Source organism: Lepeophtheirus salmonis, chromosome 4 (assembly GCF_016086655.4).
Source record: "Lepeophtheirus salmonis chromosome 4, UVic_Lsal_1.4, whole genome shotgun sequence".
NCBI lineage: Eukaryota > Metazoa > Arthropoda > Copepoda > Siphonostomatoida > Caligidae > Lepeophtheirus > Lepeophtheirus salmonis.
The window spans coordinates 33,668,187-33,740,275 of record NC_052134.2 but is presented as its reverse complement, the minus strand read 5'-3'; the positions used below and the strand labels follow the sequence as shown (position 1 = coordinate 33,740,275).

General features: G+C 31.6%; 2 protein-coding genes and 2 long non-coding RNA genes across 4 annotated transcripts; 2 read left to right on the top strand and 2 right to left on the bottom strand.

Moving 5' to 3' along the window:
- Positions 1-30,047: 30,047 nt before the first annotated feature.
- Positions 30,048-32,578, bottom strand: LOC121115776 (uncharacterized). Its single transcript, XM_040709911.2, has 2 exons — positions 32,109-32,578; positions 30,048-32,049 (listed from the first exon to the last, which is right to left on the bottom strand). The coding sequence occupies exons 1-2, from the start codon at positions 32,115-32,117 to the stop codon at positions 30,145-30,147; spliced, it is 1,914 nt and encodes a 637-aa protein (XP_040565845.1). The 5' UTR covers positions 32,118-32,578; the 3' UTR covers positions 30,048-30,144.
- LOC121115777 (uncharacterized) lies at positions 32,494-32,941 on the top strand. The gene is made up of 2 exons (XR_005863667.2): positions 32,494-32,611; positions 32,686-32,941. It is a non-coding gene; the product is annotated as an uncharacterized lncRNA (long non-coding RNA).
- Positions 32,942-38,781: 5,840 nt separating this feature from the next.
- On the bottom strand, positions 38,782-41,121 carry LOC121115775 (uncharacterized). Its single transcript, XM_040709910.2, has 2 exons — positions 40,915-41,121; positions 38,782-40,855 (listed from the first exon to the last, which is right to left on the bottom strand). Exons 1-2 carry the CDS (start codon positions 40,921-40,923, stop codon positions 38,951-38,953), a joined length of 1,914 nt encoding a protein of 637 aa, XP_040565844.1. The 5' UTR covers positions 40,924-41,121; the 3' UTR covers positions 38,782-38,950.
- Positions 41,122-41,254: 133 nt separating this feature from the next.
- LOC139905201 (uncharacterized) lies at positions 41,255-41,818 on the top strand. Its single transcript, XR_011779788.1, has 2 exons — positions 41,255-41,418; positions 41,493-41,818. It is a non-coding gene; the product is annotated as an uncharacterized lncRNA (long non-coding RNA).
- Positions 41,819-72,089: the final 30,271 nt, after the last annotated feature.

Sequence of the window (72,089 nt, the reverse complement as noted above, 5' to 3'; positions counted from 1 at the left end):
TCCATATGCAATCAACAAAAAATGCAAATGAATATCAACAAGAAAATATAAGTACTCTATTATTTTCAATCCATGTGTTCCAATAAGTTATAAAATTCACGCTATCCATCCAACAGGATCATGATCAAATAGGATAGAACAAGGAAAAACCACTCAAATACGTGTATATGTTACAATAACACAAGTTGGAAAAGTGAAGTTGACTTATATGTTTTACAAAACTTGTAAAAATTAGTATATTTATATAACTTTTTTAATAAATAAGATGGAATTTACTAGCATGTGATTATGACCTTTTCCCGTTATAGGCCTGAATGAAGGTGATCTCATTGAGATCCTACTTTAATTTTTTGCACACATATAGAAAATAAAACTTCTTCCAAAAAAATGCCTAAATCAATGGCACCCACAACGATTAAAAAGCTATTCTCAGCCCAATTAAAATAGGAGCAACTATTTCTAGGGGATCCCAAATTCGATTAATAGACGACAAAATCATTTGCTTTAAGTTGGTCATTTTCTTACTCCTGGTCGTACGTAATCCGACTCCATGTACAAATAATTTCCACAACTTCGCTTCTCAATGGAGTTGTCCTATCACATTCATAAAATATATATAGCGAGGTCTCCCGCTCTTTGCCACAGAAGGAATATGTCCTCTCTTCTTCGTTCTTTTTGGACTTGTTTGTATAGAGGGTGGAGGTAGTGAGTCTGTACCTTAGCTATTTTTTACTCGAGTTGGTATATGGGTTCTTCATTATGGTGTACCAGCAGTCTAACAAATGTTTGTTTCCTTTTTCTCCAAGGCGTTGGATTCTTCTTTTTACTAGAGTCTTTGAGAGTTTAGGCTTAAAATGCGTATTAATTTAGTTCTTAATTGATTTGCAATGAAGATACTCTAGGGTTATGTAGAATTGAGTTAATGGACCATGTTCATTTGGTATTTCCAGTTTCTTCATAGCCAATCTTGAGGCAAGCAAAAACGCCTGAGGATGATGTTCTGTTTTTGATTGCAATAGTTAATCTCTGGAGGTGATTTCTTTGTGATAGAAGAATTCTCCTCTTCTGTTGATCCTTGTGTTAAAGTTTGGAGGTTCATCTTGACTAATAAGTGGAAGCACCATTTTTATTAGATAATTCCATGACAAAGTCATGTTTGTCCAGAATATATTATCATTTTTGATTGTAAATAATAATTCCGCCAGACCCATGAATATTCTTTCGTCGAATTTTTCCCCCATGTTTTTCTTGCAAGCCTTTTAAGTATGGATATTTGATTAAAACAAATCTTTTCTAATTCTGGAGATTTCCCACATGTTCTTTTCTTTAGAAAAAAAGCGTAGATTGTAAGCTGTTTCTATTTGATTTTGGTAAATACAACGAATAGTTCGTCTTTTCTTAGTGTAACTTTCCTCCAGCAACCTCCTAACAAATCTTGCCAGGTATTCTTTTCAAACAATTGATACACCAAATAATTCCTTATAAGGCTTGTATCAGTCCCATACTTTATCAACGCTCGAGCTTGTCCCCATAATCAATCCCTATCTTGAATTTCAATCATAACATCTGGTAATCTTAATTTATCTACCTGTGGGGTATTAACATTTGTGTTTTCTTTCTCATTATCTTTATTGATTGGTATATGAAGGAGAGTTCGATGGTTGTATCTGTCCCCAATATTACATTTTACAAAATTGAGGCGCCTAGACCTGTTATTTCTAACTTTTAGACATCGAAAACAAACTCTTCTTTTCTCTATGATACTCTTACTGTTTTTTACAAATAATATAAGAATTTTTTTAATTTTCGTTAGGTAATAACAGTTATTTCCACAGCCACACACATACACAATCTACATGGCTTCTTTATTGAAGTGCATTGTTGTGTTCTCATATTGTTTCTCTTCCTACATGGATACACATTTTCCGTTAGAGATTATAGACGAGTACGTCTACATTGTAACCCTTCTTCATTGTTGTAAACAGTTCAAATACTCTCTAGGGTAATTCATGACTTATTGTATCTTCTATCAAAATTATTTATCAACATATTCTGCTTGGCCAATTCTTCTCTTCCGATATCAAAAACACTCGATAGATAATGCAAGACTTTTCATTTGTTCACTATTTCTATCTTCAATTCTTCTCATTTTATGAAACTCTGCCCTTATTTATCTCAGTACATTTTGTTCAGTTATTGTGCACTCAAATTTCACAAATCCCTCTTTTATTGTCGAGATCACTCTCATTTCCTCGGTGTAAGGACTAGGCAATGCCTGAATGAATAGTTCTCGCTTTATTCTTTTAATCATAGCACTCACTATCCCTAAGCTTTCTAAAAACGAAGTTTTCCATAAATGATAATTCTTTGTACCTCCCACAACAATGATTTAACAATGAATGAATATAAAAGAAAAAAGAGACCACGCAACAGCCGTTTTTCCTTTTCTAATCTCAGTTGTTTATCGAAACTTACTGGCAAGCTTTTACTATTAACTATGATATGGAATAAATGGCGTAAATTGATAATTTTTTGGATCCTCATATCTCAAAAGGGAACTTTGCGCCAACTAGCTCTATTCTATATTTTGCTTAAGATTGGCGTGATACTTAACAATACAGAGTTGAACGTAATAATTAAGCTTATATTTTTATTTCACAGACTGTAATATCATATAACCGTGGGAGATATCAACTTTACAAAGAAAAGAAAAAAAACAACTTTAAATTATATACTTCGATCCGATATTCAAGCCTCAGTCTGTGATCTCAAAATCTAACAATAATATACAAAAAAAAAAAAAAAAATCAAGAAATATTGAAATCTAGATTTCAATTTTTTTTATCTTTTAAGATTTTTAAAACTTTTCCTAAGCATTAAATAATTAAAAAAAGTAATTTTTTTGTTGTACGGCCTCTTTATCCTTGATATATGTTAATACAAGTTTTAAGAAATAAAATATTAAACCTTGTTAGAAAAAGTTAAATATTTAAAATATATTACATTTTATATATACTTTAAATATGAGGCGAGAAAATCTCAAGACTCATTTCATAAATTACTTTTTAGTTATTGGAAATTTTTACATATATTATGTAAATATTAAGTTGATGAAGTAGTTCATTTCATGTATTTTTAGGTGTATTTCTTAATATTATACAACTCTTTAGTGCGGTATCATTTTTTGATTTGGTATTTATTAGAAGGAGTAGAACGTGTAAGATAGAACATCTAAAACATTTAACATAACATAACATTAAAAAAATAAGTACATCAAAGTAAAAAATGTAGCAGCTGACAAGTGTCTGTGCATTTTTTTTTAGAGTTATAAATGTAAGTCCCAATTGGACTCAAAGTAGAATTGAAAAATCGGAAGGAAGTAATTTCTGCTTATGTCTTTGCCTAGTACGAACAAGACTTCTTTATATTTCCTTCCTTTCATAACTTATCTAATTAATCGTCGTGACAGCTAAGCAGCTCATCTCCTCTCCTCCAAAAGATTCTTTAAATGATCAGGGTGTACATGTAAATTTTTCGTGTTTTTATTTTATTTTTATATACCAAAATGCTTACGATTGACACCCCTAATTTCAGTATTATAGTTATTTCATGTGACCTAGGAGTTTTCGTTGAAGCTAATAATAATAATATTTGTTTCATTCTTTCAATCAAACCTATGCACATTGATAGAGTTCCATAAAATATGATCAGCCTGTTTGTTTAAATAAAGAAACAGGAAACTAAGCTGGTAACAGGGACAATTCGAAAAATGTTCACTGGGAGAGAAGCTTAGTTCATTAGATTAGTTGGTAGCAGCTAAACACAGAAATCTCACTCCGTCTATATCAAGAACATGTAGGCAGGAATGACTTTGCATTTATCCTCAGTTCTACTCTGAGTCCAAACAGGGGCATGCCATGAAAATTCCGCAAAAAATCCTCAGTGTTACTCTTCGACATTCATAATCTCTCGTTCTTATGATTATTTTATACTTAAATGTTCTCTTTTCAATAATAACAAATTCTTATAGACATTTGTCGACGAAAACCGCATTCTCATGAAAAACTACCTAAGTGACAAAAACTTAAAAATTGAAATGCTTAGGTAAAGCATCTCATAAATTTACGGAGAAAATAATTATTCACTCCTTTAATTTCCCAAAAGATAAATGACAAATGTCATCAATGTATATTTTGCAATGGAAAACTACCCTATGTGGCATTTAAGCTATTTATATTCTTAATTATTACTTGTTGTGTCATTATTGTTCGTGCGTTCTGGCTAACTGGATCACATTAATCATATCCTAATGATATATATAGTAATTTATAACATAATGCCCCATGTATAGTAGGTATTTAGCCAAATAAAATTGATAAATGTCCTATGTAACCAAAAAAACTCACGTACAAAAGATGTGATAAATTGTACAGGACATCTTTCATAACAACCACGAAATAATAAATATTCAAAAAACAGATAAAAAAAAACACTTTTTAATACACAAACTTCCTTAGTAAAATATTGTGATACATCTTGATTAATAAGTTATAGGAGATCCGGACAAGGAAGAAATAAATATATTATTACAATGTTTATATTTCAGACAGTCTGAGAATAAATATAGAAACATTCTTTCATAAGAAAGCTTGTTAAAGATCAACAACAAGTAAGCTAAAAAAAGTTACACTCAAAATGATAGTATATTATCCAATGATGCCTCAAGCATTTTATGAGAGGTCCAAAACATATATCGAACAAAGAAACCCAAATTCGTAATGACATACGGAGTTGTAATTTCGAATGAAAAGAAATCACTCCTTTTTAGGATTACATAATAAACCAGCGAAACAATTCCACAAGAAAAATATTATTCCCTGGATCAATTTCACCTTCAATGGGGTCAAAATCTGCTCTCAGCAGGAAGGATCCCCATCTCATACAGCCCAAATTGTTTAGGTCCGGTCAATTCCCTGTATTTTAGCCTTTATGTATTTTGGTCCGTTTATTTAAGTGCATCCATATAAAATACTCTTTTTAAACTATACCTCGTCCGGAGTTACCTCTTTTATATTCCTTTTACCCGTTTGATTGGTGACGAGACTGAATATTAATATATTGATTGTATCTTTAAGTAAGAACACCCCATCTGGCTGACTAGGATGGTGAAATTACTAGACGGCTGAATCTCAAGGAGCTTCCAGCAGAGTGCTCAAGAATGGAGCTTGTTAGGAACGAGGAACTTCAGGGGATGAAAAAAGTAGAAATATGATAAATTTTAAAGGACCACGTTATCTATTGTAGTTGTGACCCAGCACATTTGATTTTGGTTGTCAAGATACGGCTGTTATAGAGGACACGCCAAATGTTCCTGGTGCATCTTCCGTTGTAGATAACTAGGAATGAATCAACTTCCATCATTTGATATCTCGGGGCCATCGTTGGGGGGACTGGAGAAACGAATTCATAATTTATTTATCTTTATTTGGCAACATAGAACCCAATCGCAAGGATGCACTATTTCTTCATTGTACAAGGCTTGAAGTACAACAGATGGGAAGACTTTAAATATTGTTCCAGAGGGAGAAGACAACTGATATATTGCTCTTTTATGTGCCATGACTCAAGTCTTCACGTCGTCAGAGCCGGTATATTCTGAGCGATATAGGATCTCGGAACTCGTTCAAAATCGTGGAGAGCCCATGGATGATTTTTTAATCCGTCTTAGGTGACAAACATCCAATGCTATTTTCAGAAAAATAATTTTTTTGGAAAAAATTTCAAAAATTCAATTTTCGGAAAAAAATTTGTGAAATTTAATTTTAGTAGAAAATTTCAAATATTAAATTTTTTCTAAAGAAATTTCAAAAATCCGCTGTTATTCCAAAAAAAAAAAAAAAAAAAGAAATTAGAAAAAAATTTCAAATATTTAATTTTAATAAAAAACATTTCAAAATTGAATTATTAGAAAAAAAAATTCAAAAATTTTATTTTTAGCAAAAAAAATTGAAATATGCAGAGCTGTTAAATAAAAAAAATAAATTCAAATAATAATTTTTTGCTCTTTTGTATACAAATCATCATTCAAACTTTCGAAAAATAATTTTTTATCAACAGCAAACGACGGAAAATCGACACAATAATTACAAAGGCACAGTATATAATATACAAAGGCACAGTATATAATATACAAAGGCACAGTATAGAATATACAAATTGCACACTACAAGAGACGATAACTTTGATGACATTTTACCTATATTAAGATTGTATTTTAGGACTTTGAATGGGATTATTTTTGTTAATTATTATTTTATTGTCATGAAACTATCGACTGTTTTTTTTGTTGTTGTTTTGGTTAAATGGAGTTGCACTGATTAAGTATAGATAAACATTATAGTATTACAATTACTTCATCTAACCTAGGAATCTTTTTGTTGAAATCTATATAGGTTTTGTATGTTTCCTTTTCTAGGAATCACCGGGACACGAACGTACACACATCAAGTTTAAGAGAATAACTCTTGAGTGTGCTGTCCAATGGCAATTCCATTATCGACTTTTTTTGGATGATAGAAAGGTAAATTTGTATTATAGTACATGATTACCAATAGTGATTAAAAAAAGCACGTAGTTCTTGTTTAATAAATGATATATTTTATGTACTAAATTATTATATCAACGTAATCTGTATTAGAAAATTGTTGAATAAGCCTGAATGCCCTAGTGGCCAACAAAAGAAAATTTGCCCGAATGACCTTCTTAAAAATATAAGAATCTTTCAAAAAAAACATTTTTACCCCTACTTTCGCGTAATATTTTTAATCGTAACCAAGAAAATTCTATGAAAAAGTAATAATTCCTTCATTGGGGTAGGCATGGGGGGGGGATACAGCCTTTCAGCCCTTCCTTCCCCCTAGAGACGCCCCTATTATGAATTACAAAGTACCAACTCAATCACTTTATATAGTGAATCTGGCAACAGAAAAAGTAGATTATAGCAAAACGAATAAAGGAAAGTATGAGTCATATTCTAGGATGCTGCCAAACAATCAAAGAACACTTTGAACATTTAAATAAGACCCTGGAAATATATCTTAACTCAGGTTTATTTGAAAAAGATATGAAATATCGAGTTAATATTTATAAAAAAAAGGATGCTCTAGCAAATAATCTATAATGAAATTCCAAAGGATAGTGATTCATACAGTAGCAAACTGGTCTTGTAAAATCAACAGTTGCAAAGTAAAAGTATAATTGAAACCTGAAATCCTATGAGTATCTTACAGTGATGGAACCCAATAGTATGTAAATCCAAAACCAAGAATAATCCAGGAGTCACCCGAGGGGTGATCCTAGTAGTGAATAGTATTATGACTACTAGGTCAATTTGAAATAAGTCATGTCGTATGCTATATCCTTTTTTTTTCTATTCATAATATGATTTTATAGAGGGATATTAATAAATGAAAGACTAAAACATTCCAGCTTGTTTTTAAGTTGACAGGCCACATACACCACAACTTTTCCCCATGTTTATCAAATAAAAATATTACCCTTTATATATTTTATGTCATATGACAAACTATTGCTGAGCACATTGAAATCATTAGTAAATGTCAAGTTTCCATGACGTAATAAAACAATATTTAAAATCCTGTCTCATTTTTTTTTAAATTTTATATAATGATCATGTTGAACTTAGAAACACTTGATTTGTTTGGATGACCTACAACTAAATATATCATAAGTATACCTTTAACTTCGTTTAATAGATATACTTAAATATATCATAAATTGGGGATACAGCTATCAGGTGGTCCATTGAAATTTCAATACTAACTAGAAGTTACTATATCCATTAATAAGAAGCTCAAAGGGGAACTAAGCCACTGCACTTTGGCCAGTGAAACTTAAATATGGAGGAATTGCATTAAACAAACAAATTAAGGTGGCCAAAGAATACATAAGACTACTAAAACTCCCAACAATCTAGATCAAAAGAATACATGTGGAATCTTGGACGGCCGTAAATTTACAGATCTAGGCAGGATGTATCTCCATCTTTGAACCGTGTAAAGACTGTGGGAAATCTATAACTCGGTCATCCACGCATTCGCTGAGTGCCCCGTCTGGAAATAACTATACTATTTGTATCTGTAAATATGAAGGGTCTCATAAATACAAAGTCAAGTTACGTATCGGCCAATATTCTTTTTGGATTATCCGTGAGAAGGAATTTGCCTCCAAAAACGAAGGCACTGTACTATGGACTTTTAAATTCCAACTCACTTTGAGAGACCCGATCAGAGTTTTATTTTAAAAATCTCGTGGAACCAAAACAGTTAGAATGGTTAGCCTTATCGAGGGGCATGATCTCCTTTCACGATTTGAGCAACGACTCAATGTTCAACTGTGGGATTTTTTTTATCCACTAAAGAGAGCTGCAGACAATCACATGATGCCCATTCCATGGCATTTGACAATGTCTTTTGCATGAAATTATAAGGAGGAAGCTGACAAAATTTGCGACCAGTTTAAAAAAATATTGGGCCTGCCCATGTCGTGGAAGAAGAGAATCATGGGTTCAATTTTAAAAGTAAAAGATGGAAAGCGATTCACTTTGCTACTGCAAATATCGTCAGGATGTATATTCTTCAATGCTCCTTGCAAGGACTGCTATGCAAAATTGTTTAATTCAGTTATTCATGCTTTTGCTGACTATCCTTCATTACATACAGGGATCGGGGATCAAATTGTCGCCTACTTTAAAATAACTTGAAGACGACATTATCAAATAAAAAAATAGGAAAGCTATTCTCGTCAGCTGACGATACGTAGTTCAGTTAGCATCATGTCGTCATCATATGAGAAGATAAAGAGCTATAAGTGGAACGAGGAGCTTTGGAGGTCCGCCGTAGTCATGGCATTGGTTAATAATGGAGGTGAAATCTCCAATTCAACGATTGCTTCAACCTTAGGAGTGAATTTACGGACTGTTCAGCGTATCCGTAAGAAGCTAGAGGACACCTGGGATGTTGATACCACCATAAAGAGGGCACCCAAGGAGGAGGGCGCCGACAGAAAGGTCGGGAACACCGACTTTGTCGACAAGGTGAAGAAGATGGTTGAAGATGACCCTACCAGGTCCATGAAGGCCATGGTGAGGGATCTGGGCTGCCATGAGAAAACAATAAGGGACTGTGTATCTGAGGATTTAAGTTGTAGGATCTACAAGATGCAGGTGGACCAGATCTTGACCCAGAAGGCAAAGGACAACAGGCTGACGAAGTCAACAAAATTGCTCAACAAGCTCAAGCACCCAAACCACCCCGGGATGCTGTGGTTTTTCTCTGATGAAAAGAATTTCTGTCAAGATCAGAAGGTCAACAAGCAGAACAACAGGTAGATAGCCACCTGCACCAGCCATGTGAAGAAGGTAATGAAGACCAAGTTCCCTGGACTGGTTATAGTGTTCGGGGTGGTCAGCAGTGAAGGTCATGTTATGCCTCCCTACATGTTTGAAACGGGTCTAAAGGTCAATATAGAGGTCTACCTGGATGTTATGGAGAAGGTGGTTCTGCCCTGGATCCAAGGGGTGGCCGGAGAAAGGCCCTGGGTGTGGCAACAGGACTCAGCACCCCTCGTGTGTCCAAAATCTCCATGAAGTGGTTAACCGAGAACTGTTATGACGTCGTAACCAAGGATTTGTGGCCTCCTAACTCTCCCGACCTTAATGCTTTGGACTATTTTGTCTGGGGCTATGTCGAGAGACATACCAACAGACATCCCCATAGCACCAAGGCCAGACTGATGGACTCCATCAAGGAGGTATTCGGCAACATGGACAATGAGATGGTCAGAAGAGCCTGCGGCCGGTTCAAAGGCCCTATTGAGGCCGTTATTGATGCCAACGGCGATTATATCGAATGAATGGCTACTCTATACCTATATGCTCGTCAAAGTTTTAATTTTCAATAAAAAAGTTAAAAAATGTATATTTTGTGTTGATTTTTGTAGAAAATTATTTTGGCGACAATTTGATCCCCGCTCCCTGTACACTGAAAAAATTCATATTGCTTAACATAGAGGGAATAAGTGATAAATTCGTGACTGCTATTCTTTTATTCAGGCTCACTTTAAATATGTCGAGTACTCCTACAAAAACTCGTGCCATAGAGTTGGCTCTCTTGAGCTGTAGAAGTAGTATAGCAGAAAAGCTGACAGAAGGCGTCCCTATCCAAAATGAAGAATTTAGAGTTATTTTTATTTCAACTGTTGCAAGATAATTTGTCTTTGCCATTAAAATTCCGGGTTCTTCTAATCTAACGTGGAAGTATACGGGGGATTTGATACGCTACTACCCATTGGTTCGAAAGACAATATGACGTTTCTTCACCGTCTAATACACACCCACAGACGGTTTAAAAAGTTTAGTGCATCCAATGCTTAATTGTTGTCTTTTTGTCTCCATCCTACGTTTTTTTTAGTTGTATGATTTTGATAATCTTTATTAATTTGTTTTCTACCTGATCATTTTACTAATTTTATTGAAGATTTTTATGAAATGTGATAAACTACTACAGAGTATTTTAATTATCGTTTGACTCACCGTGCTAATTAACTATTATAATTACTTTAGTTTAAGGTTTTAATTGTAAACTAAAATGTTTATTTATATATGTAACTTCTCTAAACGAATAAAGTCTTTATGTGAAAAAAGAAAAAAAGAAAGATGAATTGGTCTATCCCTGGAGGTCTAATTTTAAACTATAATGTTCATTTTTATTATTATAATGCAATTCCTCTTGGTATTTTATTTAATTATGAATTTTAGTAGAAATGTAATAGTTAATAAAAAAATACCTCAAAAAAAAAAAATAATAATAACAATTTAAATAATAAACGAAGGTTGAGTGATTGAAATTAATTAATATTTCGATATATTAAAGCATAATCAACAGTTATAATACAAAACAAAGCATAAACCTTCTAGATTACGTACAAGTCGAGAAAATGACACTTGAACGTGATCGCCGAATTTCAACTCGCACCCATCAAGCAGTTTGGCGACTCTAGGAACAGTGTCTATGCTGTCAGCAAGTCCAAAACGTTGGAAATCAAGAAAAGCTCTGTCAAAAAGACTTAACTGGACACGGGGAGTTAAAGAATACAGCCCAGGCCAATCTCCTCAAGTCCATGAGGGACCATGCTTGATCTCTTTATTTAATACCAGACTGTTTTTAAGAGCTATCAAAAAAGTGGGTGGAAAGACCCTTGTGAGGGCAGAGAGGCCATTTTTGACACCACCAATAAAAGAAGCCCATCTCCTCCGTTGCAGGACTATTCTTAATGAGTCTTTGAAGTTCTTGAACTCTTTTTTCACACTTTTGACCTCCCTACAGCCTTGATGCCAATCCCCTCGACATGCACCCAAAGGCCTAAAGTGTCCTTTATCCAAACACCAATGACACCTAAGACAATGCCAGCCATTACTGGGATTCCTTGACGGATGACTACATCTGCAGCGGGTGCCATACCTTCCCCCACCACCTGGAAGCCATCATTGCCGCTAAGGACGGTTATATTAATGATTAAGAGAGCTCAGACACACATCTATTTATGGTATTCATTTTGTTGAAATTCTATTGTTAATTAATTATATTATATCTCGTCGAAGTTTAAAATTCAAAGTGTTCAGTTTTTATGAACCACTCGGTTAAAGCCATTTAACAGACTTATAATTAATTCCATGATTATTAATTCATTTCCTAGCAATATTAAATACAGTGAAAAAAAAACTACAAATAGAATTGAAATTTATAGCATTGTAAAATTGTAAAAAGCGTTGTTTTATATTGTTTTACTGAATGGGGTCTTATAGAATTTTTTTTTTCTTTTTGAAACTTTTTGATGAAATTACTGTTGAAGCAACCAAAAGAGAATAATGATAATTCAGACAATCTTGATCAATAAGTCGAAAAAAGATGAAACAGAGAGGTTCTGCTCCTTCTGCAAGGATCGTACGGAGTCCTCCTTCTAACACTTCTATGAATGTGATGGAGTGATACCCATACTTGAAAATAATATGATCTACCAGTATGTAGAAAATAAAGAAGCCTAAAATTATCCTGGTTACCCTAACAATTTAACGATTGTTCGGGCGAAGAACATGTCAGCTCTCATGACGTTTTCATTAAATAAGCTTTGAGCAGATATGAAATGAAGTAAATAAATACAAACCCCACCTTCAGAGGTGTCCCCAGGATTACGTTGGGGGGGGGGGAGGTTTGGTTTTTGACTTTTTATGAAAAAAATTTAAAAAATCCATAACTATTGAAACAAATATGGAATATTATATTTTTATCTCGTATCCCTTTTTTTCTTTTCTTTTTCTCTCATAAGATTCAAGCTAATGACACCATGTTATATCAAAAATGTTTTTTAACGAAGCCATTTTAAAGATATAGTTCTTAATATATGTAGTTATTTAATAAGATGCACAGTCAATATTTAAAAAGAATGATTTCATCACCGTAAAGTACTCGACAGCTCCTTGCATAACTATCTTAGTGGAGAAAGCACTAATTATTTGATGATACATTTTAGTTTATTGTTAGGCAACTACTTAAGCAATAAAAATACCAAAGACTGATTGTTTATATTTGTAACTACTAATATTTTGAGAAACTCAAAAATAGTGGAAAACGCACATTAAAAAAAGTTATTCTCCTCAAATCAGTGTGCGTGTGTTCGAATCCCGGCCACTCTTAAAGAAGGAGCTCTACATATTACATATAAGGCTGGGCATCTAGTTAAGTAACTAACAGTATTGAGATTAAAAAAGAATGTTGCATGGGATTTTTTTTTCTTTATTATTTGTGAAATCATTGTTATGATAACTCTAATAAAGAATCTATAGTTTGCCGATTACCTTAGTATAAGGTTGAATATAGGTAATATTATGAGTGAAATATATTTAAAATTTCCCCTGACACCTGGATTACAATTTGTGGGTTCTGCATCTACTCATAATTCCTAAAAGTTAATATTTTCCCATTTGGATATCCTATCAAAATGCCTTCTGATTCTCTCTTAATGTTTTGTTAAAAAGATCTCGTCTCTTTGTGTCTCACTTAGTCGATCACATCTTTTTTTTATTAAAGGATTGTTCATTGTGCAGATATCCCTTCATATTTAAACATATCACATCAAATTACTTCTGACCTCCTGAATAATTATTGTCTCTATGCTCGAGAGTGCATGAATTCCTCCAGATCTTCCACAAAATCATCGTATACTTCTATAAGAACTAAGTAGTTCAATAAAGGGACTGAAAGAATCATTTTCATCTTAAGTCAACTCTGTTTCGTTTTCTTCTCTAATATATTTTTTAAAGGAGTATTTCAATTTCCTTGATTTATGTAAATCAGAAATAATTCATTTCAATCACATTGATGTATCAAGATTAAATCAAAACACTCTTCGATTCAAAGGTATGCAAAAAAAAACAAAAACCAAAAAACCCGCTATTACTGTTTTGAGGTCCTTAATTAATAAGACCTGGGCGTTCATCAATCCCGAGTAGATTTAAATGTGTTAATATTAATAATGTAAGAGCTATTGATCCCATTAAGTAAAAACATTTTATTAACGAAGATTATATTGGCTCAAAATGTATTTTTCTTTCACGAGGAGTACAAGGCTTAATACTACTGTCATCAAGTATCAAACGGGTCATTCCATGTTAAATCTACCAGGATATGTGACCCGACCCTCTTAGATTTGAATGATTTTTGGCACACAAGATAACAAAATAGAAAAATTTGAAATACATAAGCAAATACTTGATCAAGAATAAAACAAAATACCCAACTTTTCTGAATAGGAAACTTTGGCAACATGTTTTACATATGTACTGTGTCAAAAATCGTGTTGGCTTTTCTATCATAGCTTCCAGGATGGGGTCTCAAAGTTAGGATCCTTTTCTCCGAAAATTTGTCAATTTTACGTGTGTGTTGATATTTTAAACTTATTTTATATTTTAAATAGACTGACAAATGATAACTGAACTATAGTAATTCATGGTATTGATTAGAAGTTGACAAATTCTGAAAAAAATGAATAGTTTATAGTATATTACTGGAGAGTAAAGTTGGACGTAATTTTAAAGTAGTTTGTTCATTCTTTTTTGATACTTGGAACTGTTGTCCTTTCGCTCTTGTTGATGCTGTTTAATATTAACGGGGTTTCCCTGTCTAATTTTTATATATTTTTTTACATTACAAAAATGACATCCCTCAATATATGTTATTTCACATCAGGATATTTACCCTGTAAGATTAAATACTACAATGAGTAAAACTACCCATCCAAATACCTAATTGGTGAACTCCATTTGACCAATAAGGGGAAAATAATATTGTTTGACTCTATCAAAATTTAGCAGAACAATATAAAAAACAAATTGAGATATACGTACTCCTTTATGTAAGATTGCATTGAAAAAATTTGATAAGCAGACTGGAGCCAACAAAAGAAGACAATCTACATTATTGCCAAGAGCAGGAAATTCGGAAGTCCTCTTGGAGCTACCCTTATAATCAAATTAAGTTAAGCTCAGAAGACCTAATTTCTGGACTAACTAATTGTGGCCTCGAATGAGGCCAAGAAGCTCTTCGATTCAAAGGCATGTAAAGAGCGCCAGAACAGCTTAGACCACCTCAATAACTATGGGCTGGGCGTAAATTAATCCTGAGTAGATTAAAGAGTGGTAATATTTAAAGTGTAAGAAGTTTTGACCCTTTCAAGTAAGGACCATTTTTATAAGCGAACATTGCTTTCAATGTATTTTTCATACAAGTAAAGTATGAGGCTTAATACTACTGTAATCAAGTCCTTGCCTTTCATAAATCCACATTATATTCTAACAGTTTGTAAGAGTTTCTGATCTGGTTGATGCATTACGATTTTTACCCATGGTGAATACATTATCTGTAATGTCTGAATTGATATTAAGAATATTAATTTTATTCCTACTTTATGTACATTAGTGTTGCCACGAAACCAACATTTCCTTACCAGTTCTTGTTTTAAACAATGCATCAATATTTCGGTAGATTTCGATACTTTTTGACTATAAATATAAAAAAAAGTGTCCGTAGGATTTATGTTTTGAGCGAGACCGGGGCCCAGATAATAAATTTGATGACTTATCATTTAAGTCAACTTATATTCTTGCTTTTCATAAAGAAGGATTTTGTTATGAGATATTTTTATAGTCAAAATATTTAATTAAAGAAAATTGAAGAAAATAAATATCTAAGAGATGAAAAAGAAAGACAAAGGAATGAATTTTATGCAAAACATTTTTTTGAAAGTATCCGACTTATAAAATCCAATGCTGATATTTTACAGATGGTTTGAGAAAAATGGTAGATCAATCAATCTCACTCCAAAACACCCACTGGAATGAATGGACATTGAATTGGACGTTCGTTAAATTTACTGTAAAACAGTTTTGTTTAAATAAATCACATTTTTCAAATATAATTATGAATTTATGTGAGGTTACAAACCTGTACATTCACATTATTTAGATATTTTTTATGTATTAATATAGTCGTATATAATATTTTAAATAATCCAAAATTTTAATGTTTTTATTTTTTGTGAAAGCTTGGTAATTTAAGAATTTTGCCATATTATTATTTCTGAAAGGTCTCCAATGGAGACAAAATCGATTAAACCTTAGTAATCCTGTAACCACCTTTGTTTTATTCTGTTGGTTGAGTCAAGTCCGTTCTCTTCAAAGTTAAACTAAATAGAAAATTTAATTCACTAAACCGCGACAAAAATTGCTGAATATACGAATAAATCATAAACATGGCATCATCTAGATTTAACATTGTAGAAGCATACTAAAAAGTATAGGCAATAATAAGTAGATTCAAAGAAATAGTAACCATTTCTTAAATATTTAGGGGTTTGAAATATCCTGGCTCAGTAAAATAAGGTGTAAAAAAAAATAATAATAACAATACAACATGGCTGAAATTGTCATCATACGTGGTAGACATGAGTGTCCCGTATTTTTGCCTTAAATTATTTTGCCTCAGGATATTTTGTCCTAAACCATTTCGTCTTAAATACATTTTGACTCAAGGATATTTCGTCTTAATAAAAGAGATTTTATGTGTGTAAAGAAAAAGCGTCTGGCTGTTAAATAGGACCCAGCCTTTGACTCACTTCTCGAATCCATTGAGTGATTTGCTTCATGACTGCCAACTGCTTCTTCTTTTAACACGTTCCGGATCATAATGGAGTGGAGATCACTGTTCCTTCTTCGAAACAACCATTCTTGTTTCTTAAGTAATAAAAAAATTATGTAATGGATTAAAAATTCAAAGGGAACATCATTGTCAACCAAAAATAAACAATGAGGACGATGAAATGTGGGACACGTGCAGCAGTATAGTAACAAAATATATTTATAAATTGAATTTGAAATGAGAAAACGACCTTCTCCAGGATGGATCTGAACCTGTTGCAGGTGCGCTCAACCTGGTTCCTGCGCAACTTGTTGAAAATAACAATGATGCACTGGTTTAACTCGGCCACCGTGTAGCACGAGATTCGATTGGCCAATATTTTGGAAAATGCTACAGTTATTTACTGCTCCGTAATGGTCATTATGTGCAATAATATCAGGTGTCAAAAATATCACGTCAACCCTATATATCAAAAGTATTATTATCTAAAATGGGAGATAAAAAAATTGAATATGGCGAAATGTAAAGAAAAAATGCAGTAAATACGTAGGTATATTTACGGAGGAAATGAAAACACTAAACTAGGATAGTATCTATACTCCTAAAATTCTTTATAATGAGGAAGTGTCCAGTGTGTATGTAAAATATAAATACAATATTTCTAATTACAAAACAATGTTGATAACTACTCATTTAAGGCAAATTACAGTCGAATGATTTATGACTATAAATAGTCTAGTTGAGTGGATTTATGTAGTTCATAAAGATTTATACGAAATACTTCCTATAAAAAATAAAACTCAAAATCGGAAAATTGAGAGCTTTAAAAGTTTTCCTTTATTATGAAGGAAAATATTTATGGTCTTTTATCAGAGGTTGAAGAAATCAAATAGGAGAGATGAAACTCCGGCAGATCTCCACTTTTTTCCTCTGAGCTTGAGCATGTCTAATGTTTCAAATTAGTTAGATGGGATCCGTAGGACCTTTTATTGAGTGAAAAAACATATTGAAAACGGAGAAGACGTCGACCAAACGTTTGGATTCGGGAAGAACGGAGGTCTGAAAATAGTTATTCAGACGAACCCGAGAGCCTCGCCTCGTTACATAGTCTTACAGTTGGTCAAAAAGAAGGTTAGGAAGCCCTTAGACAGCTGTAGAGAACTATTTTGATGAGTCAGTACTAACCCTCAGAACGATCAAAAACCATATAATGGTTCCAATTTGGATCTACTTGGTTATCGCCTTAATGGTGAGGATTAAAATGTATATCAAAAAAAATTCTTCCCATGCATTAATCAGATTGTACCAGATGGAAACTACTCTCTACAATAGGACGAGCCTCACCTAAACTTCTAAATCTGTCTAGAAGTTGCTTCATGAGAATCTAGCAGATGGGCTTAAAAGTCCAGGCTTCACACATAGATGACGCTATTTCTTTTAAATTGACCTCATTTTCAGATAGGAACCAACCTTAAAAATAAATCTGTCTAAATTTCATGACAATCTGTTCCTTATTTTGTTAGTCATTGTGCGAAGTGTGACGCTACTTTTGTTATTTTAAAAGCAATGGATCAGAAAAAATTTCCTGTTTTAATTTTACACGACTTCTTGATAGCTAAAATACCATTTAACCACACCCATGGATTGAAATGAGTGTTGGAGACTCTGTTCATTCATTTGACTTATTGCTCCTTCCCCCATGATGTAGTTTGGATGTATGAAGTTTCTTGGAGTTTCTTATTCTCGTATGCTTTGATACTATGGCCTGATTTTTAGATTTCAGGCTCAAAAGGGACTCTTTAATAGAAACTGCGTGGGTAAAATATTCCGGAAGACGTTTTCCGTACTTTTTTCAAGTAACTAAAAAGGCGTCTCTGCTTAATTATTTATTACAAGGAGAAGTAGACTAAATGTTATATTGGTCAATTATAGCACAATATTAAATCTGTAAAAAGTTTTAATAGAAATAATAATACTCCGTAAGTATTTTTTTATCAAACTATAATTCTAGACCACCCTGTAAAAAATCATATCTTCGAAGAGCTGTATTTCAACCCACTCTTTCAGAGTCCGAATAAAGTCTGAGATAACCTGATTTTGAGGCAATATCTAAATTCGAGTACTACAATTCTGAGTATATAAGATATTATACACAAAAATATAATTTATAATAAGTTTGCATTGCAACTAGAGTTTCTCATTTCCCAGGAAATTTTCCTTTTGCGAGACCCTGTCAAACCAATTATAAAATTTTGATATGCGACAGTAGATAATTAATACTGTGAAAATTAAGTAAATTATTTTATATTTTAACTAAAACCATACATTTTTAGAAAATTTTTAGTATTTCAAAATTAACCAAATTCTTATAAATTAGAATGCCAATTTTAATAAAATATTCTTAAGTTGGTTTTTTATAGGTAGAGTTGAGTAGTTTGTCATGGCAAAATACATTTAAAAATTAAAGAAGGAAAAACGGTTGTTGCGTCTACCTTTTCTTCTTTTTTGTTTATCATTGAATAGATAACCCTGGTATTAACCTCTCCCTCTTAAGTAAGTATTCTCGCCTTTCTTTGGTCTGAATTGTTTTAAAAATGAATAAATAAATAAATATATATGCACGTATCTACAATTACAATATTTTCACTGTACTAATTCTATTTGAAATGTAGAAAGTTTTCCTTTTTACAGCAATAATTTATTTTCTCCCACCAAAATCATATACCAAGCAGCTGATATGTATAGGGTATTAATTCCTTGTATTCTTCTTGTCCTTAGAAAGATATCAAATATAGAATCTAGGTATAATTTCTTGTCAATGCACATGGTATATCATTTGCATAATTCGTTAAAAGTTTTACATTAACATTATCAAGTAAATTTTCATTAACTGAATTACATAAGAATGGAGATGATACTGATTTTAACAATTGGAGATCAAACACAATTCTAAATGAGGGATATAAATATAGTTGAACCCAAAACTATTCGTTCCCTTACAAAAAATGCCAAGAAAAACATAATTAGATGTTCATGTTAGATCTACAAACTCATTTAGAATATCCCTAGTCAATCAAAAATTACTCTTAACTAAAAAAATTATAACAATTTATTCATTTTTCGGAATAAATAAACAAAATATCATTTTTGGCGTTTTATAAGTATTCATACCCAAAGAGCAAACCCATGTCTTCCAAGCTTAAGCATCTTTGCTGAATGATGCAGATGCATTCCAAGAATCTCGATGTAGTCTTCCTTTTTATAGTCTCATCAATTTTGTGAAGTTTCCCAGTTCCATTGGCAGCAAATCAAGCCCAAATCATTATACTTCCAAAATCGTTTTTCACTGTTGGAATAGTGTTTTGGGGTTGATGGCTTGGTCCTTCTCTGGCCAAATGTACCAATGTGGATTGTTGGCAAACAACTCCATCTTTGTCTCATCTGACCACAGTACAGTGCGCCAGAAGTTCAGTTCATCATCTTTGTGGTCATTGGCATACTTCAGTCTGACCTTTATGTGCCTACTCTTGAGGAGTGGAGTCTTGGAATGCCCCTCCACCTAACCTGTTTTTGCTGTTGGGTTGAAAGGTCTAGGGGATAGTATTATAAAGAAGCTCAAAGGCATTGGAATTGATTTTGTGACGTCTAAGCATAAAACTGGACATATAGCATACAGAAAATATCACTTTAATGGTAGAAGCAAGTCCTCAAAAATGAAAAAACGTATTGAAGTTTTAGTGAGTTAGTTTTTAAAATATTACGATAGGTCGAAAAGTGATATCAAAAGGTATAAAGCATCAATTTTTCCTATTGGTTTACGGGCTCCCCAAAGGAGGTTTAAGTTTGCAAATTGTTCCATCGACGAAGTGATACAAATACTATAAATTGATTTGAGTATTATGGAAGCTTCTACTTCCAAGTGGTCAAGTCTTCATAAATATATCCTGAAGTTTATTCAAGGATGAAGGAACTTGAATATCCTCAAGATTTTTTATATCTACAACCCTCAAATTGTTCCAAAGGCTCTGTAAAAGTCGACATTTACCCCTTGGTTGGTGGAAAACACCATTGATACAGGAAATCATTGGTTACAGAACTAAATTCTTCGGAACTACATACCTGCAATAAAAATAACTAAAAAGAACCTAGGATATGGATTGTGCTTCCTGTCGATAGTTATACCCAAATTTTATCAAAAAATGTTTATTGGTCTCTCCAAGAATACTGAGACTAAATGATGTTTGTACATTTCTTCTACTCCGGCCTAGAACTAGTTGATGCTAGATACTGATTTTAGTGATAAAATGATTTTGATACCTTTGCCATCCATGGCTGCTAGACAGAATAATTTTTTCAAAAAATACTCCGAATTACATATAATCTTCAATAATATGCGTCGGAATTGTAACAAAAGTTATAACTGCAAATGATATATTTTTGAGGCTTTCTCCGAACAAAGTAATAAGCTATTCGCGATGGCCTGGTATTTAGTTATGAAACCTTTGTATTCCCACTTAAAAGACAAGCACTAAATAATTTTTATTTGTTATTGAATAATTCCTCTCAAATAGAAGAAGAGGCTACGGCCTATTATGTTATGATTTTTGGAGTTACTAGATTTATCTCATAAATGGAGAACCATAACAATGATCTCAATCTCCAAAATAAAAGATTTCATAATTGTAGGAGAGTTTATCTTACTGAACTTTTCAAAGGTTACAGAGAAGTTTGACACACCAATATTGTTATTTCGACTATTTTAGAAAAAAACTAAAACTAAAAATCGAGTATTGGGATATCCTCTTTCAATCTGTAGAAGCTTGATTGCATAAAAATTGACGATTGAAGAGCCCTGTTAAAGTAAAAAATCTTAGCTGCAATAATGATTGCGGCTAAAGAAAGACATTCATCCTTCACGTCAGAATATGTCTCTGAATCGACAAGATATTCTAAAAATGATTATTTTTTTAAATGGCTCTAAAGACCAAAGCAGAATCTGTTAAATGTTTTAAGGGACATTTTCGTGTTTTACGACTCACAATGAATATAATAAACATGTCATTTACTTGAATTCTATTATTTTGTTCTAATAGAACAAATCACTTTTTATGTGTTAAAGTATAAATATAGGTAGAACATACAGATAGAAGCCCTTAGGTTTAAACATAGGCTAGTCCATACTATGATTACCATCTCCTTTTTTTGGTTGACCATTTAAAATAATAAAATTAGAAAAATATATTTTTTTGTTCTTGCTTAATAATGCATTTAAATAGTTATATAATATAGGAATCAGCATTATTGAGCCTATTCTGCGATTTAAAGTGACAAGACCGATTCTTGTTAATTCTGAAACCGATTTTGATTTATCCGTGTATCCCTAATTTCTAGTCGATTTATTTATTTATTGATATATAAAAAATCGATTCTATTTATATATATATATTTAATGAATTAATTGGTCATTCCATGTCTCAAATATCATAAGTGTTTAATGGGTCTCACTTCTTATTCAAGAGACCTAGATTAATCACTCAATCCCTTGAGTCATTAAAAGGTAAAATGGATGGATTTGAATTTCTTTAAGGAAATAATATTCAATGGAAATCTATTTCTATCGACATGAACAAACAAAGCATTTTGGGATGCAGAAAAATAAATTAATCGCTACGGAATCGTCATAGCTCATGGACAGCACGCGAAAGAGTTATTCTCTTGAACTTGATGTGTGTACGTTCGCGCCCGGTGATTCCTAGAGAAAGAAATATACTATAGTATATGGATTTCACCTAAAGATTCCTTGGTTAGATGGAGTAATTGTAATACTATAATGTTTATCTATACTTAATCAGTGCAACTCCATCTAACCAATTAAAAGAACATTAAAAAAATAATCTTTACATATCATTACAAAGTGTGGAAAAATATTATCAGGAAGACAATTAGCTCAGGACTTATATCACTTGTTGGGTTTAAACGACTTTAAATGGGGAGGGAAATTAAAATCAAATTCAATTTTAATCGTAATTTTTTCGATACAAAGGCATACTCAATGTACCCTTTAAAAAAGTAATTTTGAACTTCTCGTAAAACCTGTAATTTGATCAAATTTTAACGTCATTTTTTTTTAGTTTTTTCGACATATTTATCTAGTATTTATATTGAGTGGTCCATTAAAATCTTTTTGAATTTTAAATTTCAACAAAATATTGTTCCTATAAATGGATGTGTTTCTAAGCTCTCTTAATCATTAATATGGCCGCCCTTAGTAGTAATGACGTCTTTCAGGTGGAGGCGGAAGGCTTGGTACCAGCTTCGTATGTAGTCCTCCGTCATAGCATCCCAGTGATGGTTGAGCGTGGCTTTGATGGTCTCAGTGTTTGTATGAAGGGCACTCCAGGCCTTCCCCTCGACATCCACCCAAAAGATGTAGTCGAAGGGGTTGGCATCAGGGCTGTAGGTGCCCAAAAGTGTCAAAAACAATTCCGAATACTCATATAAGCTCATTCAAAAGAGTCTTACCACGGAGGAAATGGTTTGCTGAAAGGACTTGATATTAATGTCATACAAAGTTGAAAACATCATGAAATGACAACTTTTGTTTGATATTATTTTTATCCTAGACATTGAAAATTTAATTTAAATCAACTAGAATCAAGAAATTGTCACAACTTATTCCCAAGTTTTATATTTTATAAAATTGTCAATATGGAGCGATTAGCTTCCAATGATAAATACTGCTTCTTTTAAAATAGAAATAAAGGATGAATATGTGAAAATTCATTGCATCATACCATAGAAGGGAGTTCTGACAGCCTATACATGTACAGTGCACACCTTAACTGATAATTAATCTGGATAAATTCAAGGAAGGGAATTTATACATAGCTTCGTCAGTCCAAAATTTTCATTACGAATATCAAAATACTGGCTATGATATTTTCATGGAAATTTGATACCCTTCAGCAATTTATTTTTGATTTTTTGTTCTTCAATATAAGGAGTTTCCCTTATATTATATATATATGCCCAACTTTGTGTACATTTTTTTTTAAATTTCACATAGCAGTAATTTCTATATTTTCGGGTACTTTCAATAATATTTAGGTCTGTAAATACGTATCAGGTTCAGATATATAATAAAATTAGCCATTACATAGATAAACTATTTCATTGGCCACTAAAGTTAAGTTCTGTTATTTCCTGATCTATTTTGACAACTAAAAAACAGCAATAGTTCCCAATGTTTGTTAATATTATGGAAAAAAGGATTTCATTTTAATGAAACTTGTTTATTTATAGCTCCTGAATTGCTGAAATTAATCATTATGACGTTACATGATAACGCCCTATTTCTATGTATACAAGAGTAGACTTCCAATTAGAAATGTAATGTCCTTGATTCTAGAAAAAAAACTTATATTTTACCTGCCCTAAATCTTCTCTTCCTTATATCAACCCTTTGATTTTATAAAAAGTACCAATGTAAAAAGTATTCCTGTTATTATAAAAAAAGAATTATCAATTAATGGAGACTACAAGAACTCAAACAACCTACAAGTTTTACGGGGAAATGTTGCATATATGGTGCGTCAACATATAAACAATCTTATAAAAAAATCGTTAAAAGGAGAAACTTCATAGGTATATACAATTAATCCAATATTTCATAGAAATATTGAAGCCAAATATATACTTATTATTCGAATTTGTAGGATGAGTTAAGATACCCCAGAATTTTAACTATAGTTTAGAGCCTTTATTTGATTTAAGACATTTATATTGGCTTGATATTTAGTCTATTTGTTGTGTACAAGTGTCAACTTGTATAAGCAAAATGGACGATTTGATACCAAAAATTGAGATAAAAAATTACAAAGTTTATGTTGCTACCCATTCAGTCAATGTTAGGAGTATGGGCCGGAGCTCCGTACTGCTGAAATACGTAAACAACCATGTTGGAATTTTTCATGGTCTTGTTGATCTATGGGACCACTTTTTCTTTCAATACACTCAAGTAGTTGGCCGTGGGTAACCGGTACACAACAGGAAACCAAATTGCATGCATTTTTTCTCCAGTTGATGCTGCAACACCCAACATCATTACAGAGGCCAGATGTTTTGTATTGGTGACTATCCTGACGCTGTTTTCCGCCTTGCCAAAGCATACCACCCGATCATTTTGCTTGTTGTAAATGGGGTCAAGCGTAAAGGTATTTTCATCAGAGAAAAAATAACCCGGTTGCAGATGTACTTAGGATCATTCAAGAGTTGTTGACATTTGTGAAGATGGAGTTCTTTTTGACGTCGGGACAGAAGTGTTCTCTCAACTCTTATAAGTGGACTTCCTCCAGCCTTTTGGACGGTATGACCCACAGTAGACCGATACACCTTCTTCACCTTGACGTAATCTGACATCTTCATCGTTGGGTTAATCTTAAAAGACTCCATGAAATCTTCAAGCTTTACTTTGGTGGGTCTCACAAGTGTTCATTTGAATTGCAGCAATGTAAGACAAATTAACTGGTTAATGCAATCTCCCATTCATGTTACTACCTGAAAAATTATTGAACAGATTGGATTCTCATAAGTTTTCATCCAAAACGAGTTAACTGACCAATGCAATCTCCCCTTCCCTTCTAATTTTTTTAATAGAGTGTAGAACAAAAAATGTTGCTATGCAGAACAACTGGAAGAAGAGGAGGAGGAAGAAAAAAGTATATTTTTGGATGTATAAGATATATATAAATCAAAGATATCGGGAGAAGAGTTACTCTCGCAAAAAAATCATTTATATATAGCTATATGAATACTTAAACGTGTACACGCATAATGCATATATGCGGTAACCCGCCTTTAATCAACTAACAAGAGTTAATATATATCAGAGACGTTAGCAGGATTATATTTTAGAGGGCCTTGGTTTTTAGAACTTTTTTCGAAAAAAAATCCAAAAATATATTTTTTTGTAAACAAATTTGAGAAGTTAATTTTTTTTGAAAAAATATTCAAAATTCCACAGCTATTTAGAAAAAAATAAATTTTTTGATTAAAAAATCAAATATTAAATCTTTTGGAAAAAGTTTAAAAATTAAAATTTTGCAGCAAAAATTTCAATTATTAAATTTTTTGGAAAAAGTTTTAAAATGAAATTTTTTGAGGAAATATTTCAATAATTAAATTTTTTGGAAAAAAAAATCAAAAATATAAAGCTATTGACAAAAAATTAAATTTAGCATTTAATACTAGAAACCTGTAAGTGCAGGCTCAAACATGCTATTTACAAATGGAGTAGAAGAACTGAAAAATTACTCAAAAAATATAACATTAGTTCAATAGGCTGTTTGTCGACCATTTGTCATGTTTTTAAGAAAAAAACATACATTTATAAATAGTCTAATGTATATTGTATACATATTGGAATACTTACAAGTTTTATTTTCAACAAATTTGACAAAAATCAAATACAAGGTTTGGGTAGTTACGGACCTGCGATTTCTTCTATATATTTTCATTAAAAATCTTTTATCATATTTTAAAAAGTTTGTAATTATTCAGTAGTCCATGCGTAATGTGATCTCAAATCCTAAGCAAAAATATTTTATTCAAATCATGAAGCATCAATCACTGTTTGAAAGGAGTAAAACATTACCAAATATCACTAAAATATATTTGTTACGTAACTAATTCATCATAAGTAAAACAAATTATCATAATAGCTTATAAATGTTTCACTTAAAATAGTAATTGCACCTATTTTACGACTATTAAAAATGATAGAGAGATTCATATCTCCATAGAGGATGGAATCTTACAAATATGGTGACAGATTAGATTTTCCCATATTTAGTAGTATTCGATATATAGGCAAATATTGAAATATATATTTTAAAATTATGTTTATTTCGACTATGAAATTAAAAATCCTGATAGAAGCTTGGATGAGTTACAAGTTAGTCAATAAATATTCAACATAAACTAGGATGATGCATTCTGAATTGTTTTTACTTTAAGAAACATAACAATGCCCTTTACAAACTAAAAATCATGATTTTGTGGACTTCGGAGAGGAACATTTCATCTACATATGTGGCGCGCCTTATAATTAGATTACTTTTTGTATATATAATAAAATTGTGAAAAATAGGGCATTTTGCAAAATGCCCGTTAGAGCCGGATGAGTAAAATGCCCTAACAATCTATAAAATTTCCAATAGAGTAGTGTTTTTACTTTCATGGGTATGGGAAATGGATATTCTTTCAACAATCAGTGTGCGGTCAAATCTGGCGAGGGAGGGGCCATATCACTCTGGATCAGAATCGAGCCATAAAATTTTGGCACTTGCCGGACCTGCGAGAGGGGGCTCTGTCCACACGTGTTTACTCTCTGTATATTTGGTCTTCAGCCATGTCAAGATGGTGTACCTAAGAACCTTATAGTACAGTCTTAAAAAATAAGAACGGATCCATCTTTTTTCCATCGGAAAATAAAATTGTTCTATCTGTGGTTTAAAATCTCACACTTCAGAAATTTCCAGTGTTGCCATAGGGGGAAATGAAGATGATTGGACATATCTAAAGTGCTCACATCAACAATCTGCTCAAAATCGCCAAGAGCAACAAATATGAGCTAATCATAAGCAAGAAGAACAAGCAAACAGGAGTATGTAGCTCTCCTCATGGAAGCTTAAAGAGACTGAGGTAAGACAGCGTGTCAAAGTCTCAGTTCTAATTATCCAACGTTGAAAAAAAGATATCCACAACGTCTTGGCTGTTGTGATCCATGTAGCAGATCAATGTAAGAAACCAGTTTGAACCTTGAAAGGAGTAATTCCCCTTAGTGTTGATGGAGTTCCCAGAAAGAATAAAGTTTCACTGCGGCTGACCACATCAATTCTATTGGATGGAAATGAATAAATGCTTTAAGTGGTCCAATTGCACATACTCCAAACACGTAAGTTCATCTGCACCTCTGTAATAGCAAATTCCATAATAGCACCACATCCTGCAAAAGTAATTTATTTGGAGAATGTGTTTATGTTTAAGAGATTTATAGAACAAATATTTTTGCAAAAAATTAGGTATTTATGAAATTATTCTTTGTATTGTTGAAAAATGTTTTAATTATTTTTTTTTTTTTATGAATGTCGGAGAAATTAATAATATTGATATGAAATATACAACCGTATAGTTCGAATATTATTAAATAAGATCAACGATTCTTATGTAAATGTGTATTAGATCTATACTTGTTGCTGTAGTCATCCTGATATACCCCTTTTAATCGCTTCAATTTCAGTTCAGGTGTGTCGCATGACGGTCATTAATCACCACCAAAGTTACACATACCTTTACAGAGCCCACTAATTATAATACCAAAAGAGTTAAAAATTTGAGTTGTGTGGATAATGAGGGTCCTTGATGCTCTAAAACGTAAAATAATGAGTAATAAACGTAGAATGACAACTCTATTGGAAATTTTGTAGATTGCCCTGGCGTTTTGCACATTGCCCACTCTAATGTGCATTTTGCACACTGCTACGAAAATATTTTTAGTAATTTGCTTTTATAAAAAAGCATTTATTCAATTTATTCGATTAAAATAAGGAAGAAGATCCTCAAATGGTATCTCAATGGAAATACAAGGTAAATCAATAATCAGAGGAAAAACTGTTTTGTATGCTCCAAAAATTAGATGTGTTAAATATTTAAGTATTATGTGTTAGATTAACACACAAAAACAATCCCATAAATACGTCAAGCAAATGAGAAATAACTCAATATTTTTTTTACATTATATATAAAACATACATCCCAATAGCTAATTGACATATTTTAGTCAATTATAGACATTGTATTCAAATTTTTGCCATCAGTTAGAATATACAGAATTTAAGCTATAGTTAAGCACTGTTTTTTGATTTATGAAGCTAATAACGGTCTCGGTATGTGCTTTCAGATAAAATCCATCAATTTCGCACAAAGGTTTAGTACAAATAGTTTTTTGAAGGAAATGAACGATAATTCGTTGAAGAAAATTAATGTAATATCACTCAGTTTACTTGAAATAAACTTAATAGCTTAATAAATATACAAAAATACATTTTCCAGCAACAAATCGCCATTAACTTATAAAATATTATATTTCTAAAGTGTTATTTTAAAATTATGAAGTTGTATGGTTTCAATTTAGAACAAACTATGATATTCGACATTGTGATCAAAAATGACGAAATTTTTAGACTTGCAAAGAAATACCTATTTTCGTTATTTTTTTACTTACATTTTCTTCGATTCAGAACAAGGTATAGACAGAATAAAAACATTTAATGAATTCAGATACATGTAAACACAAACTTTATCTCATTTTCTTAGGCTAAAAATAGCAATAAATTATTTTGGTATCATAAAAGAATCATTATAATTTTGGGAGTAAAAACAATCATGAATGCATCCTCTCAATACAAGAATCAAAAATCATAATTGTGTTAACTTGTGTTATTCATAAAATAATTTTAAAATGTCTGGAAAGGTTGAATTTCACTTATAACTGAATTGAATACCAAAAACATTTATGTACCTTGAAATATAAATGGCGTAATAATTGCCATTGAATGGTAAGACATTAAGCCCATATTATCAAATATACTTGGAATATGTATTAGGTATCGTTAAAATCCTTTCAACAAGTAAAAAAAAAACATTTCCAAGTTGAAAAAACTCAGGATTAAATGTATCCTATAAACTTTTAACCCTTCCTTACCTATTTTCAATTTCTAACGCGAGTAATTCCCTGGTGTATTTTAGCAATATAAAACTGTTTTACACAAATTAGTTGATAAATATCATTCTATGTACTCATGCTGGTCTACTAATTTCCATGCGATGCAAACATACTTTTAACAGTACGTTACTTCCCTGGGGTTATTCAAATACCCTAGAGACTGAAAATATCTTTTTAATATCTAGTATTACTTGTATCTCCAACGATGTAAGTTCTTAGCGTATCGTATACCACCTGTATCCATTTTTTTAATGGTACTTAATTGCTTTATATATTTAATTAATTTATTTTTAAAATTCTGGAATTGATTATCGAGGTTTCAAAGAATATTTATCATGTTTTCTTATTCATTATCTACGCCAATGATGAACATGAAAAAGGGAGAGAATGGAAGGGAATATGTCTTATTCTATATAAGATATGTCACAATATGAATTGTTTGAAAAGAAATGGTGAATTCAGATATAATCTATTTTCTACCATCTACAAGGTTTAATTTTTTTTCCAACCATTATTCGACCATATCAATTCACACTCTTAAGTTAAAATGCTAAAAAATTATTTGATTTGTTCACAGAAGCTTATTATACGTCTCATATGTAACTATTACCTAGGGCAAATAAGTTTGTATATTGCTAAAATATCCATTTTAATGCTGTGGCGTTTAAACTTCCCAGGAAAGTGCTCACGTTTAGATTTATTGGGGAGTAATAGAGGGAAGATTAATAGAAAATATATATTTTTTAGCCAGTAAATTAGACCTAGATCTTTGCAAGGAGGGAACTTTCCTCTCTTACTATTTTTATAAGTTTTAGTTTTATATAGCAAGTCTTGCATTGAATGTCTACAAAATTCCAGTAATTGAATACTAATACTAAAAGAAATATTAAATAAGAACAGTTTTTTTTTTGTTTTATCAGTTTATATTAGGAATATATATATTTGTATATAAAATCAGATGAATATGTAATGCCCAAAAAAATTTTAACATATTTCTTTTTGGCTTATACTATATACTGTAGTATGCAATGTCTAAATAGTGTAAATAACTTATATGAGGAAAATACTGATTTACAAGGAAAGGATATTTTAGTTGCAAACCTTGCACCAGAAAACATCTTCGCAAACGTTATTGCAGCTTTGTCTTGGAACATTTTGGCAAACTTGCTCAGGAACGTTTCTGCAAGATTGTCTTGGAACATTTCTGCATGATTGTCTTGGCACACTGCGGCATGACTGTCTTGGCACATTGTTACAAACTTGTTCAGGAACATTTCTGCAGGACTGTCTTGGGACATTGTTGCATACTTCCCGTGGAACGTTGTTGCAAACTTCTTGAGGAACATTTCTGCATGATTGACGGGGTACATTGGTACACTGTTGTCTTGGAACATTTCTGCATTGTTGTTTTGGAACACTTCTGCAAGATTGTCTTGGGACATTACTGCATTGTTCCTCTGGTACATTGCGGCATGACTGTCTGGGAACAGAGCGGCATGATTGTCTTGGAACAGATCTGCACTGCTGTTTGGGAACATTTGTACACTGTTGACGTGAGACAGTTCTTGGAACATTGGAGCATTGTTGACGTGGAACATTAGCACATTGCTCTCTTGGAACAGATCTGCATTGTTGCTTAGGAACGCTGCGGCATGATTGTTTTGGTACAGATCGGCATGATTGTCTTGGTACAGAGCGGCATTGTTGTTTTGGAACAGATCGGCATTGTTGCCTGGGGACGTTGGAGCATTGTTGACGGGGAACTGTACTGCAAACTTGTCTGGGGTTAGTGCGACAGCTTTGACGGGGAACAGATCTACATTGTTGTCTTGGAACATTTCTGCATTGTTGTCTTGGAACTTGAGTGGCGACATTTCTGCATTGTTGAGATGGTACGTTAACACATTGTTGTCTTGGAACAGATCTGCATCCTCCACGGCCTCCACGACCTCCACGTCCTCCACGACCATAATTTCTTCCGTCTCTTCTGTTTCCTTTCTTTTCCTGACCCAAGAAGATAGGAGATCTCTTGTATCGTCCATAGCCGCCTCCATTAGAGCATACTGTTTCATAAGTCGTTGAACATTTTTGTTGGTTAACTGTGGAACATTGTTGACTGTTGACAGTGGAGTAAGTAGTGGAGCACTGTTGTTCGTTGACAGTGGAGCATTGTTGTTCGTTGACAGTGGAACATTGTTGTTCGTTGACAGTTCTACATTGTTGTTCGTTAACGGTAGAGCATTGTCGTTCGTTCACTGTGGAGCATTCTTGGCTTGTGGTGGTGGAACATTGCTGTTCATTGACAGTGGAACATTGTTGATCGGTGGTTGTTGAGCATTGTTGTTCAGTTGTTGTTGAGCATTGTTGTTCATTGACTGTAGAGCATTGACGTTCATTGACGGTGGTACACTTGTTCTCATTGACTACTTCATTAACATTCGAGCATTGACGTTCAGTAGTTGTTGAGCATTGTTGTTCGTTAACGGTTGAACATTGTTGTTCGTTGACTGTAGAGCATTGCTGCTTGTTAACTGTGGAGCATTGACGTTCATTGACGGTAGAACATTCTTGTTCAGTTGTTGTTGAGCACTTTTGTTCATTGACAGTGGAGCATTGACGTTCGTTGACAGTAGAGCACTGCTGTTTATTGACAGTGTTACATTGTCTTTCGTTGACAGTGTTACATTTACGCTCATTGACTGTTGAGCACTGTTGTTTATTGACAGTGGAGCACTGCTGTTCATTGACAGTAGAACATTGGTTCTCATTGACTGTTGAGCATTGTTGCTCATTAACAGTAGAGCACTGTTGTTTATTGACAGTGGAGCACTGCTGTTCATTAACAGTGTTGCATTGTTGGTTGCATTCTGGTTCGTTGAAGCATTGTCCAGTGTTGGAAGGTGATCTAACAATATTACAATTTCTTCCTGGCTCAGCAAATGGATGAGGGATTGCCAAAGCAAAGTTAAGCAATAAACAGCTAATAATAGCCACCTAAATTGATAAATGAACAGTGTATTGTGCTTTAACTAAACAAATAACTGAAATCTTACCCGGAGCATTTTAATACTAAAAAGCTTCAAGAGTATCAAGATTATAAGAGTCTATGAAAGTTTGGTTGAGATATAAAAAATAAAAACTGCTGTTTTATTTTAATATCTTAATAGATTGAATTTCTTTGATGTTATTGATGAATGTAGACTCTTCTTTAGAAGTTGAACTCCTTGCTTGACTTGATTTGCTTGATGAATGTGTGATACAACAAAGTTGTTGCCTGGTTTTATAGGTATTTTTTGATAAAAAAATATAATATCATCACCACATATCTGTTTATTTTTTTTATTCAGATACATATAGGGTATGGCTTAGGCGTGCTTTTGTTATTCCCGTAATTTTTTTAGATGGCAACAGTTTCAAGTCATACATAAAACGGTCATAGGCACGAGAGTGCGTAAAGGTAGACCTGATTTCCGTTTATTCCACTGTCCGTTCGAAAAGTGTAGAAGAAAAGAAAATACGATAAAACCCTTGCCTTACATCTTACGTACCCACATCTGTAAGCACTCTACATACATTATTATTATTTTTTTTTTTTGATATTTTGACAAAGTTTTATTATATTTAATTTAGTTAGTTATGAGAATGCAAGACTTGAAAATGAATTTAACATACCCATCAAAACCAACATGCCACTTGATATTATTCAACTTGGAAATAAATAATACTTCATTCTTCTCATGGGATTACTTTCAATATATGTATTGGGGATTTGTGAACTTTGGAGTTTCAAACCCGCTATCTACGACATGTGGTACATTATCTCATTTTCAGACCAAATCTATCACTTACTCAAGAATATAAAATTTCGTTATTAATGTATAAACTATATTTCATTTAATTATTTACATACTTCATAATTAGAGTTGTACAAAATGTCGAATTCTTCGACAGCATAATTGTAAAAAAACTTATTGTTAATCGGCAATATGTTTTAAATTGTTCTCATGAATTAATTACTCCTCCTTAAAGCTTTAAAGCAAAGTGAAAAAATGCACCTGTTAGCTTGAGTAGATCCATGGTCCCTACCTCATATATCCCGTTTGAGATAAAACAGTTGATGACACTTTCCTTTATAACGTATGGAAATATGTCTTCCATTTATAGAATTCACGTTTTTTTTCAGTTAAACCCGTGAATTAATTGAGGTTGCATGATGCTTAATTATAGAGTCATCTTCGGGCCAAAAAGTTATACCCAATTCACATGATCTTCCCTATTTAAAAAATTTAAACGTATTAGCAAACAAAAACCACTATTGTTTATATAGTGATTTCTGTCAGCAGATGTATCGTCTCTCAAAGCTACCAACATGAACTTTTTAAATACTTTTTTTACGAAGATTTCGACTTTTTTTCAAAATCTCTGTTTTGAACTATCATAACGATAAAAGGATATGGTTATAGCTAAGTTTCTAATATACTGTAACTTTTGAATACGTATGTTTAAATGCTTATAATAATGTATGCACTTCAATAAAGACATTTGTATTGCATATTTTAAAATATAGCTCAAGAAATATGACTAATTGTATTTTACTTGCTTGTTTAAAACCACAATGCCCTTATTTTTGTGTTGATTATACTAAATTATTTTCAAATATCTCCATGCATCAAATATGTGATCAAATCTTTTAAAAATGTTGCTAGTCAACACAAAAATTACATAGGATGATTTTGTCAAAATGGAGTGTGGATTACATTTGTATTATTGGAGGAATAGTTATGATCAATTTCGATCAATAAGTTATTCTAATTAATCCTTTAATGGGGTAAATTATGTCTTACAGACGTAATTGAGGGTATAAACATTCTTGTATATCTCAAATCGACACACAGATTTGAATACAAAGTCTATCATTGATCGAAATATAAAATATTGGGTAGTATGTTGTAAATATATATCATGTAAAAAAAAATTAATTAGTTATTTCTCATTTGCTTGACGTATTTACAGGATTTTTTTTGTGTTAATCTACCACATAATATTTAATTTTTAACAAATCTAATTTTTGGAGCAAACAAAACAGTTTTTTCATCATATTATTGATTTACCTTATATTTTCATTGAGATACCATTGGAGGATCTTCATCCTTATTCTAATCGAATGAATTGTCAATATATTCTATAAAAACAAATTGTGAAGCATATTTTCATAGCGTTCTCCAGAGTTGCTTAGCACCCCTTTTATTGTGTGTTTTAGAGTTGTACACATATGACATAAAACGGGTGTGATATTATTTGTAGATTGCTGTTTGAATAGTATTTTTTATTTCCAAAGCTGTTATCACTGTTATTCCTTAACTGTTGGGGAGATAAATCCAAGTATAAAGTAATCCCTTCTACACATGTTCATGAAAAACAGAGAGTATCAATGATGAGTTTTTGGAAAAAAAATCAAAATCCACAACTGTTAACAAAATATTAAATTTTTAGAAAAAATTTCAATAATTCAAAGCTGTTCACGAAAAAACAAAAACTTTATATCTAATATTAAATCTTTTGGTATTTTTTTAAAAATCCATAGCCATACACAAAAAGTTATATATTTCGAAAAGCATTTCAAAAATCCTTGGCCATTTCCAAAAAAATAATTTTTTGTAGAAAATGTGAAATTATGATTAGACATAAATGATACATAAATATGAAAATAGAGTAGGGTAAATATGTAAATTTTCCATATTTGTACAAAATAGCACTTATTTTATCAATTCTGGATGTATTTGATATATAAATTGATTTTCAAAATAACCAAATAATTTGTTTCTTCCTTTCATTTATCCTATAGTACTTATATCATTCATAAATATTTACAAAAGATCTAGAAAAAAATATATGAAGTGTTGTGGATCAAGTACATATATCATCCGAAATTATTTATGCTACAACCATCAATGTATTTAGAGAGAATGAATAAAAATTTAACCTATTACTAGGCATGTAAATGATTTTCACCATATGAAAAAACCCCGAAAATTGTCATGATAACCCTGACGAATGGAAAAATATTTGAGACAAGATCAGCTGAGCAGTCATGGCCTTTTATTAAATTATCTGCGAACAGCTGAAAGAAAAAGGTAAATATTAGTTCAACTCCGAATCAAACAAGGAAATGAGCAGGAATTCCCCCATTTACGATCCCCAATTCTACTCTGAGTCTAAAATGGCCTTACCCTTATAACTCCCTAACAAATCCTCAATAATACTCCTGTCATTCATAATAACACTCATGGTCAGTTTAAACTTAGATGTTCACTCCTCAATTTGTTAAAGGAGTATGATTGTAGCTTTGGAAAAAAATGTACATCGTATAAAGATTACCAATTAATGTTTGATCACCTTACAGGCGTTGCAATCCCCACTTTGAGAACTACTTCTCTAGATAACAAAAGTTGTAATTTACTAATTACTTTTGAGGAAACTTGCTCGAGATCACTAGCTCCCCAAAACTATACATGAGTTCATGGTACGATGGCTTCCCCCCCTCCCCAATTTGAACTCCATACCCTATCTTATTTCTTGAAGGGAGCTGCAGTCCCTGAAATTATGCGATACTGTTGAATATTATTTTCTGTTAAAAATGAGTTTTTTACACCTATACAAAGTTTATCCACAAGAGGTGGGCTGGAGGGGATGAATCCTCCTTCCAAATGATCTTTTTTTGTTTAATAATAGAAATTTTTATGATCAGCTTTGGATTTTCTTTTTTTTAAATTTTCCTTTAATTGGTTAAATTGAGTTACTCTGATTTAGTATGAGTAAGCATTATAGTATTACATTTACTCCATTTTACCTAGGAATCTTTTTGTGAAATCCATATACATAAAGCATATTTGTTTCTCTAGGAATTGCCTGGGAGTGAACCTACACAGTCAAAGAGCCTTAATACTAATATTAGTTTTGTCCTAATGCCGGTAAACACTGTGACCGAGAAAACTCGGTCAGACAAGGCATCGTCTGCTGCTCAATGACCTTGGAATACCGACAGGCATCTTAATCGGCTTTCTACTATCTATACCAGCTCTTAGACTAGTCTAGGCCACGGCCGTATATTTTAGTTTAAGGTACTACTTAAGAATTACAAGAAAATATTAACTTGAATAATAAATTACTAATGACAGAGGTAATGATAAAATGACAATCATTAGATTAATTAAAGCATGTTATAGCAATTACAATTCAATTATTGAATAGAGTTGTTAAACTTGGTTAATATGAGAATAGTCCAGAAATGAGTCCGCGTTGATAAATTTATGAAAGTACTTTTGCAGACTGTGGGGTTATAAATGTATAGTTTTTAAAGTATCGAGTAAGAATATTGCTAGAAAATCATGTAATAACACACCCAGAAATTGTTTCCTACACAGCATTTTGTGAAGTAATGGTTAAGTCCAGGATTATTGATTCATTGGTATTTTGATGAACTGGTTATTGTATCAAATCACACAAGTATTTGAATATTTTATTTCAGCCAGGCCAATGACTAATAACACTTCTAAATGAAGAGGTAGTTACGACATTTAAGGATAGCTACTATGAACACGAAATTCTGCATTCATGGATTGTATACGAACAAATCCATCATTCATCAATTCATCAAATCAGTAATCCTTCATGCTGTGGTAAGGCAGAATTAAGTCATTAAGAGATATGGGTGAACAGGAGAAGGAGAGGATGAATTGGTGAAGTTACCACACTGGGTGATGTATAGGGTTAAGTGATTGTCTACAGTCAGGTCAATGTATAAGTTCCCTGTATAGGTGAGTTATGAGCCTAAATACCATGTCATCCACATTTGACTGATCATTGAAATTGGTGTTGTTCTACTGCAAATTTGGCCAACTTATGCTGCTAGGTGAGCGCTAACCACTGTCCTTGTGAGGGGTCAGACGTATATGGAGAGTAAAGTGGGCCGTGGGAATAGCTTGGGTGATAGTAATAACTACTTCCATCCTTTTATACATCCCTTCTGAGTTTTTTTAGATTGCATTGTCTGGGGACAGAAAGGTTTAGCCTTAGCAGAGAGTGATGAAGCTATACGCCCTCATTGCAAGTTGTTTAAAGTTGGCTTCTACCTGAGGAACCCTGTGGAAATAGAATATTTGGTTGTGAAGTCGTTGGTACTCATGGGATTTTTCCGAGTTTTCCTTGTAGTGCCAGTGATTCCTCCCACTTTATCAATTATGTTAATTTGAAGTTCTGGTCCCCGTTCAAACATCAATTCCCAACATGGTTCCACAGGGTAATCAGGGATGCCGTATAGGTTTAACCCTTTTTTGAAAATTTAATCGTTGATGAAGTAAAGAGTCTCCTGCCGGTCATCCCTTAACTTGGCTTCACTGATCATATCACACTGGGGTACATATTGAAAGTTTTTCATGTCGATAACCAAACAAAAAATCAAGCAAACCTAAGAGATCTTTTCATTGACCGTTAAGAAATTAGAATTTGGAAAACAGTTTTTTTCTCATAATATTTATTTACCTTGCATTTCCATTCAGATACCATTTGAACATCTTCTTCCTCATTCTAATCAAATGAATTGTTAATATATTTTAAAAAAGCAAATTTTGAAAATAAATTGTAACATCCACTAGAATTGCTTAGTGCCCCTTTTATTGTGTGGTTGAGAGTTGTAAAATATGAAATAATGCGATTGCGAAATTTTTTTAGTTGGCTGTTTGAGTAGGGTTTTTTTTATTTCCAAAGCAACGTTCATGAAAAAGTTGCTCTTATTTGGTATAAGTAAACATTATAGTATTACATTTACTCCATTTAAAATAAGAATCTTTTTGTGAAATCAACATAAATAAAGTATATTTCTTTCTCTAGGAATCACCTTGGCACGAATATACGCAGATTGAATTTGGGAGATTAACTTTTCCCGAGCGTGTTGACGATGAACAACGGCAAATCCTTTGTATTTTTGAAAAGAAATACCCAAAAATTTAATATATTATTTTTTTTGATAAAAAGCTGTGGATTTTGGATTTTTTTTAATGGGACTTAATTGCTTTATATATTTAATTAATTTATTTTTAAAATTCTGGAATTGATTATTGAGGTTTCAAAGAATATTTATCATGTTATCTTATTCATTATCTACGCCAATGATGAACATGAAAAAGGGAGAGAATGGAAGGGAATATGTCTTATTCTATATAAGATATGTCACAATATGAATTGTTTGAAAAGAAATGGTGAATTCAGATATAATCTATTTTCTACCATCTACAAGGTTTAATTTTTTTTCCAACCATTATTCGACCATATCAATTCACACTCTTAAGTTAAAATGCTAAAAAATTATTTGATTTGTTCACAGAAGCTTATTATACGTCTCATATGTAACTATTACCTAGGGCAAATAAGTTTGTATATTGCTAAAATATCCATTTTAATGCTGTGGCGTTTAAACTTCCCAGGAAAGTGCTCACGTTTAGATTTATTGGGGAGTAATAGAGGGAAGATTAATAGAAAATATATATTTTTTAGCCAGTAAATTAGACCTAGATCTTTGCAAGGAGGGAACTTTCCTCTCTTACTATTTTTATAAGTTTTAGTTTTATATAGCAAGTCTTGCATTGAATGTCTACAAAATTCCAGTAATTGAATACTAATACTAAAAGAAATATTAAATAAGAACAGTTTTTTTTTTTGTTTTATCAGTTTATATTAGGAATATATATATTTGTATATAAAATCAGATGAATATGTAATGCCCAAAAAAATTTTAACATATTTCTTTTTGGCTTATACTATATACTGTAGTATGCAATGTCTAAATAGTGTAAATAACTTATATGAGGAAAATACTGATTTACAAGGAAAGGATATTTTAGTTGCAAACCTTGCACCAGAAAACATCTTCGCAAACGTTATTGCAGCTTTGTCTTGGAACATTTTGGCAAACTTGCTCAGGAACGTTTCTGCAAGATTGTCTTGGAACATTTCTGCATGATTGTCTTGGCACACTGCGGCATGACTGTCTTGGCACATTGTTACAAACTTGTTCAGGAACATTTCTGCAGGACTGTCTTGGAACATTGTTGCATACTTCCCGTGGAACGTTGTTGCAAACTTCTTGAGGAACATTTCTGCATGATTGACGGGGTACATTGGTACACTGTTGTCTTGGAACATTTCTGCATTGTTGTTTTGGAACACTTCTGCAAGATTGTCTTGGGACATTACTGCATTGTTCCTCTGGTACATTGCGGCATGACTGTCTGGGAACAGAGCGGCATGATTGTCTTGGAACAGATCTGCACTGCTGTTTGGGAACATTTGTACACTGTTGACGTGAGACAGTTCTTGGAACATTGGAGCATTGTTGACGTGGAACATTAGCACATTGCTCTCTTGGAACAGATCTGCATTGTTGCTTAGGAACGCTGCGGCATGATTGTTTTGGTACAGATCGGCATGATTGTCTTGGTACAGAGCGGCATTGTTGTTTTGGAACAGATCGGCATTGTTGCCTGGGGACGTTGGAGCATTGTTGACGGGGAACTGTACTGCAAACTTGTCTGGGGTTAGTGCGACAGCTTTGACGGGGAACAGATCTACATTGTTGTCTTGGAACATTTCTGCATTGTTGTCTTGGAACTTGAGTGGCGACATTTCTGCATTGTTGAGATGGTACGTTAACACATTGTTGTCTTGGAACAGATCTGCATCCTCCACGGCCTCCACGACCTCCACGTCCTCCACGACCATAATTTCTTCCGTCTCTTCTGTTTCCTTTCTTTTCCTGACCCAAGAAGATAGGAGATCTCTTGTATCGTCCATAGCCGCCTCCATTAGAGCATACTGTTTCATAAGTCGTTGAACATTTTTGTTGGTTAACTGTGGAACATTGTTGACTGTTGACAGTGGAGTAAGTAGTGGAGCACTGTTGTTCGTTGACAGTGGAGCATTGTTGTTCGTTGACAGTGGAACATTGTTGTTCGTTGACAGTTCTACATTGTTGTTCGTTAACGGTAGAGCATTGTCGTTCGTTCACTGTGGAGCATTCTTGGCTTGTGGTGGTGGAACATTGCTGTTCATTGACAGTGGAACATTGTTGATCGGTGGTTGTTGAGCATTGTTGTTCAGTTGTTGTTGAGCATTGTTGTTCATTGACTGTAGAGCATTGACGTTCATTGACGGTGGTACACTTGTTCTCATTGACTACTTCATTAACATTCGAGCATTGACGTTCAGTAGTTGTTGAGCATTGTTGTTCGTTAACGGTTGAACATTGTTGTTCGTTGACTGTAGAGCATTGCTGCTTGTTAACTGTGGAGCATTGACGTTCATTGACGGTAGAACATTCTTGTTCAGTTGTTGTTGAGCACTTTTGTTCATTGACAGTGGAGCATTGACGTTCGTTGACAGTAGAGCACTGCTGTTTATTGACAGTGTTACATTGTCTTTCGTTGACAGTGTTACATTTACGCTCATTGACTGTTGAGCACTGTTGTTTATTGACAGTGGAGCACTGCTGTTCATTGACAGTAGAACATTGGTTCTCATTGACTGTTGAGCATTGTTGCTCATTAACAGTAGAGCACTGTTGTTTATTGACAGTGGAGCACTGCTGTTCATTAACAGTGTTGCATTGTTGGTTGCATTCTGGTTCGTTGAAGCATTGTCCAGTGTTGGAAGGTGATCTAACAATATTACAATTTCTTCCTGGCTCAGCAAATGGATGAGGGATTGCCAAAGCAAAGTTAAGCAATAAACAGCTAATAATAGCCACCTAAATTGATAAATGAACAGTGTATTGTGCTTTAACTAAACAAATAACTGAAATCTTACCCGGAGCATTTTAATACTAAAAAGCTTCAAGAGTATCAAGATTATAAGAGTCTATGAAAGTTTGGTTGAGATATAAAAAATAAAAACTGCTGTTTTATTTTAATATCTTAATAGATTGAATTTCTTTGATGTTATTGATGAATGTAGACTCTTCTTTAGAAGTTGAACTCCTTGCTTGACTTGATTTGCTTGATGAATGTGTGATACAACAAAGTTGTTGCCTGGTTTTATAGGTATTTTTTTGATAAAAAAATATAATATCATCACCACATATCTCTTTATTTTTTTTATTCAGATACATATAGGGTATGGCTTAGGCGTGCTTCTGTTATTGCCGTAATTTTTTTAGATGGCAACAGTTTCAAGTCATACATAAAACGGTCATAGGCACGAGAGTGCGTAAAGGTAGACCTGATTTCCGTTTATTCCACTGTCCGTTCGAAAAGTGTAGAAGAAAAGAAAATACGATAAAACTCTTGCCTTACATCTTACGTACCCACATCTGTAAGCACTCTACATACATTATTATTTTTTTTTTTTTTTGATATTTTGACAAAGTTTTATTATATTTAATTTAGTTAGTTATGAGAATGCAAGACTTGAAAATGAATTTAACATACCCATCAAAACCAACATGCCACTTGATATTATTCAACTTGGAAATAAATAATACTTCATTCTTCTCATGGGATTACTTTCAATATATGTATTGGGGATTTGTGAACTTTGGCGTTTCAAACCCGCTATCTACGACATGTGGTACATCATCTCATTTTCAGACCAAATCTATCACTTACTCAAGAATATAAAATTTCGTTATTAATGTATAAACTATATTTCATTTAATTATTTACATACTTCATAATTAGAGTTGTACAAAATGTCGAATTCTTCGACAGCATAATTGTAAAAAAACTTATTGTTAATCGGCAATATGTTTTAAATTGTTCTCATGAATTAATTACTCCTCCTTAAAGCTTTAAAGCAAAGTGAAAAAATGCACCTCTTAGCTTGAGTAGATCCATGGTCCCTACCTCATATATCCCGTTTGAGATAAAACAGTTGATGTCACTTTCCTTTATAACGTATGGAAATATGTCTTCCATTTATAGAATTCACGGTTTTTTTCAGTTAAAACCGTGAATTAATTGAGGTTGCATGATGCTTAATTATAGAGTAATCTTCGGGCCAAAAAGTTATATTTAAATTGATGATCTTCCCTATTTAAAAAATTTAAACGTATTAGCAAACAAAAACCACTATTGTTTATATAGTGATTTCTGTCAGCAGATGTATCGTCTCTCAAAGCTACCAACATGAACTTTTTAAATACTTTTTTTACGAAGATTTCGACTTTTTTCAAAATCTCAGTTTTGAACTATCATAACGATAAAAGGATATGGTTATAGCTAAGTTTCTAATATACTGTAACTTTTGAATACGTATGTTTAAATGCTTATAATAATGTATGCACTTCAATAAAGACATTTGTATTGCATATTTTAAAATATAGCTCAAGAAATATGACTAATTGTATTTTACTTGCTTGTTTAAAACCACAATGCCCTTATTTTTGTGTTGATTATACTAAATTATTTTTAAATATCTCCATGCCTCAAATATGTGATCAAATCTTTTAAAAATGTTGCTAGTCAACACAAAAATTACATAGGATGATTTTGTCAAAATGGAGTGTGGATTACATTTGTATTATTGGAGGAATAGTTATGATCAATTTCGATCAATAAGTTATTCTAATTAATCCTTTAATGGGGTAAATTATGTCTTACAGACGTAATTGAGGGTATAAACATTCTTGTATATCTCAAATCGACACACAGATTTGAATACAAAGTCTATCATTGATCGAAATATAAAATATTGGGTAGTATTTTGTAAATATATATCATGTAAAAAAAAATTACTTAGTTATTTCTCATTTGCTTGACGTATTTACAGGATTTTTTTTGTGTTAATCTACCACATAATATTTAATTTTTAACAAATCTAATTTTTGGAGCAAACAAAACAGTTTTTTCATCATATTATTGATTTACCTTATATTTTCATTGAGATACCATTGGAGGATCTTCATCCTTATTCTAATCGAATGAATTGTCAATATATTCTATAAAAACAAATTGTGAAGCATATTTTCATAGCGTTCTCCAGAGTTGCTTAGCACCCCTTTTATTGTGTGTTTTAGAGTTGTACACATATGACATAAAACGGGTGTGATATTATTTGTAGATTGCTGTTTGAATAGTATTTTTATTTCCAAAGCTGTTATCACTGTTGGGGAGATAAATCCAAGTATAAAGTAATCCCTTCTACACATGTTCATGAAAAACAGAGAGTATCAATGATGATTTTTTGGGAAAAAAATCAAAATCCACAACTGTTAACAAAATATTAAATTTTTAGAAAAAATTTCAATAATTCAAAGCTGTTCACGAAAAAACAAAAACTTTATATCTAATATTAAATCTTTTGGTATTTTTTTAAAAATCCATAGCCATACACAAAAAGTTATATATTTCGAAAAGCATTTCAAAAATCCTCGGCCATTTCCAAAAAAATAATTTTTTGTAGAAAATGTGAAATTATGATTACACATAAATGATACATAAATATGAAAATAGAGTAGGGTAAATATGTAAATTTTCCATATTTGTACAAAATAGCACTTATTTTATCAATTCTGGATGTATTTGGTATATAAATTGATTTTCAAAATAACCAAATAATTTGTTTCTTCCTTTCATTTATCCTATAGTACTTATATCATTCATAAATATTTATAAAAGATCTAGAAAAAAATATATGAAGTGTTGTGGATCAAGTACATATATCATCCGAAATTATTTATGCTACAACCATCAATGTATTTAGAGAGAATGAATAAAAATTTAACCTATTACTAGGCATGTAAATGATTTTCAGCATATAAAAAAACCCCGAAAATTGTCATGATAACCCTGACGAATGGAAAAATATTTGAGACAAGATCAGCTGAGCAGTCATGGCCTTTTATTAAATTATCTGCAAACAGCTGAAAGAAAAGGGTAAATATTAGTCCAACTCCGAATCAAACAAGGAAATGAGCAGGAATTCCCCCATTTACGATCCCCAATTCTACTCTGAGTCCAAAATGGCCTTACCCTTATAACTCCCTAACAAATCCTCAATAATACTCCTGTCATTCATAATAACACTCATGGTCAGTTTAAACTTAGATGTTCACTCCTCAATTTGTTAAAGGAGTATGATTGTAGCTTTGGAAAAAAATGTACATGGTATAAAGATTACCAATTAATGTTTGATCACCTTACAGGCGTTGCGATCCCCACTTTGAGAACTACTTCTCTAGATAACAAAAGTTGTAATTTACTAATTACTTTTGAGGAAACTTGCTCGAGATCCCTAGCTCCCCAAAACTATACATGAGTTCATGGTACGATGGCTTCCCCCCCTCCCCAATTTGAACTCCATACCCTATCTTATTTCTTGAAGTATATACTTGAGGGAGCTGCAGTCCCTGAAATTATGCGATACTGTTCAATATTATTTTCTGTTAAAAATGAGTTTTTTACACCTATACAAAGTTTATCCACAAGAGGTGGGCTGGAGGGGATGAATCCTCCTTCCAAATGATCTTTTTTTGTTTAATAATAGAAATTTTTATGATCAGCTTTGGATTTTCTTTTTTTAAATTTTCCTTTAATTGGTTAAATTGAGTTACTCTGATTTAGTATAAGTAAGCATTATAGTATTACATTTACTCCATTTTACCTAGGAATCTTTTTGTGAAATCCATATACATAAAGCATATTTGTTTCTCTAGGAATTGCCTGGGAGTGAACCTACACAGTCAAAGAGCCTTAATACTAATATTAGTTTTGTCCTAATGCCGGTAAACACTGTTCGGTAAGCGCATCGTCTGCTGCTCAATGACCTTGGAATACCGACAGGCATCTTAATCGGCTTTCTCTATCTATACCAGCTCTTAGACTAGTCTAGGCCACGGCCGTATATTTTAGTTTAAGGTACTACTTAAGAATTACAAGAAAATATTAACTTGAATAATAAATTACTAATGACAGAGGTAATGATAAAATGACAATCATTAGATTAATTAAAGCATGTTATAGCAATTACAATTCAATTATTGAATAGAGTTGTTAAACTTGGTTAATATGAGAATAGTCCAGAAATGAGTCCGCGTTGATAAATTTATGAAAGTACTTTTGCAGACTGTGGGGTTATAAATGTATAGTTTTTAAAGTATCGAGTAAGAATATTGCTAGAAAATCATGTAATAACACACCCGGAAATTGTTTCCTACACAGCATTTTGTGAAGTAATGGTTAAGTCCAGGATTATTGATTCATTGGTATTTTGATGAGCAGAAAACTGGTTATTGTATCAAATCACATAAGTATTTGAATATTTTATTTCAGCTAGGCCAATGACTAATAACACTTCTAAATGAAGAGGTAGTTACGACATTTAAGGATAGCTACTATGAACACGAAATTCTGCATTCATGGATTGTATACGAACAAATCCATCATTCATCAATTCATCAAATCAGTAATCCTTCCTGCTGTGGTAAGGCAGAATTAAGTCATTAAGAGATATGGGTGAACAGGAGAAGGAGAGGATGAATTGGTGAAGTTACCACACTGGGTGATGTATAGGGTTAAGTGATTGTCTACAGTCAGGTCAATGTATAAGTTCCCTGTATAGGTGAGTTATGAGCCTAAATACCATGTCATCCACATTTGACTGACCATTGAAATTGGTGTTGTTCTACTGCAAATTTGGCCAACTTATGGTGCTAGGTGAGCGCTAACCACTGTCCTGTGAGGGGTCAGACGTATAGGGAGAGTAAAGTGGGCCGTGGGAATAGCTTGGGTGATAGTAATAACTACTTCCATCCTTTTATACATCCCTTCTGAGTTTTTTAGATTGCATTGTCTGGGGACAGAAAGGTTTAGCCTAAGCAGAGAGTGATGAAGCTATAAGCCCTCATTGCAAGATGTTTAAAGTTGGCTTCTACCTGAGGAACCCTGTGGAAATAGAATATTTGGTTGTGAAGTCGTTGGTACTCATGGGATTTTTCCGAGTTTTCCTTGTAGTGCCAGTGATTCCTCCCACTTTATCAATTATGTTAATTTGAAGTTCTGGTCCCCGTTCAAACATCAATTCCCAAAATGGATCCATAGAGTAATCAGGGATGTCGTATAGGTTTAACCCTTTTTTGAAAATTTGATCGTTGATGAAGTAAAGAGTCTCCTGCCGGTCATCCCTTAACTTGGCTTCACTGATCATATCACACTGGGGTACATATTGAAAGTTTTTCATGTCGATAACCAAACAAAAATCAAGCAAACCTAAGAGATCTTTTCATTGACCGTTAAGAAATTGGAATCTGGAAAACAGTTTTTTTCTCATAATATTTATTTACCTTGCATTTCCATTCAGATACCATTTGAACATCTTCTTCCTCATTCTAATTAAATGAATTGTTAATATATTTTAAAAAGCAAATTTTGAAAAATAAATTGTAACATCCTCTAGAATTGCTTAGTGCCCCTTTTATTGTGTGTTTGAGAGTTGTAAAATATGAAATAAATTGTGAAATTTTTTTAGTTGGCTGTTTGAAAAGCAACGTTCTTGAAAAAGTTGCTCTTATTTGGTATAAATAAACATTATAGTATTACATTTACTCCATTTAAAATAAGAATCTTTTTGTGAAATCAACATAAATAAAGTATATTTCTTTCTCTAGGAATCACCTTGGCACGAATCTACGCAGATTGAATTTGGGAGATTAACTTTTCCCGAGCGTGTTGACGATGAACAACGGCAAATCCTTTGTATTTTTGAAAAGAAATACCCAAAAATTTAATATATAATTTTTTTTGATAAAAAGCTGTGGATTTTGGATTTTTTTTAAAGAATAGCACTGGACTTTAAAAATATCCGGAAAAAAATTTAACTTTTTATATTTTTTCCTAACAATTTTTTATTATGGAATTTTTTGATAAAAAAAAAAAAAAAAAAAAAAAAAAATATTGAAAGATGAAATATGTGCGGTTGAAATTTGCTGAGGATAAAACGAGATGGACAATAAATAAAGAGGCAATATAGTCAGAATGAAAAGATAGAAAATAAATTAACAGTTCATAATTAAGTAATAACATATTTTTCGCAATTAAAATAGGATTATATGTATATCCCTTGTGTACATAAAAAAACATTACTCAATCTCAATTAAGTATTGAACGAAAAATTAATTCACTTAGTAATAATCCATTTATTGGTATAACAATTATGTTTTGTTTATCAATGACATTATTATTATATTACCAAAAACGTTATTTTATTATTATTTAATATAGAAACTTAATAATAAAGCTTTATATTTATATAAAGCCGAGTTATCAAATTGAAATAATTGATTTATATTTATTATTTAGTTAGAAAAGGTGTTTTTATATTTTCCAAAGCTGCTATAATTTTTTTTATAATTCTTGAAGAGAGAACAATAAGTCTCAAGTGATCACAAGTGTGTGTGTGTGTGAAAAATTGAAAATAACAATGGTGACTTGTTCTGGAGTTATAAGTAAAGTCCTCTTTGGACTCAGAGTAGAATTGAGGTGTCGACATCGGAGTCATTTCTCCCTATGTATATCATTGATAAATACGGAGTGGGCTTTGTGGTTATTTGCTTCATGTTATAGCTGCTTGCAGCAAATTTAATTAAACAGCATGCCAGCTAATCTGCTTTTCTCCGGAACATTATTCAAATTGTATGAATGATCACGTTCATTTTCCTTTTGTTTTTTAGCATATCGGCAATATTTTCATCATTTCATCATTTTGTTATCTTGATTATATTTTTCAACTTTGTTCCTAAAAAGAAATATAAAAAATGCCAAAATCAGTTAGTAGCAGTTGTCCAATTATTCTCAACTATGGAACTATATTTAAATAATTGTTGGGAATTTTTCACAGTTCTAGGAAAGTTGGCATTGTGGAAAACTGAGTGTCATTTACATAACTATTGTTTGGATAATACTTCAATTAATCGATAAACATCGATTAATTAGTTTTAAAACGTACCGACATTGCATTTCCTTATGTGGAGAATTTAGAATACCCTTCAATTCTACTTTTGATTGCAATTTGAATACAAACTTATAAAGGCATTGTATTTGATCCATAGATGCACTTAAAATTATAGTACTCATGTAAACATCTATGATGTCTTACAACTATGTTCAAAAAGAGGAAAATATTATTTAGTCAATTCAATTATACGTATAAAATATCTGTCCTGAAAAAATTGAAGAGTTTATTATAGAGTAGATATCTAACAAAGAAGAAAAAAAGTTTTATTTAAAATTGGCATTTTCAAATTCATCAAAAGCGTTTACTCATTTTAAAACTAATTAGTCGATGTTTATATTATAAACCTATATCATCAGCAATTTATAATAAATTTATTTGCTATCAATTAATAATATAATTGCCTTTCAAGAGAACGGCGAAGCTCAATGGACAACGTGCTGTGGAAAAATTATTCTCTTGAACTCAATGTGCATAGATTCGATACTTGGTCATTCCTAGAGAAGGAAATATAGTAACTTTAGGTATATAGACGATTTTAAATAAGATTCCTTGGACAAATGGAGTAAATCTAAATATAATATGCTTAGTTACGCGTATTCTGTGAAACTCCATTTGACCAATTAAAGGAAAAAAAATCAAATGATTGTATTTACAGCAAAAATCTTTTTCTTTCGAGAATCATTTCATACGACCATTAGCCAATAGCAACTACCTTCAGCATATATTTTTTAATAGTACTGTTAATTGATAATGCCCCTCCTTTTATCTCAACAACCATCACTTCAACTAGGGATAAACTTTGCAATGCAATGTTTGATTTAAATAGAAAATTGTAAATCATTGAGCACATCTTTGTTTGTACCACTTCAAAAATAGTCTCAGAGTCCTCAAACTCTACCAAAGTCAGTTACTTTATCATCCCCAAATTTGTACTGGGAGAAAAAATATTAACTCGAAAACGAGACAAGCTACAAAACAGCCGTTCCACGAGGTCTCAAAGTGTCCAAATTTTCCATACTAGTTTTTTACCCTAGATAAGGAAAAATCAAGAAAGTGATTCTTACTATGGCTTATTATTTTATTATCGGTAGTACCATACATTACTTGGAGTAATTAGGCTTTGAGTAACAGATAAACTTTCTAAGATAATATCGAAGATAACTCCTCTAGAAATCATCAGTGTTACTCTCTGTCTTTCATGAGTACCTTTACATATTATTATTCTATTCTTAGTGTAGAGACTCCAGTACTTCCTGACTGAGCTTGAGCTACACACGCCTCATCTAAAGTCACATTCATTACTTATTATTTATCAAGGCTACTACCACTTTATTTTTGATAAAAAACGCACGCTCGACTGTATTGCTATTTCTTAAATCAAGCATCTTCGCTCAAAAATGACTTACTCACAGACCAACTTTGCTTTATTAATATAGATTTTGTTGATTGCTATTTTTAACTTTATTCTTATTTCCAAAGCCTTATAAAGAGTCAAGATTATTAGACACCCTTAGCCAATAGTCGATTTAAAATAAATAATTATTATTTATATGAGCTTGTTATAGAATATCCCTTTTAAAACCCGGTTAGTAACCTGAGAATGATAGAAACCCCAAAAATAAAACGAATTTAATTACAACATAAAAATAAATTCATACAAAACAAGTGCTTTATCTAAATTATATAATTGTTTTTATAACTTATATGGAATTGTTGAACTTTTTGTACGTATCGTATAATTTAAGGGAAGTTTGAGTATCTTTCAATGTGATTAAATAGGATGTTATATTCAATATAGTGATTTAAAAAATATAATATTGCACAATTTGCTGTTTTAACGCAAAAGATACTTAATGCTTGATACGTCAAATGTCTTGCGTAATAAGAATATACATAAATAAAAGAAACTCAAACTTGTCAAGTACAAATTTAACAAAATTTAATTTGTTAAGTAAAAATACAAAAAAATCTTTTGTTTTATATAAAGTGTGTTCAGATCAATTCGGCGCATTTTTAAAAAATCTATATATTGGCACTGAGGGAACATTTTTCGGCTGAATAACTTAAAAGTTAGCTTGAATTGTTCATCTGAATATTGAAAAAGAGCTTATTTGATGTATTTTCCTCCATTATCAATCAGTGCATTGATTCTGGATCTGATGGAGGCAATCAGAGTTTTTGATGGCTTGAGATACTCAATTTTTTTTTAATTCAATGTAGCTCCTAGACAAAATAATCCATCGAATTAAGATCCAGACATCAGGGGTACTTATTTCCTTTCAGGAGAAGTAATAACAGTGTAAACTCAGTGACTTCAGCGGCCTGTCAGAGACATGCCAAGTAGCGAAGTCTAGTTGCAAGGCCCAAGGCCGATAAACAGGGATTTGCTAAATTCAAAGCAGTATAATTTTTTCCAAAAAGACTCAAAAGGACTTTGGTCTCAAAGTCAAGGAGACTTTCAAGGCTGAAGACATGTGTAAGATCCTTGTGTACAATGTGAAGAAACTGTTGAAGTTATGAAAAGGGCTCAGTTCATTCAATAAGACCAAAAAAGCATGTACATGTAGAAAGATTCAATTGTTTTTTCTCCATGTGAGTGATTAACATAATTCCTAGTCTCATTTTTATATTATTTATCAAATACTGTCAAATTCTTTTAGAAAAATGTTATTTCAATACTACCAAGTTACCAATCTGATGAGTTTTCAAATTTTTATCCTAGTCCCTGATCCCTGAATTTAGGATTTATGTAGCACAATTTTTTCTAAAAAAGTCATCAAAAATCATTGTCATGGCGAAGCGCCGTTCCTCCTTTGTAAATTAAACCTTTTTTATATTTGCAGCAGCTGTCGCCATAATGTCCAAAACTTCACTAATGTTTGTTGATACAACAGCGTTTTTCCTTGCAAAAAAGGACATGTTATCAAACAGTTGTATCATAAAAGATTCGCTGCGCACGCAAGCACCAATTTGATCTTAATATATTTATATATATGCTGTGTAGAAATTGTAACTTTTACAAGTTGTAACATAGTTGAAAGCCATTTGAATAACTTTAATCAAGATTTATTGGAAATTTGTCCATTTTATGTAATCATAAAACATCATCAAATAACTATATGAATAAAAAAGCCTTTACATATGCATTAAATACTACTTGATGTAAATGATAAATACTAATACTTGAATTAAATCAAAATAATTTTTACTAAAACTTGCTTTGTTTTTTTTATTCTCTAGGAACAAGAAAATTAGAATAATTTAAGAAAAATATATTATTTTTTCCATTGTAACAATTATTGTTTCTCTACAATATGGAAATCAGATTTGATAACGATGTAATACTATATTTTTAATATAGTTCAGTGTCTCATATATTATTCGAAATGAATACTCGAAATGTCTTAGGGGTCAGCTATGTAGGGAAGGTTTCCATTAGAACTCTTGGTATTTTCGACTTAAGAGGATTCCCGAAGGTTTTGCAACAGTGGAAGGGCAGATAAATGAAAGGGTAACTGCGTTCCTAAATGTTAGTCATTTTCAATGTCAGATGTTGTGCACCAACATAAAAGCAGTATTGATCAAAAATTAAGAAAAGGAAAAAAAAAACTCAATTCATTTTTTTAATTACATATATACTTACAGGCCAATTTTAAATAGAAATATTTGAGTCAACTATAGGCTTTGTATTCAAATTTGCTGAATGAGTAAGGATTACCTATAATATGATACATTGACTTTGATATGGTCCTTCAAATAAAATATGTCAATTCTTCATTATTTTATTGTGAAGATCAGTTTTATTTACTCTAAGTGATATTTGCAGGGGAGTCCAAGGATTATATATATATAAAAAAAAATTTCAAAAATCCAGTGTTATTCTAAAAAAATCAAAAATCCACAGCTTCTTACAAAAAAATACATTTTTTCGAAAAACATTTGAAATATTAATTTTTTTGGTATTTCTTTTCAAAAATCCAAATGAATCGCCGTTGTTCTTGGACAATGCGCTAGGAAAAAGTTAATATCTAAAACTCAATCTGCGTAGGTTCGTGCCCAGGTGATTCGTAGAGAAAGAAATATACTTTATTTATGTGGATTTCACAAAGAGATGCCTATCTTAAATGGAGTAAATGTAATACTATAATGTTTATTTATACTAAATAAGAGCAACTTTATCTCCCTTTTTCAAGAACATTGCCTTGGAAATAAAAAAACACTACTCAAACAGCCAACTAAAAAAAATTTCGCAATCGCATTATTTCATATTTTACAACTCTCAACCACACAATAAAAGGGGCACTAAGCAATTCTAGTGGATGTTACAATTTATTTTTCAAAATTTGCTTTTTTTAAATATATTAACAATTCATTTGATTAGAATGAGGAAAAAGATGTTCAAATGGTATCTGAATGGAAATACAAGGTAAATAAATAATATGAGAAAAAAACTGTTTTCCAGATTCCAATTTCTTAACGGTCAATGAAAAGATCTCTTAGATTTGCGTGATTTGTTGTTAGGTTCTCGACATGAAAAACTTTCAATATGTACCCCAGTGTGATAAGATCAATGAAGCCAAGTTAAGGGATGACTGGAATGAGACTCTTTACTTCATCAACGATCAAAATTTCGAAAAAAGGTTAAAGCTATACGACAGCCCTGATTACCCTATGGATCCATTTTGGGAATTGATGTTTGAATGGGGACTAGAACTTCATATGAAGATAATTGATAAATTGGGAGGAATCATCGACCCTAACATGATAAATAGCATTTGGGAATTTTACGATGAGTTATGAACCCTTATAGCAATGGCTATGTGTGATAATAACCGGTTCCAAATTCTTACTCAACTCTACCCCGACGAGGGACTAAATGGCGTGCACTTATGTGATAGTGAGTTTAGAGGGAACGTTAGTTAACCCATTAAACAGTTTTCAGAGGTTACACCGAATAACACTACTTCCATTGCAAATGCCATCAAGATAACTATCACTGCACCTGAGAAACCTCCTAAGCCATTAACGCATTAAAGACGTAATGAATTGCAACAAGCAAAAGGTTGAGTTGAAAGGCAGAGGAAACTCAAACCTCCTGGTCATCACGCCGATGGAGAAAACTCAGAAGAAAAATATGTCAAAGTCTGAAGTCAACCAAAATGGTGGTGATTAACATTGATCAACAGATTGTAATATATTTATTTGGGTTAAATTTTAAATAGTATATAAGTACATATATATTTATATCCAAGTTTGTGACTTGTCAGATTCGGGACTCGTACTTGAAATTCCCGTTAAACTTGGTACTTGATCGGGTATTTCCAGTTAGAGTCGGGACTCGGTCTTGAAGTTTTTGTCGGACTCGGGACTTGGCTTTGAAGTTCAAAGTCGGAGTAAGTTGATATATGATCCAATTAATTTGAAGTAAGACTGTACTGAATACCTACTGCTGCTGTGTTCGGTTGATATCACTTGAATATCTATTTAAGATAAGTATTCAGGAGTAATCGCAATCGGATAATTGTGTATTTTTTCTCGAATCGGGATCCGCATCAGGAAAATAATGCTTAATTTGCGATACTAATTCTAATTTATAACCGGCATTTAACTATTTATAACTTTTTCAAGTTATGAAAAAAAAAATAAAGCCCCTCCAAAAAAATAATAAAGGAATTTTTGCTTCTTACTTGAAAATTTAATATTTGAAATTTAAGTTTTCAATTTTTTCCGAAAAATTTAATTTTCTGTTAATATCTATGTATTTTTGAAATTTTTCTCCAAAAAATTGAATATTTGAACTGTTTCTTTCTACAAAAAATTTTAATTTTTCAATTCTAAAAAACATTAATATATGTATATAATCCTGTGGACGCTTTTGATAGCAAAAATGGTATTTTTTCGCTATTATTTAAAATATTAATGAATCTGAATTGGCATTGGCAATTTTTAAAAGAATCGCATCAGGATTTTTTTAAATTATCCCATCACTAGTGTTTAGTCAGGTTGATAGCCAATATTCATTTATTGAATAGGTGAAAATATTATATTTTTTAAAAATCATATAAAGGGTGTGTACGCTCAAAAATTTGATATATAGCCTTTACTTTTTTTGAATAGGTAAATTTCTATTAAGTCTAAAAAACAATAAAAAACAAAATATTTATATTTAAAAAGATTCTTCTCCCATTTTTCTGGATTACAGACTATGTGAAAGTCTCTATGGCAGTATTTTTAGGGCAATTGATCAACTTTTGACAATGACAGTCTTTTTTTGTACTCTCTCAGTTCCTAATCCCGCATTTGTGGTATTGTTTTTAAGGAATTAAAATATTGTTTTTCATTATAGATGCTGTAAATACTCCATCTGAATTAGGCAATGTATTTGGAGTCTATGTACACTAAGTATATTTCCTATGCATCGAACCTATGCAATTTGAGTTTAAGATAATTTTTCCCTTACCACATTGTCAATTACGCGATATCCCTCCATAAGATAGGTTTTGTGAGATTGAATTTCTCTGGTTTATAATACTGATTAGTGACTTATAATAAAAATCTAATTGTATCATAATTTGCTATAATTAATTGGAGATTTATAATTTAGCACAATGAAAATTCTAGTTATTCATTATTTGAAAAATATTTTTTAGTCAACAATTTATAACTAATATTTTTTATTTTTAACTGTTGCTACCGTTGTTGGCTAGGGGGAAAGTTGCAGTATTGTAGTCCCTTCCAGTTCAGTTTCTATGCGGTCCAATTCAGTCCAGTAAATCCAGGAGCAAGATTATATTTTAAGGGGACCCCCTAAGTTTTAGAATTTCTTTTTTTTTAAATCTACAATATTCACAAAAAAATAGTTAAGGTTTTTGGAAATACAGTTCAAAATTCAACAGCTGTTTATAAAAACAAAAAAAATTGATTCAAAAAATCAACAGCTATTTACAAAAAATTCACCCTACCCACCAACAATTAAATGTATCAGAAAAAAAATTCAAAAATCCCAAGATATTTCCAAAAAATTAATTTATTTGTATAAACAAACTTCAAAATTCAATTTTAATACAAGAAATTTAAAAATCAAATATTACGTTTTTAGAAGAGATACATTTCACAAAATCTTTGGCTATTTACAGAAAATTATTTTTTTGGGGAAAAAATTTGAAGAATAAAATGAAATGGAATTACAAATGTTAAATTTTTCAAAAACAATTTCAAATATTGAATTTTCTAATAAAAATCAAAAATTCCTTAATCGGGAGGGGGGGGGATGTTACAGTCCACACCTGCGGACGCCTCTGATATCAGTCCTAAAACTTTATATAGATGAGTCTTTATTTTTTTTTTTTTAAATCAGTTCTTGTAGTACTGACAGTCTTAACGAGAGATCCCCCAGGACTGATGGGACCGGTTCTAAAACTGAATTGGACTGGACCGAATAAATAAGGACCGACACAACACTATTTGTAGTTATGCTGTGTTAAAATTTGACGAGTCTAAGTTAGAGTCGAGTTTCAACTAGGAGTCAGAAACAAAAAGTGTTGCAACTTTACCAGGTCTCCCCTATACAGTTTCCTAAAGTTTTATGGAGTATGTAAAGTCAACAAAGCAGTAACTGCAGACAGAAAAAAGCGAGGTTATTAACCTAAGCATAGCTTCATATAAATGACTTATTGGCAGTTGGATTAACAAAGAAGGCCGATGTCTTTTATACGCATCTAAATACCAAATATGCAAGCTGATAATAATCGGTTTATCTGTTCTTTATATACTTAAGTTGAACCGAACATACTTTAATATTGTATTTCTTTCTTTCAAAGTACAAGAATGTCCTTTAAATTTGATAAAACGACTAGAAGATTTCTTGTTGGCCATCAAATTATACGTAGATAAGCAGATCACTACATGGAAAAAATCTTGAGCAAAAACCATGAAAAAGTTAAAATCCCATTTTATCTTTTTACTGTATAAAAACATTCACCATAAAGACCAATATTCCATGAACATATTTGAGTCGATTATAGGGCTTGTATTCAAATTTGTGGGATGAGTTAATCATTATGTACAGCTCTAGTTTAAAATTTTTATTTAATTTAAAAGAATCATATTGACCTGATATGCTCTAGGTATGAAATAAAATACAAGAGCGTAAAAATGATTTATTGTCTCGGGTATTTGGTTCTCAGGAAATGTTGTCTTGGGGGAAGATGAGTTTGTCCATGAGCGATTGATTTGACAGTTTTTTTCTCCTTGTGCTACGGTCAATAACACTTTGAGCCAATGAATTGTTAAATGAATGACCAATGGGGTTGGGAGTCACTTCCATATGAGAGATTTAATTATGATAGATAAGTAAATACATATATAATAAAAATGTCAAAACTTGTTGTTGGTAGATCTAATCATCATTTTTATTATCTAAATATTTATATTTAAATAACTCCATCAAAGATAGACATATATCAATGGAGCAATGTAGGTTTATTGTTAGTTTGACTTTATTACTCATAACCAACAGTTGATCAAAACCATTAATTTATAACCGTTATGATTAAATGATTTATCTAATTAAATAAGATTTGTTCACTGAAAGGTATGCAAAGTTGAAAAAGTAAAAATTTCTGTTCGAGATCTATCATTTATTTTATATTACGTTATATAATTATTTGTAAGTTTTATTTTTTTAAGACCGACTTCTATAATGATGATGTCATATGAAAACACACTCTAAGTAGCTATAGTTTATAAATGAATGTTAAATAAATTAAAAAATTTAAAGAAATAAACAAAATTTCAATTATTATTTTGTGCAAAGCTTTTGATTTTTTAATTTATTTTCCCAAAAATTAAATTTTGTTTGAGTTCCTGTGGATTTTTGATTTTTTTTTCAAAAAAATAATATTTAAAATATAATTTTTGATATTTTTTTCCAAATAATAATTTACATTGAATCGATATAGAGGTTTGAAATTTTTTGGAAAAAAAGTTAGTATTTGAAATTTATTTTGTGAATTTTGTTTTTGAACAGCTATGAATATTTGTAATTTTGTGTGAATAGCTGTGGATTTTTGAATTTTTTTTTCAATTAATTTCATTTTTTGTGACTTGTGATTTGTTAATTTTTTTTCAAAAATTTGCCGCTGATAGGATTAATTTCTTTGTCGGTTGTTTTTTTATCTATTTTTATTATTAAAGCATTATACTTTTAATAAAATAATAGCAAGTAATATTATAATTCAGTATCAAATGAAATACTATATAGGATTTTAATATTAAGAAATATATATATATTTCTTATTCATTATAAAAATTCTGCTGATATAGAATAACAATGATAGTCTGGGACTACTTAAAAGGTAAATGGCATTTGGTATCATTGACTTATTTGGCTAGTTCTTCCAAGTGATTACGGCCCTTTTAACTGTTGTGTGATGTATATAAAGGTAACGAAGTTTTGTTATTTCGATCCCATATTGAATTCTTAAGTTGTCGTCAGTTGATATAAAGTAATTACTAGAGTCGGGGAAATTACTTGGCCGTCAGAAAGTCTTGGACTCATAATGACCGTTGAACAATTAATGATTTGTATATAGCAGTTTTAAATGAAATTCTAGAAAAGAACATTATTTATGAATTTGAGCACCGTCGGCCTCAATCAGACTCTCCACGCAACCCCAGAACGCTTTTCACACGTTGACAACGTCTGCTTAATATTGATCACCCCTCTTTCTCAACCGATTGCTTTAGGGGCTCAATACCATATTTAATTACTAACATATTTTTTAGCAATCATAATTAAAGTATATGATTTTTCAATTGTACTCATCGAAAAATCATTACTCAAAGTCAACTAATGTTTCCTGTAGGAGCCTTGGTTAAAATCATTGTTTGTTTAATTTATATTATAACATTTAAGAAATGACATATAATAATATACCCGAATAACAACATTCAAGTCATGATATGTTCATTGTTTTTATTTTAAGTCGTAAAACACAAAAGTGACCCTTAAAACCTTCAACATATCCAAGTTTTGTTTCAGAGTCATTTAAAAAAATCACGTTTTTAGCATATGTTTATGATTTAGAGCCATCTTATGCCGTGAACAAACAATATAAACGGAAAGCAGAGTTAATTACGATGGATCAATAACATTACCGCTTTCAAAGATGTGTAATAATATTCAAGTATAGATGAAAATCTTTTGGGGATTTCAAAAAAAATAATCTGGAAATAATGTAGTTACTTTATAGTTTTTACAAAATTGATCCAGGACTTTTGAATGTAGGGAATATTACATCCACACATCAGAAAAAAATGCTTTGCTCCAAGTATGGAATGATCTTGCTCAAAGAAGAGTAACAAAATATACTAAGTTAATGATGACAAATGACGATTCATAACTTTAATATCTTATACAAGTCATGGAAGACCATCGAAGGAGAAACGCACATAACAACAACAAAATACTTTACAAAAATCATTTGCATTTGTCTAAAACTTACATTAAGAAATTAGAAAAATTTATAAATATATATATCAAGTCATATCATACAAAGACTTGATATTTAATTTTCTTACAAAATTAAATAATTAGAAATAAATATACGTTGTTTTAAAAATATGTGACTATTAATAAGGTAAGTACTTGTTAATATGTCAACAAGAATAATGAATAAGGTTATATCCAAATGATGTATTTTTCAGTACCACTTTTGACTAGGATGATCTAGATTTGATATTAGAGGTTTTATGTTTTCAAATTGAATTAAATTTTTTCTTTCCGTGTAAAGGCCATGGATATTTAAAATTTATATTTTTTCACTCAATTTAAAGTAAATTATTCGTAATTTCAAAATTTGATATTTATCAGTCATATAGTTCTGTTACAATAGGTTAAGGAAATCAGAAACGACTGTTAAATTTCAATCAACTTCAATTGACGTTATTTTAGACACATAAATATTAATTTTTTCATAACAATCATCAGGTATATTTTATTTTAAATTTATAAAGCTGACTTTATTAAACTTTAAAAAAACAACAACAACTTCAGTTGGAAGTATAATGACAGTATTCAAGCAAAAACTATTTTTTTCTTTAAAAGTATATATTTTCAAAACTTCCGAGCCGTTGAGCTACCTGTAAACATTTTTCAAAACTTTTATCTAATGTGTTTTTGTATAATTAGACATCATTTTTTTAACCTCAGCTTTTCATATTAAAAAAAAAAAAATGAAAGTACAGTCACCCTAATCGACAGCAGATAACAAAATACTTTGTACATCTTTTATTTTAGTGAGGTAACCCCGAGCTTAAGAATTTTAAAACATTTATTATGAATAAGTCGTTTATTTTTTTAACTTCAAGAGGAAGTGAATCAACTTTTGATAGAAAAGCAGAGAATAATTAATTAATTAGGATGATTTACATATATTATAAGCTATATTTACATCAAATTTCATACCTATTGAATTTGCATTAGGCCATGAAAAGCTGAGACATATTTGTACCGGGTGTTCAATTGAAATCGGAACACTTACTAATTCAATAATTAAGGAAGGTTGAGAGATGACATTTATTTATATTTCGATATATTATATCAAAAGTATTTAGTCACAAAACAATGCAAACCCGGTCTCTCTAGCTTACGTACAACTCGAGAAAATGACACTTGAACGTTATAAACTCTCAAACGCTCGTTTATTATTGAGGACCACAGCAAGTTCAAAATGTTTGTCAAAATGGACAAACTGGATCCAGGGGAGTAAAAGTCTCAAATCCATGAGACCCCATGCAAGAGATCTTGGGGTTTCACACCAAACTGTCTAGAAAGGTATTAAAAATGGGTATTGTTATGGGTAGGGAAACCCCAAGATCTCTTAGATGGACCTTCATGAAATTGAGAAGATTGACCTGGTCTGTTTTTTGTTTTTTTTAAGTCTTCTGGTTCCAGTTTGACCTTTTTGACAGAGCCCTTCTTCCTCTTCAACGTTTTGGACTTGCTGACGACGTAGACAGTGGTATTGAAAATGCCCAACAGTTATGAGTCAAGGGAAATTTGTCAATCACGTTCCAGTGTAATTTTCTCGACTTGAACATAATTTAGAGAGGTAAGGTTTTTTTTCTTTGGAACTCAATGTTTATGTATTAATATATCGAAATAGGAATTAAGTTCAATCACCCAACCTTCATTGATTATTGAATTAGTAAGTGTTCAGGTTTCAAGGGACCAGCCTGTATATCTTTTCCGTTAAACAACTCATTGAAAATATTCTATAGAGTTGTACAAAATATGATTTAAGGACTCATTTTTAACAACATGCCGTTGTAAATAAATATCGTATTAAAAAGTACATAACGAATGTGATTCTAGATGAGGTTTAGCTACGAGTGTAGGAAGCTAAACTCAGCCAAGGAGAGCTCATAAGATAAAGTACTCCCTACCTCATCACGTTATTTAAAAAAGCCAAGAAAAAAGGAGTGCATACCACCTTATATCCATTTAGGTATGTAAATATTAAGCAAAATTTAGATTGAGATTTTTTTGTTGGCGACCTTAAGCTGAAAGGGCTGTAGCTCACCTCTAAAATTTAGGAATTTTTTGCGTTTTAATAGAATTTTTTTTCGTCATTCGGACTAATTGTGCAGCAGAGCAAAAAAATTTAATATTTACATTTTTATTCCAAAAATATAACTTCTTGAGAATAGTTTTGGATTTTTGCAATTTTTTTCCAAAAAAAATTAATATTTTAAATTTAATTTTCGAGAAAAGAGGTGAATTTTAAAAAAATTTTCACAAATTTAATATTTAAACTTTAATTTTTAAATGTTTTTGCAAAAAAGTTATTATCTGAAATTTTTTTGCAAAAAATTTAATACATTTGAATTTTTGAAACTTTTTCCAATTTTTGGGTTTATTTAAAAAAACAAAAATCACACACCAATAACCAAGTCCTTTCCAAAATATAATCCTGCATATGCCCTTTGTGTGCTCAGAAAAAATAGAGAGTAACACGAAGGATTACCAGGGAGTTATATTCAATATTAATACGGCGAAGGTTGTGGGCTTGTCGACGCTTAATTACTCTGGAGATGGCCTGGTGCTACAACTAGTTGTATAATTAATGCAGATTATTTTGATAATTTTAAACTTTTTGAATCAATTAGTCTTGAAGCTATGAGCCTCTGAATAAAAAACACCTATTTTCCAATTTAAACAAAGATAACTCGAATTAAAAGTATAATGCAGACATTTTAAAATTGTTTTTAAAGTTTTTTAACATTCGGCTTTAAAATATAGTTACATATTTTATCCCTATTTTCAACACCGAAGGCTTAAAAAAGCTTTAAACCTTAAAAATACCAGAAAATATATGGCTTTTTCTGAGGGCCACAAGGCTCTGAGAGAAAAAATAAGAGCATATTTGGAGTAAGGGATCAAGCTCTATTAAATTGAGTATATCTGGTTTTTGTTCCATTTTTTCTGTTGGAGAGTGTAATTAGTTAGTTTCTACGTGCATTATTTCTCTTCATTTCTATTATAAAATGGAATTTAATACTCATATATCTAAAATCATTCCCTCTGTATATATTGTTTTGATAAGTCATAGACAATGATTCAAGCCAAGGTTTAAATTTTGAGCAACATCTACGACAAAAACTACCTTTTTCACCAGGAAGTTTTTAAGGAGGGGAACATATTTTTTTTTTACGAGCCTTTATTCGAGTTTTTTAAATAATATATAAATATTTTTTTTTTTTTTTTTGTGTGTGTGTGTGGGGGGCTATTTTATTCATTATCAAAAAAGCTTCGACTTTATTTCAGTCCTTTTTTTTCCACCTGACCTAAGAATTATCTTTGAAGTACATCAGGAGCGTTTGTGGAATTATATTTGTTTTTTTGGGGGTGGGAGGTGTTTTTTTGGAATGCTTTTGAAAAAAAAATCAAAAATGATATTAACTATATGAGGAAAAGAAAATTAATGACGTCAACAAGCATTGATTTTACCTTCTTAAAGTACCGACAAATGACACTAACATGGATGGGACTTGACCACTGTCCATCATTTCTAAATAAAGACCAACAAAAAATTAGTTATAAATGTAAGTCCCTGTTGAACACAATGTAGAATTCAGGATGGAAACTAACTAAAGAAATTTCTGACAATATCCATGCATTATAAGGAGTGCGACTTGTATGTGTATTTCTTTTTCTCAGCTAATTTAATAGAACATCTTGGGAGCTTAGATGCAATTCTCTGAAACATTCTTCAAATTGTAAATAATAAAATACCTAATTATTTAACGAAATAAAACATTTCACAAAATTATATGAACTAAATCTAATAAATAATTATTTTCTACCATTTATAAGGGGGTATATTGAAGTTTGAACACTTACTAATTAAATAATTAATGAAGGTTGAGTGATTGAAATGATGATATATTAAAGCATAAACACGGGAATTGTCTGTCATTCAAATACTGAGGCCCTTAAGGCAACTGTCGGTTAACACTTGGACGCCGTAACAAAGGACTACATCTGAGCCTGTGATAGGCCTCCTACCACCACCTGGAAGCCATCATTGCTGATAAGGGCGGCTATATATATTATTGAGAGAGCTGAGACACACATCTACGAGTATTTAAAGTATTAATTTTGTTGCAATTCTATTGTTAACTAATAAATTATATCTTGTTGAACTTTCAAATTCAAAGTGTTCAGATTTTAATAAATTACTCCATAGTCAGTAGACAAAAAATGATTCATTTACGTCAAAAAAGCAGTTTGATTCCTTTTTATTAATAGACTTTAAATAGATTAGTTAAAAACTGGATTTATGAGTAGTAGACAACATTTCCTGCACTTAATCTTATATATAAAATAGATTGAGAAAAAAAAATTAAATTATTGGAATGCCGTAGCTAAATACGGAACGTAAGTGGGAGAAATTATTTGATTGAACTCAGTCTGCGTAGGTTCGTGTCCAGGTGATTCCTAGAGAAAGATATATACTTTATTTATGTGGATTTCACAAAACGATTCCTATTTTAAATGGAGTAAATGTAATACTATGATGTTTATTTATACTAAATAAGACCAACTTTATGCCCCTTTTTCAAGAACATTGCCTTGGAAATAAAAAAACCCTACACAAACAGCCAACTACAAAAAATTTCGCACTCGTATGATTTCATATTTTACAACTCTCAAACACACAATAAAAGGGGCGCTAAGCAACTCTAGAGGATGTTACAATTTATTTTTCAAAATTTGTTTTTTTTAAATATATTAACAATTCATTTGATTAGAATGAGGAAGAAGATGTTCAAATGGTATCTGAATGGAAATACAAGGTAAATAAATATTATGAGAAAAAAACTGTTTTCCAGATTCCAATTTCTTAACGGTCAATGAAAAGATCTCTTAGATTTGTGTTATTTGTTGTTAGGTTCTCGACATGAAAAACTTTCAATATGTGCCCCGGTATGATATGATCAGTGAAACCAAGTTAAGGGATGACTGGAATGAGACTCTTTACTTCATCAACGATCAAAATTTCGAAAAAAGGTTAAAGCTATATGACAGCCCTGATTACCCTATGGATCCATTCTGGGAATTGATGATGGAATGGGGACTAGAACTTCATATGAAGATAATTGATAAATTGGGAGGAATCATCGACCCTAACATGATAAATAGCATTTGGGAATTTTACGATGAGTTATGAACCCTTATAGCAATGGCTATGTGTGATAATAACTGGTTCCAAATTCTTACTCAACTCTACCCCGACGAGGGACTAAAAGGCGTGCACTTATGTGATAGTGAGTTTAGAGGGAACGTTAGTTAACCCATTAAACAGTTTTCAGAGATTACACCGAATAACACTACTTCCATTGCAAATGCCATCAAGATAACTATCACTGCACCTGAGAAACCTCCTAAGCCATTAACGCATTAAAGACGTAATGAATTGCAACAAGCAAAAGGTTGAGTTGAAAGGCAGAGGAAACTCAAACCTCCCAGTCATCACGCCGATGGAGAAAACTCAGAAGAAAAATATGTCAAAGTCTGAAGTCAACCAAAATGGTGGTGATCAACATTGATCAACAGATTGTAATATATTTATTGGGGCTAAATTTTAAGTAGTATTTGAGTATTGGATTCGAGTTATTACTATCGGGTTTGAGTATTTGAATATTTATTCTAGTAGAGTTTGATTGTTTGACCATTGAGTCAAGTCGAGCTCTAGTAAAGACTTCAAACAAATAAAAATATTTTTACAAGAAAAGTTCTAGTAATTCTTAGAAAATTGTCCTTTTGATTATACTCAATTTTTTTTCGAGTTCGAGTAATAGTCGACTCCAATACTAAAATATTTGAAATCAAATTTATCTATTTATAACTATCAAATCATTATATAAATAGGAAGGGCAGGAAATGTTGTCTACCATTAAGAAGGCAAGTGAATAAAACCGGATTTATTAAGGATATACCTTTAGTCTAATAATTAGTAGTGTTGTAAAGGTCTTTATTTATTCGGTCTAATCAGTCTTCGAACCGGTTCTACGGGTCCTTGAGACTATTTATCCTTGGAATATCTGCTTAAAATACAGATGTTTATTAAGCCAAATAATATATATGTATATGTCTTAACTATTAGGAGCATTGCCCATATTTTTTTCAAAAAATATTAATATTTTAATTATAATACAAATAATAGAAACATATTTTATTTTTATTTTGTTATATAAAACCGGTACGTACATTTATTGTGTGTGTACACTGTACACGTCTTAGTATATAGATATATATTTATTTCCACTTAGACGTGTTGAAGTACGATAGATGTGGTAAACCCCTTTTAAATTATTTTATGATATTTCATAGTTAGAAAAAGGAAAAACACCATGAATGACGACATGGGGGATCGATTTTACCTTCTGTAAGAACTAACAAGTGGGATTCTACTGGACTGTTCTCTTAAATAACGACCACACAATACTGCTCATGAGAAGGAGTAAAGATGGGTTACCACATCTATCGTGTATGTACACGTCTGAGGGTATTAGGGCGCTAAATACACGGCTCGGTACGAACCGCGGTACACCTTTCACGGTACGTGGATTCGTATAGTGTAATACTAAAAAAGTTTTTTTAATAGTATTAATGTAGTTTTTCAAGTTTTCTTTGATATATTATTCTTTAATGATGTATTTTCTATAATAATAAATTATTCATAAATATACATAACTTCTTTGAAAAGCAAAGGTTTATTAAAAATATAGACAGGTTATAGAATACTAATTTATAATATTTTTTTTTTTTTGCAAAAGGATGAGTTTGTCTACATTTTTGAGTAATAAAACAAAACCTATTATCATTCACTATATCGTTAGCGGAAGAAATATTTATTTTGATTGATACAGATGTACCTGTATTTGCAAAGTATCGTGAAGCTCACAAGGAAACATTGGGTAATTTATTTTAACTATCCCTCCATTATTCCACTATATTTTCGCCTAGTGGGATGTATTTTATCAATTTGTAAGTCATCATTTATTTTTGTATAAACAAATACAAAAAAAATTTACTATATAAAAGGATACTTATGGGTTAAAATCTTACCACACTATTTAAATCTATTAATAATAAAAAAATAACCAAAATGTTATAGCGTTAAAATATAATATATGTGATTACACATATATACGTACCTTAACAAATCAAACCGTGGTATTACTCCGTTCCGTACAAGTCCTAATACATATATACAAAGCATTAGTCACCTCAAGAAATCCTATGCGGGCTCCCGCTCAGTTACTAATTTTGTGAGTGCTCTCTCTCTCGTTTTTTAATTTTTTAAGCAATGAGTGTGCTACTGCTCAATTAAAAAGGTTTCGTGTACCATCATCCAGTTAAGCCTGACAATTAGTTTGAACTTGAGCACAGGGTTTTAAGTTTTTGAACTTATACTTGCTTGAGATTTTATGTCAATTTACTACATAAAAATATAAGAAAATCGAATTTCAGTTGGGAAAATTGGGTACAAAAAAGAAAGATTTATCTTCCAACGTAATCTCCAAACTCGAAGGAGCTGGCGGTGTCTCTGAAGGAACCGATATATGAGTCTTCAAAAAGTGGTCGGCTACATTAGATGCAAACCCATCCACCGAAGACAGAAGAGGGCCAGAGATAAAGCATAGAAAAAATATCTTGAGACATAAATTTAACCGTTTTTTCTTGTAATCTATAAAATTATTTTTTTAACTCTCAAATTTTTGATGCTATCCCATAAGATGCAGGAAATTAGAACAGTTATATAAATTCATATAAATGACCATAAGTTCAACCGATTTTTTCGCTCTTCTAATATGCTGAGAATGTTCTTGCTCTGGTTCGTTATTCAAAACAATGAGCACACTCCCGCTTTCACGAATTTTGAGCGACGCTCACTAATGCATTGTATGAGTATGTCCATTGAGATGTTTACCCGCATGATATATGTGGTAACCCGCCTTAAGACTTATTCTTTTTTTACGTAAATGAATCGTTCATCATCCACTCACTAATTGCTAATAAAATGTGGATTTATTAAGTCTTGTTTTTTATGAGATGTTTTCTTTATTTAAATAAGTATAGATTTTATTATCTAGCTTTTATATGTACATTTTCAAACGTTATTTGGTATACCGGCCTTAAAGAGGGAACCAGGGTACAAATACATTTAAAATCGTATTTAACTTATGGTTGTATATCGTAAGGATTTTTGGTTTATAGAAAAAAAAAAAAAAAAATAGGAACCCTCACAATTTGAAGAATGTTTAAGAGAAAAGGAGCTTATCCATAATAACGTTTCAAGGGCATCCGCAGCAGCTGTAGCACTCCCCTCCAATTAAGGATTTTTTTTCCTTTTTACTAGAATTCTTTTTTGTCAGGATGAAAAAAAATATTGCATATTTTTTAAATAGGTATTTTTTTAAATAAAACATTGAATATTTTTTTATAATATAAGCTTCTGATATTCCTTATCACTATGAATGATAAATAAGTTATAGGTGTCTAAATAAGAGTGTCGTATTCATCATTTTCAGCCTAAAAATGGAAATACATCGAGTTCAGAACAAGTAATAAAAATACATATAATAATGAAAACCCCTTTTACGACCGTTTTATTCATCATTTGCTGATTGTGTTTATGATGAAAAAGGTATCTGAGTAGTTAGGCCCGAATTACTATAATCTCAAAAATTTCTGAAACCGGACGACCCAGAAAAAAAAGAGATGAGTTTGGGATTTTACGCTGAAAGATACATTATTTTCTTGGCCTCAATTCATTTTTAGAAATTTTAACCCTCTAATTGTTCCCCTTATTAATCGGTTTTGTTTCAAATAGCGTCAGAGCAGTCTCAACTTATCCCATCGATGACGTAAGTAAAATTGATATTACAGCTTAAGTACCATTAACCATATTAAAAAATTGTAGACGAAAGTAGCATATTGTTTTGGACTTTGAATATAACTTCATATCAGTTCTACTTAACTTATTAATGTGTCAAATACTGAATTTCGTATCAACTAGTCACCCCCCCCCTTTATAATTATTTTTAATGGATAAGAAATTAAAACTTACAAGATAAAAGTACTAGAAAACATGAGCTATTAAACAATCAAATTTTATTACTTGATAAATATTGTTAAAAATAATGAAACAGAGGTGAAATCCTGTAGAATACAATAGATATCAAAGCAATGAGCTTGACTGGCAACTGACCTAAGTATTACAATACTCTGGGTGACAAGACTTCCATTCCCTACTGGTTTCCCTACTCATTCACTCTAAAGATATATATAGCACATTGGACGAATCGTTAACGAATTTTTTCAAGCTATACTTTATAAAGATTCTCAAAAAGCACATGTAGTAAGATAATAAGACTTTATATAAACAATTAAATCCCAAATTGGCCATTCTTAGCCTTCACAATGACCTCAATCCTAGTACTATGGGCCTTAGAGTGTGTCTTACGAAACCAATTTTTACTAATCCAAAATCCGTTTCCACCATAAGTTGAGGTTTAGTATGGGTAAGAATGTCCTGCAATATTTTTTTCCTGTAGCAAAAATTCGAAGGGCTACTTCCGGTTAGTTCTAAAACTTCTCCAAAAATGATGTTACATGAACAATAATTTTTTTTTGTTATGTAATACGAGTGTAAAAAACCTTTTTTATTTTATAAAAAAATCGCGTTGTTAATTATAAAACGAGATTTTTGACTACACTTCTGGACCTTGTCAAAGAAATATATAGTGTAGAGTAATATAAAGCGCGTTGTAATTCTTCGTCCTTTGTTGACTTATTTTCAACAAATAATAATAGTAAACTGAATTATGTACAATACACATATATGAATATTTGTAATATAAGTTTTATACTTCTTCATAGTAAATTCAACTATTTTTATATAACAAAAAAAAATGAATATAAGTAAGACAAAGTTTGGTATTTGGGAGTTTGATTTGTAAAAATTTAGAAACTATTGGCTGTTTTAACAAATATCAAATTGAGGTTGTAGTTGAGACCTTGACATTGGTCAAGCCATGACAAAATTTGCGTTTCTTAGTCACCTGAAATGGGCATTGGTGTAAAATGTTTATTGCCTATAAAATCAAGGCAATTTTACTTTTAAAGAAAGTAACAGTATTTGCCCGTAGGGTTGTTCAGTCTTACCAGTGTCCTTATTAATTACTGAGTACTTCGGCGAACAAAGAGCATAACTACACATTGGGTAGTAATGATTATATCCTTTGTTTTATAAAATTAATCTCTTCATTCTTTAAGTTATCAAACTACAAACAACTATTATTTATTTGCACTTATCATGGCTTCAGGAACAAGGAGCACACTGGAGCACTTTTTATTTGGAAGTCCCCGCGATCTCCCCTTGAATGATCTGCCAAGTAAGCTAGACTTAATGAGATATTACCTCTACCTAAAAAATAAACATCCCAAGGGAGTAAGACTTTCAAGAAAAGAACATCTTCAAATCGTCGAAACAATGTCAATGAATGTTAAAAGTATTTGGGAGATGACTAGCATCCCTTCCTACGACATCTAGTACCTCAAGCAAAAAATTGAAAAATTCTTGGTCCTCATCAAGGACCAAGTAAAGAAGATGAATGCTCAAAACCAATCTACTGATGAACTTGTTGGTGAGTTTTTGAAAAAGATGCCAGATCTTTTTGATATTGCTTTATGTTCTTGATATAAGAATAAGAAAATTAGTTATTTTAAAGGGAAAAATTGCACATGTGACTCCTTCAAAAAAATACCACAGAATGAATTTCATTTCTACACGGATCAAAACTTTTTTAAGAAACTCATGATTAATTCATCCATTGACAGGGCAGCAAGTCAGTCCTAAGGAGATAATTATACAAAAAAAATTCGAAGGTAAGAAAGAAAAAATGAAATAGCAAAACGAACAGAGAGAGAAAAAGAAAGAATAACTACTTTGGACAAAGAAAAAGAAGAATTTAAACAACAAAATTACATTTTTGGTAAGTATAGAAGCAGTTTGGATTATTATGACCCGCCAAATAATCAAGTATCCCAACCAGCAGTACAAAGAAACAATACCAAACTCCAAGAAATTCTTATTAGGTATGGTCTTTCAGTTCATTCTGCTGCAGCATATGGAAATGCATTATTAAGAGATCTGAAGCTAGCTACTCCCCAAAATTTATTTTCACCATCGAAAGTGGTTAGGCAAGCAAAGAAATATCTAAATAATATTAATCAAACTGCTGAAGAAAACAAAGGAATCATTAGCATCAAGTTTGACGGTCGCAAAGATCTTACAAAAACCTTGCCCGGGTCTGAAAGACCAGAAAAATATGAGGAACATATCACAGTAATTGTAGAGCCAGAAGGTAAATATATCAACCATTTCCCCCCTATTTCTGGAAAAGCAGAACACATTACAGGATAATTATTTTCTTCAATTTCTGAATCTGGAAGTCTTCATTCTATCAAAGCCATTGGATGCGATGGAACTGCAGTAAATATAGGGCACAAAGGTGGCATCATTAGGCTTCTAGAACATAAATTAGACACTCCCTTACAATTGCATGCTCCATTTTAATGAATTACCCTTCAAAAAGCTATTTGAATTGTATCATGGAAGATCAACAGGACCCAACACATTTAGAAGAGTATTAGGAACGATTAAATCAAACTTTTCCTGCCTAACGGATCCAATAAGATATGAAGCCATCAAAGGATGCGTTCCACACGTCGATGATTCTTTTAAAAACAAAGTCAGTAAGGATCAAAAGTACTTTTTAGAAATTTGCACAAATGTTCAAAATGGAACACATTCAATCTTTGTGATTTTCCTAAAAAAACATCCTGAAACTGTCCACAATACTAGATGGATTACTAAAGCATCCACTCTTCTGAGAATCTATATCCAAACGAGAAATCCATCAGAAGAACTTAAAAAGAATGGTAGTGATCGTTCTTAATATTTATGGACCAACATTCGTAAACATTAAAAAGAATTATCACGTTAGATATGCTTCTCAGCACTATTTCTTTGCATTGCATCAAGGACGTCAGTATCTTACAAAAGAGGAACAAGATGTAGTTGCAAATTCATTCAAAGTTAACTCATTCTGTGCACACCCAGAAGTTATACTTTAAGGCGCTTTATTTGACTCGGACAAAAATACCAGAAATGATAGCAGTCAATATAATCATGAAAGGCAGAGAAAAACTGGATCAGTTAGGCAATATATTCGCCCAACTATTTACTTAAACTTCAATGCAAAAAGTTATTTTTCGATATTTTTATACACATCAAAAATAATATTATCTTAAATGTTTTGTTATTTTTTAAAAGCATAGAACAATAATATAACTTATATTACAAATGTTCATATATGTGTATTGTACATAATTCAGTTTACTATTATTTGTTGAAAATAAGTAAACGAAGAACCAAGAATTACAACGCGCGTTATATTACTCTACACTATATATTTCTTTGATAAGGTCCAGAAGTGTAGTCAAAAACCTCGTTTTATAATTAACAAAGCGATTTTTTTATAAAATAAAAAATATTTTTTACACTCGTATTACACAACAAAAAGAAGAATTATTGTTCATGTAACATCATTTTTGGAGAAGTTTTAGAACTAACCGGAAGTGTAGCCCTTCGAATTTTTGCTACAGGAAAAAATATTGGAGGACATTCTTACCCATACTAAACCTCAACTCATGGTGGAAACGGATTTTGGATTAGTAAAAATTGGTTTCGTAAGACACACTCTAATGTGCCTTTCAGGGTCTTCTTCACTTATCCTCCGGCATGTCAACCCACTCTTTCTCCACGCTAGTCTTTGGGGCATCCACATTCACATAGTTGATGACACAGGACTTCCTCTCAAAGGAGCCCTAGATCATATTGTATAGAATGTTGCAGTCTGGTGTGGACGGAGGCTGCGTGCGATTATCAGGACCATAAATTCGCCAAGTTGTCTTATTACTACTTTTGAGGGGTTTTTATACCTTGTGTTCGAGAGTGATAGTTTAGTTGAAAAGCATAATTCCTCTTGGCCTTCAACCTGGAAAATACAACTGTCTCATTACTTCCAGGCATATGCCGATCTTGTGGTACTTTGGGAACCAAAAATTCTAGTAAGTCCCCCGTTCCTTTCTTGTTTTGCTCAGGATTATCAGGCACCCTCATAAGGCCCTTTTGTCGTTATTCAGCATTTAATACTTTAAATGAATAATGAAAAAATTATGAATAATGGTAAGGTATTCTCGTGTTTGAAAGATAGTGTAATTTCGGGATTATTTGAATGACTCTCGGTGATTACGATACTGAAGTTTTATTCAACAAACTTAATCGGTAAATTGAAGTACTTGACTAGTATATTAGAAAAATGATATACTTTAAAATTTAGGACACCTTTCCATGAACCGATAATGAGATTGGACTTGGTGAATTTTAATTTCCTTA